Raw genomic sequence first — 72,089 nt, 5'->3', positions numbered from 1 at the left:
CCTCTTTTTCTCCTCTTCTTCCATACATATGCTCCTCCTTAGCCTAACAAGAAGCATACTTACGTACATGTGAGGAGATCATGGGAAGGTCGTTGCACACGTTGGATGTCACATTCGTGCTTGGAACTGATTTTCACGTACATAGGAGCGAATTTTGACAAAAAAGGCAGGAGGTTGTATGCTCTACACGTAAATCAAAATTTGTGGCCACGAATTCTTTTGATTTTTCATAAGGATAGACTCTAAATCATGCCTCCCACATGTGAGTTTGGCTTAGGGATGTCGAAGTATGTGATAGAAAGAGGTTTTCGAAAGAAAATCTCTCTAAAAATTGATTTATCTAAAAACTAATTTTCAAAAATAAAATCCATAAACATTTTAAAATACATATGTTACCCAATTGTTTTTCTACAAATTTTGGTTCGAATTAATAGTCCATGTTCATATGGATGTACTATAAAAATTAGAATAATTTTTGTGGTTGTTTTCATAGGAAAATACATGTTTTATGTTATCAGGTTTCTGAGAAAACATTTTTGTAATTTTAGCAAAAATCATGTTATATCGAATTGTTTTCACATGAATTTTAGTTAGAGATTGTAGTGTATATGCATGTGAATAATTTAGAATTATAGCATAATTTTTTTATTTTGTTTCATAAGAAAATTATGTTTTTTACGTGCTTGATGATAAAATTTATCGAATATATTTTTTACAAAATAGGCTTAAGGAGGACGAGCTTGTTTTCTGACCTAATAGCTGCGAAAACATGACTTGTTCATGGTAGAGTAGTTAGAATTAACTTAGATGTAGTTTTTATAAATTTTGGAAAAGTATTCATATGAAAAAAATTTAGAAGTATGAATTTAGGTGGCTTGTTTTGGCCCACCCGAATGCATATTTCTCGTAACTACGTATTTTCAGCTTGATATTCAACTAATAAATTGCTTATATCTTCTTCATCTGGAAGAGTTTTAATAAATTGCAACGATGACCTTATGGTGACTTAGTTTATTTATGAGGGTGAAAACTGCATCCCAAATATCATGACCATGGAAGTGGGGAATCCTTAATGGAATTTAAAGAGTACCCCCAAACGACCCAAAGAACGTCTTACTGCTGTAACTCACAACAATGACCTTATGGTGACTTAGTTTCTCTTTAGTATGCTGAAATACTTAGAGATTTTTTAAAGTTTTATGATGCTTTCAGCCATGTCCTGGAAGGCCTTTTTGTAACAATGAAAGGGGGCTGGAGTGGGACGTGCCCCTTCAACTTAAGGGTTGCATCTCTTGAGTAATAGGATGCTAGGTAACTATTCATTAATTTATGTTATTATCTTATAATTTAATTAAATTTTATGTTTCTCATTTAACTGTTACATAGCCTAAAACTTGGGTAGAATGTAACCGTTGAAGTTGGCCCTCCCCAAAAGTTAACTTATGGTCACATATATCCAACAAAAACAACTCAGGTGGTCATCTGAGTAATTTCTTAGAAGGTTGGGCATCTATCTTAAATATTTAAAACCTGAGATGGTTAAATGTAAGTTCGCTATATGTAAATTACCTTTTTTTAAAGAAATACCAGGACTTTATCTGCCATATTACCACATACAATATGGATTGATTACTACTCTTGTTATATTTTTGTATTTGGAGAGACTAGTAGAGGAATTAATACATAAATAAAGTCATACTCACTAGAGTGCACACTTGCCGTGATATACACAACTTCCTTTGTTTTTTTTTTTTGTGAAGGGCAAGCTGGGGTTAGGCAGACCCCTACCAGAACAACAACCGCTCCATGTGGCAGAGGGATTCGATCCTGGGCCTTCAGCTTGACACAGGATCCCTCTTACCACATGGGATACCACCTCGGTGGTGATATACACAACTTCCTTAGTTCAGTCTAAATGCTACAAAAAGAAAGCTTTAGAGCGATTTTTTAAATTTTCCATTTCTTTCCTAGGGAAGTTAACATCCTCCCAAGTAGAACACCAAAGGACAGGATCAACAACTCCTCCAAATCATATCTAGGGCAAACCACATTAATAGAATATATAAACAACAGGAGGAATAGTGAGCAATATTCAAGAACAAGTGGTGAAAATGGTGTCCACCTAATTGAGTTTTCCTTTTATTTTTTATTTTATTTTGTCTTAACTGCTTGAATTATAAAAAATTGTCCTAACTTGGGGCGGTCTAAGAACTAGAAAAGCATACATTGAACAATAGTTATTGACAACAAACGTGAATCATGTACTCTGGCCGCCTCCCCAAATTCTTGTAGTATGTGATTGAAAAGTTTGAAGCTATTAGAACCTACCAAGCTTGAAGAGATAGTAAAAGTAGGGGGTGAGGTCGGGTTTACTCAGACCCAACCCGAATCAAACCTTATAGGGTCCGGGTATGGTGATAAATAAGAAGACCGATTAAGACCCGGGTCCGGAATCGAAGGTCGGATTAATACATGAACCAGGTATAGTTTGTGAAATTTTATACCAGACCCGGACCCAACCCGAGTTCCGATTAAGACCCACAATTTTTCAATGTAAAAATGATAAAAAAAATATGGTTTTACCGGGTATGGTACGAGTCTAGTTCATTTAGTTCTTATCAAGTTCGGGTATGGTTTAGTGGACCAGATTAGATCCAGGTCCGGACTTGATACCATACCCGAAAATCAGGTATAAATCTGGTTTCACCTGGGTCCGAACCAAACCGGACTGGTTGACACCCTTAAGTAACTCATAACAGCCACTTCCTCTTTCCAATTTACTGTCCAAACAAACCATTGAAAAGAAGGAAAAGTAAAGTTAATCTCCCAAGTGTGATTGAACTCTTTGCTTAGGTAAGAAAATTTTAATGGTATCAACGCATCTCTTTTACAACTAATGCAGTGAACAGGAGAATCGCTCTCGAGTTCTGCAAAAAATTGACATCTTACCTCAGATACAAGCTAATTAACTAAGAAAACCAAGAAAATATGAAGTAATTGCAGGAAAAAAATAACTGAAATTCTTTGATAACCACTTCCTCTCCCTCTTTATAATGAATACTTGTAAAGCACAAGAGAGAATCCTAATCATACGATGGATTGAGATAGGTCTAATATTAAGCTAATTAATATCCAAAACATGATCCAAGACCAATATTCAAACTAAATAATTACAAAAAACTTGAATAAGCAAAATGGATCATGCAACCTTGGTGGTATCTCAATCCGGCCCTTGCATCAACAGCCTTGTGCACTTGATGTAACGTGAGAAATGAACAAGAGTGTCTTACAGTGAAAATGAGTGCTTTACAAGCGCAAAGATGCCATTTTTCCCAATAGATGTTTTATTAAATAACTAATTAAATTATTAATTAAAAAATGACCATATTGTCTTTGCAAAATGGTGTGATTCTTGAAATATCTAGCAAATTCACAAAATCCTATGCATATCTAGCTAAAATTTTGATTCTTGACTTTTTAAGACATTTTTAACCCCTCATCAAATATAGCACGACATTCACTGCTCATACTTGTAAATGTCCCAAAAATGTGTGAACCTCTTTTTACTAAAAAAATGACACACATTCACAAATATACTACGATCTTCACAACTTATGGTTATGAATGTCCCCAAAATGTGTGAACCTCTTTTAACTAAATATCCCTACATTTACGGGATGTTATAATCTTCGCACGTGAATGCTATCACACATTTGCGAACATCCTGTTGTCTGTGCCCCTTATGCGATTTTAGTAAAATGAGGTTTGCACAATTTGAGGATATTTATAACTATGAGTTGTGAAGGTCTCTAAAATACTCCCATGGTTGCGAATATCCTGATCTTTGCACGTGAATGTACTTACAAATTTGTGAATGTTCTCTTATATGTGCCCCTTATGCGATTTTAGTAAAAAGAGATTGCACATTTTGGGGACATTCACAACCATGAGTTGCGAAAGTCATATTGTATTTGCGAATATCCTCTTGCCCGTGCTGTAAAAAAATAGCATAGGTAGGACATTCGCAAATACAATACGGCATTCGCAACCTCAAGATACTTGAATTGGATCACTGCGTGAGGTTTCAGTCTTTACCTCAACTTGATAGCCTTTCTCAAGTCAAGATGCTCAATTTTGATTATTGTGAAGGGCTACAGTTTTTACCTCAACTTGATCACCTTTCTCAACTCGAGATGCTCAATTTTGATTATTGTAAAGTGCCACCGTTTTTACCTCAACTTTCACCTTCTCTAATCAAACTGTCTGCAAGTTGCTATGCTTTGGAAGTGATGTCTGAAAATTGGTTCTGAATAAGCGCCTTCAATGATTACTCTTCTTTAGAAATGATCTCAGATGTTTCAAACTTGAACGATTTAGAGGTGTTTGATTTTATCGACATTGTGGCCTTTGAGAATCTGATTTCGTTGGTTAAACCGGAGAATGTATGAAACTTTTCAATGCATTAAGAAACATAATCAAGGTACCATCTTTTTGTCTAATCTGTAATAGTTTTCCTTGAAACTTCAGTATTGGGTTCTGCACAACTTTAAGTTTTACCGACTCATGCTAACCTTTTTTTCTCAGGATGCTAACTTCAAATCTCTTTCTCATTTCTTTATTTTTGGAAGTCAGGATTCTCCCTCCAACCCAACTTCACTGCCTTTTCTTCATCCCAAAAGGTTCCATAGGAGGCTAAGTTCTAAGGTCGTACTGTATTTGTAAATGTCCTTTGGCCTCTGTCATAAAAAAAATGATACAGTGGGAGGAGGACATTTTACAAATACAACATAAAATATGTGATTACATTTTGAGGGCATTAGTAAATATGAGTTGCAAAGGTTGTGGTATATTTACAAAGGAGTAAAAATATCTTTAAAAAATTAAGAATCAAAATTTTAGATAAGCTAAAAAATTTGTCAAATTGATAGGTAACAATTTTATCAAAATTTTGAGAAGCGCACCATTTTTTTTAAGAACAGTTGTCACAATACAGTTATTTTTCAATTATTAATTCGTGCATGTCCAATTCAGGGCACTCCCCCGAAAACGTCCACAGAACAGAACAGTATGACAGATCCTTTTATATGACGTTTCATGCCCACTAAAGTCAAAATAAGAAATAAATATGTTTCTTTAACCTTTGTGTATTATCGAAAGGACAAAGGGTTATATATATATATATATATATATATAGTGTCAGATGTCCAAAGCATAAGCTCGCCCCTGGTAAAAAAAAACAGTGCCACTGATTGCACATCTGATCAGCGGCGGACAAAACAACTGATGATTTGCGTGTCCGTTCTTACGCCCTTTTCTCTCTCTCTCTCTCTCTCTCTCTCTCTCTCTCTCTCTCTCTCTCTATATATATATATATATATATATATATATATATATATATATATATATATATATATATATATATATATATATATATATATATATATATATATGGGCCTAACAGTGGATGACTTAGACGCACACCTGCCACTGAACGCACACTCAATCAGGGGTGGACACAGCTTTTAAGTTTTAAATACCTTTACCAACGGTCAGGACCGCTGTTAAAAAATGTTAAATCATGAAAAAAATTGTTTGATGGTTGGGCGTCCATGAATACACCCAATTGTGTATTTGTATATATATATAGTAGAGTACTTACTCCCACCTAATAGAAGCTTTAGATTGTCAAAATTTTCAAACTTTTTAATTGATCAGACCCTATAAATATGTTCTATAAGGATTATTTAATATAAAACAAGTTTTGGATCATGTGATTATAACATATATGTGTTTGTTAAGACCTTTAAAAGTCATCAGCTCATAATGTATCAAACTTTTATATGAAAAAGCATTACTATCAAATAAACTATGTTAAGTATATATACCTACGATCATAATTTTTAGTATGTGAGAGTAAGTACTCCCATAGCATTACTATATATATATATATAATCCCATTGAATTTCAAAATTATGGAGAATGATTTATCATCTCTATGGGATTAGATCCCGATTTCTTGTGAAGCAAAATAAAATTAAATTATAAAATTATAGAAGTAAATATACTCGCATTTATTGCTACTGCGCTGTTCATTCTAGTTTCTATTGATTTTTTACTTATCATTTACGTAAAAACAATTAGTCAAAATGATTAATTTGGCTGAAACTTGAGTTAGTCTTATTTTATTAGTTTAGTTCTTTGATCAATGATTCAATAAATGAAAGGGATTACAATTTCAAGTCTTAAATGAAATGAGCATATATATATATATATATATATATATATATAAGGGTGTAATGTCAAACTGCAAAAACTTCAACGTTACATCAGATGCGTGCACATGATCAAACGGCGTACACAAGTAAAAATAAATAAAAAGACCTTTAGTGGCATGCAAAAACACCACTAAAGGTTTGGAGACTTTAGTGATGCTTTTTGTGCATCATTAATGGTCATGAGTGGTGCACAAAAAGTGCCACTAAAAGCCTCTAACCTTTACTAGCACTTTTGCATGCAGGCATGGTAAGTGTGCACTTTCGACTTTGATGGTTGAGGCATTAGATGATAGACTCTTACCACTAGAATATGAGAACTACAAATATGAGCATTTTCAGCACTTTTTTTGCAAATTCAACCATGTGGATGTGCTTGACATGGTGAATTTGCTAGGAATCAACTATTGGATCATGTATTTTCGATGAAAAGCTATGATTTTTTAATGCTTGAATATTTATGATGATTATGAGCCATTGATTGTAAAGCCTTAAAAAATCTCATTTATGCATCAAAATATGATGATTCAAGAGTGGGTTCTTATAAAACCAAGCATTTATATATATATATATATATATATATATATATATATATATATATATATATATATATATATATATATATATATTAGTAATGATACAGTGTTCCCCGAGTACCTACTCCCACCTAATTAAACTTTAGATTGTTAAATTTCTTAAACTTTTTAGTTGATCAAATAACCATAAAGAAAGTTTTGGATCATGTGATTATAGTATATATGTATGTTTTTAAGACCTTTAAAAATCAGCAGCTTACAATGTATCAAAATTTTATGACTTAAAAAATCATACTTTTATCCAAATTCCTATAAAATAAACTATGTTGAGTACATCTATAAAGTTTAATTGAGAAGATACAACCTACAACTATGATTTCTGGTATGTGAAAGTAGGTACTCTGTAGCATCTCTCTCTCTCTCTATATATATATATATATAGAGAGAGAGAGAGAGAGAGAGTAGATATTAGTCTTGCTTGCCTAATTTTGACTGTGAATCCCCATTCATTCAAAGCAGGATTCAACCTTCATAAACGCTCTCTGCATTTAATACATGCTTACATGAGATCTTCCGGCTGCAAACATCATCGGTCCAACCAGTTTGAAATAAATGTCGAGATGATCAATCTTTCACGTAAACCTGATATGCAACGTTAAAATAATCATTCCTACATAAAGATAAGCAACCAACAATCTCACTCACATCCCATGGTGGTCAAGCCTTTTAAACGTGAACGTTTAAATAACTTTTGTGCATAACCTCAACAACTTTGTTTTTCTTAAATGACAGATATACTTTCATTTTCTTTGTCTCCTTGTTTATTTCTTATTGTTACGCTAAGCCACAAGCTAATTGTCTATGTCTTACATGGCGTCATTGTATAGATATCACCTGCATTGAAATTCGTGCAAGCAAAATTGCCGACTTTTATGTGTCTTTATACCTGCATTGAAATTCACGCAAGCAAATTGCCGACTTTTATTTGTCTTTACGTAGCGTTTTGAATGCAACAACTTATCCAGATGAACAGAAGAAGGTGGGATCTTCTGTTAATGATGGTAATGCAATTTCTCAAAGATATTGGGTACGTGAGCTCACCAAAACACCAATTTCTCAAAGATATTTGGTACGTGAGCTCACCAAAACACCCACTTATTGACTTAAGTTTAAATAAATAGTTTGAGTAACTTGTTATTTTCAAATGAATGTGTTTTACAAATGAAATCATGGTTGTATGTTGTATTTTTTCAATTAAACCTTATGGATGTACTCAACATAGTTTATTTGATAGGAATCATGCTTTGGATCATGTTTTTTTTACATAAAAATAAGAGTTTTTAAGTCATGAAATTTTGATACATTATGAGTTGTTGATTTTTAAAAGTTTAAAAAAACATGCAAGTACGCTATAAAATCACATGAACCAAAACTTGTTTTCTATTAAATAATGCTTGTAGATCATATTTGTAGAGTCTAATCAATAAAAAAAAAATTGAAAATCTAAAGCTTCTATTAGGTGAGAGTAGGTACTCTGGGAGCACCTTAACATTACCATTTACAAATAACAACGATTTAACTTAGATGCTCATGGCATAGCTTTGGCTACTGTTATGGATCAGGTAGATCAGGATCCAAAGACCCAATCAACTAGGACAACTGAGCTTCGTGGGGCTCACCCTGGGGCATCCCCCTATTTTTAGCCAGGTTAGAGGGGCGTGAAACCCTCTTGAAGGATGATAATGAAGGTACTAAAAATGAGAAAGTGGTGACAAAAAATTGAGTTATTTTTAGAGGTCAAGATTCTAAAAGTAGCCTAGTCAACTTTGAGTCCACGGAAACTTAACCAAAATTAAGAGAATTTTAATATTTATGAAACTTGTAAAATAGATTAATTAAGGCCATGTAATTTTCTTTTCTAGCAAGAATGAAAATTATAGTTTCTCTCTATTTCTCTCTTGTTCACGTCTTTTTCATACTCTCTCTCTCTTTGAATCTCGCCCTCTTCTCTATTTTCTTCTTTGGTTACTTGACCACATGTAGCTTGTGTGAAGCTTTGATTGGGTCTTTAGGTGCTGCCCAAGGTCCAGCCAAGACTACCCACCACCAAGCTCTTATAGTGTCAGTCCAGTCGTTCTCAACCTTCCACGGTGAAGTTGACTTCATCCAATGAGCTCAATTTTCTTGAGATATTCCACACTTGGTTCCTATGATATGAATCTCCTTCTCTCATCACCCAACCTAATTTGAATATGTGGCAAACTAGTTAAATTTATCTAAATCCTGCAATCCTATGAAACTTATTGGACTTAAAAAAAAAATCAACCCAAAATGTGAAGAGTCTGGTCATGATTTTTGGACCTAAAGTGCTTCAATGTGTCTTTAGTCAACTTTTCAAATTTTAGAGCCAATCGAGTTTTCAGTACAGATAACCAATTTTTACAATCTGGTATGCTTGAACCCTAACTTGGATCTGAAAATTAGATGTCAGAAACCAACTCACCAATTTTCAGATTTTTCCATTGTGCCATGAGGGAGAACCAAATTTTCTTCCAGACTTGTATGAACCCAACCACTCGGTCTACCCAAGTAATCATTTTTAGCTAAAATAAAAATTTTAATAAGCAAATTGGGGTTAGGCATACCCCCAACCAGGTACAAAAGAAATGAAAGGCTAATACAAATCTAAAATTGAGGGGAACCACTCCGATTGTTTGTCCTTCCAAATCCTATTAGCATCCAAAGAAGCCATTTTATCCAACCCATAAGAGGTGTAATTGCTCCATGCAGATCGATATCGATCTGCGTGCAACCGAATGGAATTGGAGAAAGAATGCACTGCAAGATCGAGTGAGAAGTGGTTCTCCAACATCAATTTTTTAGCTAAACTAATTAGCTTCAAGTGCAAGCAGATCTTGTTCTGACAATTGGCATCTTTATATCTTTATAATGAAACAATTTAGGCAAAGGCTGAAGAAGAACAAGTTGATTTTGCTGCATGGCAAATTTAGTCTCTATGTAAAATTTCCAGACTACTCCCATTTAAGGAGGTCTCCTCTGTATTGTGTATCCCAATCAATAAAACAATAAGACTCAGTGTAGTTGTGGACATATACAGTTTTCGCCCAACCATGTAAAACCCTTATTTTTCGTGTGTGATTGTTTTCTCTTTTTGTTTTTTCGTGTTTGCTTTTTTCATCCATTGGTAAGTTGAAGGGTCATTCCCTAACATGGTGCCGATGGTTGAGTCTGGTTATCAATAATTTTCCGTCATAAGGTATGCATCCGGATGGCTAACTTCATATGCAAGAACAGGTGAGAATGTGACCATTAGGATGCCTGGCGCTTGGCCACAACATCATATGTCATATGATAAGATCTTTTCAGGGAGACTGACAATTCAAAAAAAGGTCAATTAAAGTATATCCCTGGCATGATTTTTGAGAAACCAAACCAGATGTAGGTGCATCAACTGAGTCAGCTTTCAACTGGGCATTCACAACGCCATTAATTATTTTTTTAAAACAGTGTCTAAAGGGCCTTGATAGCTATGCTCAGCCAATTAGGAAGTGGACAGATGCACAGTGACCTTTCCAAAACAAATATGTTGCTACTTCTATATTATGGGTAACTGAAACATGTTTACCAAACAAATATGTTTAACCAAGACTTTTTAGTTTTTTTTTCAAAAATTTTACCATACGTTTGTGATTTAAACACTTGGTTTTATAGGGACAGACTCTTGGATCATTCAATTACGATATATAATTAATGGTTGAAAATCAATGTTTTAGAATTTTTATAAATATTCAAGCATAAAAATCACATTTCTTGATAGGATTACGATGATCCAATAGTCAATTCTTAGCAAATGAACTACCCCGAATGCATCTGCAAGGTTAGATTTACAAAAAAACCCTATAAAAATCTCCATTCATACCAGCAAACTTATTTAGTTGGTAAACATATTTCAATTTCCCTATAGAGTATATGGTGAAGTAAGTTTTATGAATGTAGACTGAATAAGGCTTAAGCAATGATGATGAAGATTGAATAGGAACATAAAGAATAATTTACAAAAAAACTGCCTAACTTATTAGTTATTTATAAAACCCACTCAACATTTGGGTTATTACAGTGAACCACCTACTTTAATTATCTAAATGCATTTCAAATACTTGCTTGAAGTTTAAACTGCCAACTTTGTCCTTTATTTTTTTGTAAAGCAACTCATTGTGCATCTTATGATATTTTTCTAAACAAATACACAAAAAGCATTTTAATCACTTTTTTTTACTAAAAAAGGAAAATTAAACGAGTTTTAGAACCAAACGTGCCTTTAAAACATAAATTACAAAGAGTGATAAGATAGGCGGCTTCTTGTAAATTACTCAAACATAAAAGAAAAAAAAGCATATGGATCACAATCAAATAATTCACAGCTGCTACCCTAACCTTGACATTACATGTGACTATCTTTGTGTCTCTCAGTGTTGTGAAAAGCATTGAGGCGTAGCGAGGCACTCTACCAAAAATCGAGGCGAGTCGTAAAGTGTAAGCCTCAAATTTTTTTTTGAAAACTTTAAAAAAATTATAAAAAGATATCTAAAAATATAAATAAATAAATAATGCTTTATTGATGAAATAACAACCAATAAGAAATAGAAAATCTCAAATAAGTATTAAAAAATATGAGATTAACATATAAAAGTAACTAAAAACTGATTACATAATTGAAAAATATATAAGATTAACCAACAAAAGTTAAAATATACTAAGAAACTGATTACATAAGTGAAAAATATATGAGATTAACCTACAAAAGTTAAAATATATAAAATTATTCTAAAAAATATGAGATTAACATATAAAAGTAAGTTACTTTTAAAACTGATTACATAACTACTGAAAAATATATGAGATTAACCAACAAAAGTTAAAATATACTAAGAAATTGATTACATAACTGAAATAAAACTGAAAAATATATAAGATTAACCTACAAAAGGTAAAATATATGAGATTATTCTAAAAAATATGAGATTAACATATAAAAGTAAGTTACTTTAAGTAACATATAAAGATTGTTTACATAGCTGAAAAATATATGCGATTAACCAACAAAAGTTAAAATATACTAAAAAACTGATTATATAACTGAAATAACTTAAAAATATATGAGATTAACCTACAAAAATCTTGTTGATTATGTCTTAAAAATCTTTAAATTTTTTTTTTTTTACGCCTTGAGGCACATAGGGCCGCATCTCAAGGCGAGGCATGCCTTTTGCACCTTAAGGTAAAAAATCAACTCAAGTGCTCCCAAGTCAATTGCTTAGGTCATGAGGGTTAAAGTTGTGCCCTTGCCTCTTTTTTCTTCTGTGGCACAGTCCAAAACTGAACCGTTTTAACTCTTCTTTTTTTTCCTTCTTTTTGCTCATCCAATCTCTAGCAACCGACACCAACTAACAAATTTTAATGCTTTGTTGGGCCAGTGGGCTAAGATGCATCACGAGGTGAGCTCATGGGTTAACTAGTTGCAAAGGTCCACATGGTTTTTAAGATGGGTTGGCAAGTGGGTAACTGGTCAGACTTGCCCTAAAGATTCAAGGGTTAGCAGCCACATGAAAGCTGATGCATCCACAGTTCTATACCATCTGCAGCAGAGTTTCTTGAGGAGGATCAGGTGCAATGTGATTGCATATTTTTTAGTGTTGCTGCATCGGTTAACTCACAATCTGTTGTTGGGCCCCATTGCTGACAGGCTGTACGTACGGCAAAGATGGCAGGTGATCAGATGCAGCGGCATCTTGAAAGTGTGCATGCACAAGACATGGTCAATGTTGTCAGTATCCGAATCGGACCTAACCCAGATCAGATCAGGTAAATTTTGTGTTTTGAAATCATGCCCATCCTCATGCTTTAGTAGTCCTCACTGTTTGCATAATGAATGGAGTTCTTTGTTAGGATTCACTGTTTGTATAATGAATGGTGGTAATGAGGCAAAAATTTGTGTTTTGATGTATCACCTGATTTGAACCACCAATAAGCTTACAGGAAGACTGCAGTTGGATATGGCAAATGATCATTTTAGCGTTAGCCCAACCACTAATATGTCATGCTAGATTTTGATCGGATTTGTTTAAAAACTTGCACCTGGATCCCAATCGGACGGCTTCTAGGGGGTTTTACATGGTGAACCATAATTCGACAAGACTCGAGTGTGGAAGATCTCTCAGCCCAATGCCCACGAGGCTGGATAAGGTGCAATCGCATTGCACATTTACGATGTGACGCTGCACCTGAACACACATCATCTTTTCTTTACAGCCTGTCAGCTGTGGGGCACGATAGCAACTGGTGGGTGTTCGGGTGCAGCAGCACGTTTCATATGTGCAATCTGATCTTTTTTCACGCTTACCTACCCAAACAAACCTTCGTAAGCATGCATGGCTAGAGATACTTCTCGTTGATTGAAGACAAATTCAATTTGCACTTGCAAGCAATCTTTCGTCATGTGTATGTCCCACCAAATCTGATAAATAATAAGCCTACCAAAAGCGCATATATAGCTTCCCTAGATGGAAACAAATCATCTTTATCCAACAGTATTGCAATTTGCATGCCTGACTTTTTTGATATATATATATATATCACCTGCGGAGCAGAGCATAGCGAATCCTTGTCCATGCATGGACACATAAAATTGATGGGCACGTTGACAGTCATCCCAGAATCTCCCACCTTTCTCCCTTGGGAGGAAATGACCACCTCTCCACTACCACCACCACCACCCTCTTCTCCTTCTTCTTCAAGCTTGACCAACAAACCATGGGAAGAGGAAGAGGGAGATGGTGATGGGAATGAGGCAGAATCAGGGGAAAATGAAGGAAATGAAGGAGAGGGGTTTGATCATGAGATTCTCAACAGCACCCTCAGCAAGAATCCGCAGGTACGCCTCGCCCTCTACATTGCCTTGGCTCATGCAGGGATTTCCCTCTCTCTGGCTCTCCTCTATGCCTTGGCCAAGCTCCTCGAGGAGTACTGGCGCCCGATTCAATGGGCCATCCTCTGTTCCATGCCTCTCAGGGAAATACAGAGGGCCCTGGTTCGTTTCTGGACTCACCCCCTTCAGCTGGGCCTGTTCGAGACCCTGCTCGCCGTCCCCGTCGCCGTGTTTCGATCCGCGACCGCCACCATCATTGATTCGCAGGTCGCCCTGCTTCGCCTTCTCCCACAGCGCCACCGGATCGTCGATTTGCACGACGAGGAGCCCGGCGAGAGAATTGGGTTCTCTAAGCTCAACCAGTGGATGGTCTCCTTCGGCTTGTTCGTTTTCGCTAACGAAAAGATCGGAATCAGGGCGATACCCATGTTCGCTTTCGCGGGTTTCATGGCTTATGCTGCGGGGTGCAGCTTCGGATTCGTGGGACAGAACATGTCGCGGAGGAACGTCGCCTCGACGCTCTCCGCGATATCGTTCGCCCGGCGGGGGAGGGCGGGCTCGAAGAAGAGGACGGTATTGAGCAGAATTAGCAGGTACCTGACCTCTGGATTGCTTCACAGGTTGAAAACCATAGTGGGTATTGGATTAATTAGCTTCATGATCTTCGGTTCTTTCCTCGCAATCGTTTTCTTCTCGTATAAGATCGGAATCGAGGGGAAAGATGCGGTTTTGTCGTTCAAATCCCACTTTCAGCAGAGCAATTATGCTGAGAGAATTGGGCTCACGCAGTGGCTAGATGACAATGATGTTCCCGAATTGATTGATGCTTATACTGCTAAGTTCTATGAAACCGTCTCCAATCAGATAGATAATCTGGCTTTGCAGTACAATGCCACTGAAATTGTTGATGGGATCAAGCATTACCTGATTAAACCGTTGGAATCGTCGTTTGCTTCGACTGCATTGGCCGTTTCTTATCAGCCCTTCACGGAGAAACTCCATAATCTTCGTATGAAGGTGCAGAACAGGGAGTGGAAGGTGATCTATGGTGAGATGGGTGATATACTCAGGGAATTCCTGGCTTTGATAACTAGGGAGGACCTTGTTGAGAAGATGAAAGATTTTGCTCTGCAGAGTGTTGATGTCTCCAAGCGGATTTTTGCTAGCAGTACCATGCTTCTGGTCGGAAGCTCGAATCTCATGTTCACTATAGTGGTTTCGATTGTCTCAGGAGCTGCAGGGCTGTTGAATTTCATCTCCCAGCTGATGGTTTTCTTCTGGCTTCTGTATTACCTTATCACATCTGAGTCAGGTGGTGTACTGTACCAGATGCTGGGGATGCTTCCTATCTCTCGAACAACACGGCTCAGATGTGCAGAAGTGCTTGGGCATGCCGTCAGCACTGTGTTGCTAGCAACTGCAAAGATTGCTTTCTTTCAAGGGTGTCTCACCTATCTGTTGTTTCGGTTCTATCGGATACACTTCCTTTATATGTCTACTTTCCTTGCTTTCACAAGTGCTTTCTTGCCTGTAACTCCGCCGTGGCTTTCATCTATCCCATCCGCTGCTCAGTTGGCCATGGAAGGAAGATATATTGAAGCCTTAATCTTGACAACAATCCATCATGTGCTCATAAATTTTGGAGTTAATGCCATACAAGTTGATGTTCCTGAACAGAGTGCATACCTTACAGGCATGAGCATGCTTGGTGGCATGGCCTTATTACCATCAGCTTTGGAGGTATTCTTTTTTGTCTTAATGGTATCTTCAATTTATCTCTTATTGGCATGCAAGTGAGCATTCATTTAGGTGTAGTTTTCTCTTCTTGTTTACATTTGATGATGAGTACATGCTCAACCGAATTTCTAATTCATTATATTTAGTAACACAGCATCTTTAGAAAAATCACCGACTTTATTGGACTATAATTCTTCTTTAGCTTTGAAATTTTCATGAGATGAGTAATTGTTCTTATGCTTTGGATGTAAATAATTTAAAACTGGTCATCTATGAAGTACTTCTGAAGCATGTATAAAGATTTTGAAACTTATGTCACTCAGATTTTCCATCTTGTTCCCTTGCCGTATTAATAATGAAAACGTCCACAAAAGTTAGCTAACCACTGTATTATATGTCCATATCTGTGTGACGGAGTATGAAACTTATGACTCTCATCAACATTACAACAGACTGCCAAAGCAACGGTTTCTGCACATGGTTTGTAAAATTCTGTATTGTAAAGGGTCATTGCTGAAGTTGAAATATGCCCAGAATTGAAAATAGAAGTATGTTGCATCATGCATGTAAAATGTATTTTATAAGTCAATTTTCAGCTGTAAGTTCCAGGTATTTTACAACTCTGTGACAGAATATTGAACAAATGAACTATACTTAGTGATTTATATGCTCGTTGAGAAGTTCTATTCCATCTTTCAAGTTCCTAAGCTTTTTTTTTTAGATATAAGCCTAAATCAGCTATTCCTTACACGACTTCGATGGATGCCATTACAAGATGCAGAATTTAAAATGTTTTCCGAGAGTTAGTGCCAAAATTATACATATATGCCATTGTTTCCTGGTATAGTCAAATTTGACTGTTTATGCAATCTATTTTGCTGTTTGGTTTTTAATTATTTATATTGGTATTCAGGGAGCAATTATGGGTCCCTTACTCATGACAGTCATTGTTGCATTAAAGAATTTGTACATAGAGTTTGTGCTTACTCCAGCAAAGGAACAAAAAAGGTGATAATGCTTAGACCCAACACTAATAAATAATTTTGTACTAATTTATTCCTTTTGTAATATTGACTTGTTCATTAGTTATTTTCTTTTTCCTTTTTCTCTTCCCCTTTCATTATAATCCTGCACAGATACACATTAGAAAGAGTTGTATATTTGTGTTAAATCAGTTGTATTTCTATGATTTAGTAACTTGTATTGATACAAGGGTTATATATGTAATTCTGCCCCTAATATACTGGTGGAAAACTTGTAAATTCTTATGATTTATCTAATATAAAAGGAGAGAAACTGGCATTATCTCACATTGAGCATCATGCATCTTTGAGCCCTAATGCCCCACTTCTCATTTTCTGAACTTCTTCCTAATCCTTATTCTTAATCAAAATACTAGAATGCATTCACATGTATTAGTGAAGGCTTAAAATGAGCTTGTTATAACATACTCTTGTGTCTTTTTTCACTGTGAGAGACACTAAGATTGGCCTGATATTATATTTACTGGTGCTGAAATATATATATCTTATAACTACTTTTCTAGCTAACTCCCCAGCTAACCGGGCTTTCAAAGGGGTTTTTCCTTGTTTTTCTTAAATCTAACCGTACATATGTGTTCTACATGCCTGATTTTATAGGAATCGACTCTTGGATCATCCAATTTTGATACACATGTACGTTTTTATAAGGTTTGAAAATTTGATGGTCTAACATTTTTCTAAATATTCAAGTGTTGTTTCCTAGTAAATCGACCATGCCAAACACATCTGTGCAGTCAGATAAGTAAAACATGGGAAAAACCCTTCAAAAGCCCGGCTAGCTGAACGGTTAGCTAGAAAAGTTGTTAGCAGGCTAGCAGCTATATATATATATATACATGAGAAGGGTGCAACGTCAAACACCCTTCTCATCGAATGAAAATTGGATGCATGTACGCGATGAACGACACGTGCAAAAACACAAAAAAGGGTCTTTAGCAGTGGTCACAACCGCAAGGCATAAATTACCTATTGAAAGTCATGCCTCTTACTAGAACACTTTTTTATTCTCATCATTAGTGTTATCGTTTGAACTCTTCAATAGGAACTTTGTAAACCATGCCTTAAGCTCTCTCTCTCTCTTATATATATATATAACTGTGTGTGTGTGTGTATATATATATATATATATATATATATATATATATATATATATATATATATATATATATATATATATATATATATATATATATATATATATATATATATATAGGGAAGGGGGACCATCTAACCAAAGGTCCAAAATCTACAACCAATGATAATCAACAACATTCCTTCTCTAACGATCGAGTTTTTCATTAATCAAACTTTACATATTGTATTTTTATCATTTATTTAGTGAACATGTTTTGGATTATGAATTTTGGATGTTTAGATGAGTTTTTGAAAGCGCTAAAAATCAATGGCCCACAATACTTTGTATTGTAAAGTTTTAAGTACATTGTGAGCTGTCTATTTTTCATGTTTCGAAAAACATGCTTATATGTTGTAAAGTCTTTGTGTAAAGTATATTTCTTACTAAATAAATTATAAAGAATAAATATATGAGGTCCGATTGATGAGATGCTCAAGCATTGGAGAAGGGGAGCAGTCCGATCTTCGTTGGTTGTAGATTTTGGACCTTCTTTTGGTTTGACAGTTCCCCTTTCCTATATATATATATATCCCCTTCACTTACGTTATACATAAGAGGATATCCATAATTGCACAAGCCACTAGCAAGGTCAACATTATAAATGAGTTTGTTATTAAGGCAACTTGTTTAAAGGTTCTGTAGAGAGAAGGAAGTATTACTATGGCTTTCACTGATTTTGATAACTCATGATAAAATGTTGAGGAAGTTTATCTCATCGACAATAATGAGGAAATGTGTCCATGCCAAAATGATTTAGGACATGTATGCCGTGATGAGAATATCATATTTTATGTTTATCTGACAGTGATTGCAAACAAGAAATTGCAACTATGGACAAAATCATGGAACAAGGAGATTTAAGTGTTTTAGTAGGATGAGAACCGACTATATAGAGCAGCAGTGATTGAAGCGTTAACGAGGATGAGGTTATGTCTAACATAGTGTTATGGTGCTTTAGTGCAACAAGTTTTAGTAAAGATTTATTGTGCAACAAGATGGTGGGCCATGGTAGTATTAATGTTGGATAGATGAAATGGAAACAAGCTAGCGTGCATCATGGGTCTATGTTAGACCAATCTAGTAGATGGTGGAATGCTGCACAACTGAAAAAGGAAGAAGAAACAGAAGAATACATGGTGCATGTGGCTACTAGCATCTGACATAGATATACATAACATTTCTAGCATGAGAGGATGATGCAACGTGTTAAAGGTATTAAGTGAAGGGGAAGAAGTGAAGGCTTGGAGGCAACTAACAATCATATGAAAAATTGAGGCAAGATAGGTTTTAGCTACGTTGCATGCATCATACGCATGGGTTGTCACTTGCTTGTGACAAACCCCTTACTGAATTGACCTTAAGTCTCTAGAATCCAATGTCTGCTAGTGTTTTCTTCTTTTGGAGCTTGGAATGACCCTAATGTGACTGTAATAGTCCTTAAAATCATGAGGAAGCTAGATTTGAAGAAATGAAATCCTTCTTTTTAGGTTCATGCTTGGGATGGTAGATTTGTGAATTTAACAATCACAGAGCAAGAGAAGGTGATCTTTTGAAGTTCTAAAAGAGGAAGGATGACCTGGTATAGGAATTTGGTGAAATTATCTATTGTAACAAACTAACATGTTGGATGATCGAATATATGATAAACAACATTTTGAATATACGAGAAAACATGTGCATGAGATACAAAGGGAGATGATGGTGGATCTTCAAGGATGGAGGAGGAGCATACCACCAATACTAGATATTTGAGCAAGCAGAGGCCAACAACTAGAAGCCGAGGAACATTGACTGCCACAAGTCGAGGAAGGTGTATCTTCTACCTGTAATGAAATATGCGAAAACACAAAACAAGAGCCTCTAAGGGCTTCTAAGATCATAAACACAAAGTGCACATGCACAAGTCCAATAGGGACAATACCAAAGCACTAAGGCACTACACAAGCACAGAGTGCATATACAAAACATTAAAGAGTAAAAAATAATAACACAACATAAAAAATATACTCTTTATTGAATAGAATGCTTAGGAAAAGCATTAGTTTTATAAGAAGGGGAATGCCCCTATTTATACACAGCCAAGACATTATTGAGCCATTGGGACACACCCCAACGGCTAGAAATAGAGCTGTTGGGGAGGTCCCACCGACTCTATGTATGCTTTACATAAATGCTCTCAACTACAAACTAAAATATAGTTTGTACAAAAAGAAAAAAAGACTATTGTGCCCCTAATGGGCACAACCTATTACAAAACTGTGAAAAGACTGAAATACCCCTAATGGGTATTTCCTATTACAACTTCATAAATACTAATATATATATACACGTGTGCAATGTGAATTAAATAAATATATATGTATGTATTCACATCTATATGTTACAGCTTGACACTACCACCACCCAAAGTTGTAGTATTTCTTAAAGATGAAAAGCAGGAGAAAGTTCTCAATCATTAGAATATCACGTATAATGACAAGAGAGGTTTGGAAGAAGTTGACTAATTTTAAGATATTTGACAAAATCGAGCTGTCTAATATTTGTCGAATGCTTTTTGTTTGACACATTGTGAACTTATGAATTTGTTAGGGGTTATTGTTTCACTCTTTAATATTAATGACACTAGATAGGGCTTTCCGAAGGTCCAGAGAGTTTTCTTTCTTTTTTCCCTCTTTTGGTTCTGTGATAAGGAATTCTCTATCACTCATCCACATAGAATATCATATACAAGGTCACTGCTCTAGGAAGATGATTCTCGACACTGATAAATGTGCATAAGCAAGGCCATACGGTTTCCAATACCTCTATTATCAGAGATCTTTGGTTGTGAATTTCATGATCTCCCTTCTAGTTACTAAGGAATGCCTCTTTTCAGAGGGGTGTTCTTGATGAATCTTTGGAAGAATATGGCAGAAAAAAGTGCACAAAGAATTTTCTGGTTGGAAATCTGAATGTCTTTCCTTAATGAAAGGGTTAACCTTTGTTAAATCTGTACTGCTAATGTCTATGAATTTATTTTATGTCTACTCCAACTTCAAATCCCATAAAAGTTATCCTTTGCATTGAAGCTTTAGTCAGAAACCTTATTTGTAACAGGTGGAACATTGCCTCACCGTATCTTGCAAACAAGAAATTAGTCACCCTATCAGTGGCAGTGAGCAGATGGAGTGTAAACTAGCATTGCCCTATCCAGCTATAATTGCAAAATGGTGGTAAAGGCTAGTCCATGAGCCAAATGGTTGGTTTCCTATGTTGATTGAGAGAAAATATGATTGCTCATAATCTTCATTTCCCATTTTTAAATGGACAAGATATTTTAGATGGTGGTATTCTTGAACTAAGAATCAGGGGTCTTTTAGAGGGTTTATTAAGGCCAAATATTAGACTCTTGATCCATGGATGAATGAAACACTTACGTGTTTAACATTTTAAATTCCCTCTTGTGTTCTTCTGTTGGCCTAAAGATTGCAGTTGATGAAAGTGGACCCTTGTGCATTGTTCTTAAGAGAGGGATTTCTTTTATGGAAGGAAACAAGTGAAATGAAACTTATTTACAAGAAATGCCTTAGTGTCAAGTGAAGTGGGTGTAATGAAAGCAAGAGGAATACAAAAGAGCCACCAAGGGCATACCATGATCAAAAGGGAGTGCATAAGCACAAGTCCACGAAGGGACAATACACAAGCCAAACTTTCGATGATGACAAAGAGACGTGTTGTTTCTTGCACCTTTAAGATATTAGAGTCACCTAAAAACACACAAAAACCAGTATCATTAGGGTTTTCTCCTCAGTCTACATTAGTGTAAGCAATTAACTCTAAAGAGGAAGAAGAGGATATGAAAAGCTCTTTGGATATAGTATGTCTGATATATCTGACTATCCTTAATGAGACACTCGTGTACCGTGGTTGGTGTACGCTGAAATTGACTTGATAAATGAACAACATGAGCAATGTTAGGTCTCATAATAGAAAGATAAGTCAGAGACCCAATTAGTTGTTTGTATAATATTGGATCTTCAAGAAGAATTTTGTCTTCCAACCATAGTTTTGCATTGACAACCTCCGGTGTATCTGCTTTCTTGTCATTTGAAATTCTTGAATTGACAATAATATCTGCAACCTATGTCACATGGGTGCGGGTGCGGGGATTCGGCACTTCCAAAAAACCTGGGTGCGGTAGGGGAAAAACTGTAATATATATAAGGGGGGTCCGGGGGTTCCCCCCGGCGCGGATCCCGCTGCGCGGTCAGCGGGCGAGGGTCCAGGGGGGGGCGCCCCTGGCGGGGGGTTATAGGGGGGCAGCGCCCCCCCCCCCCCCCCCAGAATTTTTTTTTTAAATTTCGCAGCCCATTTCATAGGGCAATTTTTTAAAAAAAAAACAAAAAACATGGACCATCCACAGCCCATTTCATAGGGCAAAATAAAAAAAAAAAACAAAATGGACCAAAATGACCCTGGGTGCGGTCAACGCACCCAGGGTTGGGTTGACCGCACCCGGTGCCGCACCCGCACCCGCGTCGAGTCACGTCGACGGGGGTGCAGCACTCTGCTAGCCGAGTCCCTGTGACATAGTCTGCAACAAGCTTCATTTAAGACAAAATATATCTTTTGGGAGAGTATGTCACTTCTATACCTGAAAAGTATCTCAAGAAACCAATATCAGACATATCAAAATTTTTTTTAAGAATAATTTTAATTTCATAAATTCCCTTTTTGTCACTCTATAATAATCATATCATCTACGTATAATAGAAGAATAACAATATTAGAACGTATATCTTTGACAAAAAAACAGTGTCAGTATAATAAGATCTATAACCTAAACTTAACGTAACTATGCTAAATCTATCATACCACGCTTTAGGAGCTTGTTTAAGCTTATATAAAGCTTTCTTCAAACAAATAACTTTTTCTCTCTCAATCTTAAGACCAGGAGGAGGATCCTTATATACTTTCTCATTTAGGTCCCCATTCAAAATCACATTCTTGACATCTAGTTGGTAGTCAGGCCACTTCCAAATGGGATACTAGGGAAATAAGCGTTCTCGCACTAGTTATTGCGAGCAACGGGTTCAAAGGTTTCCTCATAATCAATTCCGTACTCTTGCGAGTACCCTTTGGCAATTAACCTAGCCTATTATCTTTCTAGAGACTCATCTTCCTTGGTTTTAGCCTTATAGACCCATCTACATCCTATAGTCTTTTTTCCGGTGGGTAGAGGTTGAATTTTCCAAGTTTTTGCTTCTCTTGATTCTAGATTCATGGTATCTACCCATTCAAGAATAACTTTGGCCTTATTGTAGGTTGATGATTCATGAAAAGAGTGAATGGACATAAGACATACTCTATACCTAGGTGAGAATGACTCATAATACAAACCTATCAGGAAGTCTAATGGTTCGATTGGATTTTCTAACACTAGGTTCTTCAGAAGATTGGTTTTGAGAATACCTATCAAGTGCACATGGAGGATTTTCAATAGTTCTTCTAGAATAAATTTGAATATCATGACTCAGAATATCCTCAAAAGAGTTACTAAAATCATCAATATGCATAATTTTTTCATGCTCATTTTCTAATTCTGCACTAACAGAATCTTTCTTTGGTAACAAATCAAATAAAAAGGAATACATGGAATCATCCTCAGGCTTATCTATATTAAAATCATTTTCCCTTTTAAGAAAAAACACATTTCTTGAAATATACAATTTGTCACTTTTCAAATCATAGCATCTATACCTTTTTTGGTTTTCCACATAACCAAGAAAAATACACTCGATGGCTTGGGGACAATTTATCTCTCTTTTCAACAAGTACAAAACACTTACATAAAAAAACTCTTAACCTACTTAAATTTGGAGTAGTTTTGTAAAGTTTTTCAATTGGAGACATATTTTGCAAAGAGGATGAGGGCATCCGATATACCGATGTAACTGTACCTTCACCCCAAAATTGTTTTGGAACATTTTTTTTTAATAAGCAAAGTTCGTGTTGTTTCAATGATATGACAATGTTTTCGTTGGGCCAAATAATTTTGTTAAGGAGTATTTGGACAAGATCTTTGGTGTGGAATGACATTTTCTTTTAAATAGTTTTTGAAATCATTAGATAAATATTCTCTCCGAGTTTGATTGAAAAATAACAATATTGGTTTGAAATTGATTTTGCACAACTTTGTGAAATTCTTTAAAATATGAAAACACTTCGGATTTTAGCCTAAGGAAATAAATCCAAGTATATCTAGTATAATCATCAATAAATGCAACATAATAAGAAAGTCCTCCTTTCGATATGACTGGAGCCGGTCCTCATACATACAAATGCGCAAGTTGAAAGGGTTTATGAGAGACAAAAGTTATAGAGCCAAATGGAATGAATTTCATTTTCTCAAGAATACAGTCATTACATATAAATTCTTTTTCAATAAAAGAGTCTTTCAGAAATGAAAAAAAAACAATTTAGATACATTTGGATAAATCAATATTTTTTTCCTTAACAAAATTACAAAATGATTCTTTGAAAATATGAAAAAAAATCATGTAGTAGAGATCTCTCCTGCTATGACCTTCCCCAATCAGCTTCTCTTACTGGCGATCATGCACCCAACACTTCTTAGATGAGAAAGAGACCTCATACCCACAGTCTGAAACTTGAGATATCGAAAATAGATTTAAATTGAATTTTAAAACAACTCTAACCTTAGGAACTTGAAAACCTTTTGAAATATTTTTAATAGTTCTAATGCTTTTGATTTCTAAATTAGTTTCATCGGAAGTAGAAACATATGAACTATAAAAGGGTTTAGTGCATTCGAATAAGAGGGATTCAAGAGTCATATGAAAAGAGATGCCAAAATCAAGTATCTAAGAAAATGTATCGGGATGAGAGGATATATAGACGGTGGCATTGGAAGCAGTGGCGGAGCCAGAAGTTTTTTGTTGGGTGGGCAGACTTTGGGTCTCGGGGACAATGCTATGGTCTTGAAGGACGATTCATTTATTCGGACCAGTGGCGGAGCTAGAATTTTTTCGCCCACCCATCGTCAGAAGAAATTTTGGTTGTGCATGTTAGATCTGACATGCTCTTCTAGAAGCGGCCTCCCGCCAGAGAAGGAGATGGCCATCAAGTTGATGGTACCATCTGGTTTCATCATTCTGAGGGCCTTCATGGCATCCGCCTGCCCGTGGCCAGGCTATAACAACACACCTTCAATCCCTTTTTTCCTCCATTTAGTGAAGCAAACATAGTGTTTTGCATGGCACCCATAACCACATTTAGGTTCTAGTCATCCATATCACCATTCCTGTCATTAGGACCTCACTGATGCAAGTTGTTTTCATCAAATTGGACCCTGTGTATGTGATCTACATCATCCATTTAGTGAAGATAGGCATTTGAATAGTCAGAATCCGACTTATGTGCAGGACTTTTTGCTAATTCAAAAATCAATAACCATTAATAAAAATATGTTTTTTTTTTTGTTAAATAACACTGTCAGAATAAATTGAAAATCATATTTTTTTTTGTTAAAGAACACTACCAAAAGATTGATTTCTATTAAATCAACCGTGCTGAACCCATCGATAGGGCCAGATTGATCAAAACAACTTAGTACCAATGAGATCCCAGAGGGAGTTATGACCACAGAGGATCATATAGGGATGAGTGGAGCTAGGTTCCCCATAAACGTAGGTTACACGATTTCACAAAGAACAAATGACAAAAGAAGCTGGGGAAAAACACACAGATCTTCGTTGAATATTCACAAGAGAGAACTCCAACTCCCACAAACTAATAACCCGTCTCTTCTGCGGTTTTTACACAATTCAATAAGGTGAAAAAATTAAGGGAAAAGATTAGCACTACCATCGTCAGAAGAAAACACACATGAACACATAATTCTGGGGTGGGCGACCGCCCACCCATGCCCACCCCTGGCTCTGCCAGTGATTGGAAGTATGAGTTGATGATGTATTAAGAAATTGTTGAAGTGCTTCCGTTAATTGGTTGATAGTATCCTTATGGTCTCCTCCTTTCTTGTTTGCTTTCTCTCCCTTTTTGAATGATCCTTCATCGATTGCCACATTTTTCTTAAGCTTAGGACATTCCGGTTTGATATGTTTCGGTTCATTACAAAAATGACATATTACTCTCCTCCCTCCACCATTGTTATTCCTTCCAAAATGAGGAGGTTTATATGTTTTGATATAGATGTCAGGTCTTGACACAACAAGAACTTTCTCTCTCCCTTTGTTTATGCCAAGTTGGATTTCGGGATTTCGGCTTGGTACACCTTGGCAAGGGCCTCATTAAGTGAGGTAGTAGTGGTCCTATGCAAAATTGAGGACCTAACTTACTCAAACTTGGGTCTCAACCTGAATAAGAACATAAAAAGTTGTTTCTTCTCTAATTGCTTTTGCCTCGTCTCAATGGTTGGGCCTTCCCATTTAGGTTCAAGTTGTTAAATTGTATCACTCCTTGTATATATATATATTTATATATATAGAAAGATACATATATATATATATATATATATATATATATATATATATATATATATATATATATATGGTATATATATGTATATGTATCTATCGTCATATATATATAAATATATATTTGTCTTCTTCTTTATGTAACTCCCAAGCTATGTCACACGGACTCGGCTAAGGAGGTGCCGCACCCGAGTCGACACGCCCCGACACGGGTGCGGACTCGGGTGCGGCTTCGGACTCGGCCCGGACTCGGTCAACGCCGAGTCGGACTCGGTCAACGAGTCCAGGCCGAGTCCGTCCACATTTTGGACTCGGTCAACTTTGACCGAGTCCAAAAATGTCCCTAAAAAACTAATTTTTTATATTTTTTATTTAAAAAAATATATATAAAAAAGGCACTGTGACTGTGCAGTCTTTGCAGTGTGCACAGTCTTTGCAGTGTGCACTGTGCACAGTGCTGTGCCTGTGCACAGTCACAGTCACAGTCACAGTCACAGTTTGTGACTGTGCACAGACACCTGTGGCATTTTAAAAATAAAATAAAATAAAATTATATATATATATATATATATATATATATATATATATATATATATATATATATATATATATATATATATATATTTTTTTTTTTTTTTGCCGAGTCCCCGTGTCCAAAAATTTTAAAATTGTGCCGCACCCGTGTCGCACCCGCACCCGCACCCGCACCCGCACCCGCACCCATGTGACATAGCTCCCAAGGGTATTTCTGTCTTTCTTCCCATTTTACGCATATTCACACTAATGACTATGATTGTAATTATTTTTCATTTTCTTTTATTTTTCCTTTTCTTTTTCTCGTTTCCTTTTCTTTCTACCTTTTTCCTTTTTTGACCAAGTCAAACTTGGAGGGGGTCCAACACTAGACGTTGGACCCCTCCAACGGTTAGATTTCTAACCGTTGGAGGGGCTCCAACATCTAGTGGGAGCCCCTCTAAGGCTTCCTCTCCATTATAAATAGGGGAACCCCCCTCTTAAATGTAAACAATGCTTGGAGTATTGTTCTCCATTGTTCAATAATGATTCTTTATATTTTCGCATTTGTGTTCTCTATTTGTACCTTTGTGTACATTTTGTTCTAAGTGTTCTTGTGCCTTTGTACACATATCCTTTTGTGGAGGTGGTGCTTATTATGCACATTATCTCTTTTGAGATATTTTTATATGGTATCAAAGCAAGGTTTATAGAAGAAGAGCTCGAATTTTCTCGCTCTCTTGGAGGTTGCCTTGAAGAACGTGCCATTTCTTTATCTTGCTCGGTTGGTGAGAAAAAGCTCTTTGAAGATCCATGGTGGTAAGACTCTTCTCCTTTTTGGGATCTTCTCTCTCTTATTACTTCTATGGGGGAAAAGGATTCTCACTTCTCCCTTGAGTTTAAATTAAATTGGTCTAACTACCATGTTTGGGCCGGCAATACGGAGGCTCACGTTAAGGGAAAAGGCCTTTGGGGATATGTCAAAGGCACCATTCCCGAACCCGAACCTAAAATCACCATCTTTGAAAAGGGTGAAATTAAGGTTCGTGATGATGAAGAGAGAGAAAAAGCTTTCCAAGAATACAACAAAACACACGATGAATGAGAGATGAAAAATTACAAAATCCTTTCATAGTTTTCTCTTCCGTTGAAATAAGAATAAATGCAAATATATTGAAATTCAAGAAAGCATTTCAAGTATGGGAGTATCTTGAAAGAATGTACACTTCAAGACACTTGTCCCATAAATACTATCTCCAAAAGAAGGCATCAACAAGGGGAAATGTCCGTTAGAGAATACTTTGCAGAATTGTCCACAATTTGGGATGAACTTGCTCTCCAAGAACCCAAATAGAGCGGAGCGACAATTGAGTTAAGACACAAGCAATTAGAAGACGATCACTTCTTCAACTTTTTGAATGGGCTTAGAGCCGAGTTCGAACAAACTAGATCCTCTCTTTTGTCTTCTTTTTCTTCTCCTCTAGAAGACGTTCTTACCAAATTAAGTGGAAAAGAAACTAGATTGGGAATGAATAAAACCAATCAAAGTGTGTTGGTCGTTCCCTCTAAAGATGAGGATGAGGGAGCTTATGCCGTTTCATGACCGGAGAATAATGTTAAAACATATAACCCCCCTTATTTTAACAAAAATCAAGGAGGAAGAGAAAATGATGGGCAATATGGAAGAAGAGATTATAGTAAAATTGTATGCCACTTTTGCAAAGAATCGGGATACATTAAGCCGGTTTGTCCTAAATGGAAAAAGATGGTGGTTATGTCTACAACATTCCAACCGACCAAGGAGGAGGGTCCATCAACTTCCAACAATGCTACATTATCTTTAAATCAAATTATGAAAGCCCTTCAAACTCTCTTCAAGGGATCCGTTTCGGGAGCCACTATGTCCACCTTCTCACCTCCCGGTAAGACTCTTTGGCTTTTAGACTCGGGTGCATCCTTTCATATGACTCCAAATGCTTTTGCTCTTTTTAAGTTTTCAAAAAACTTATCTTTTTTTGTCTCTACCGCGGATGTGGCTTCTCTTGAAATAAAAGGAATTGGAGATTTTGAAAATCAAGGTTTTTTTATTCCTAAAGTTAGATTTATCCCAAAGTTAAATTTAAATTTGCTTTCCGTCTCTCAACTATCGGATCATGGGTGTGATATCAAATTCTCATCCAATAAATGTTGGATATAGGATCGTCGGTCTGGGAGGTTGATTGGGGAAGACTCTAGGAAAGAAGATCTATACTTTATGGAGTTTCTTCAAATTTCTAAACACTCTTTTTGTAATGTTGCCCAACATAAAGATATAAATGTCTGGCATAAACGCCTTGGGCATCCAAATAATGTCAAGCTTTCTTATTTACATTTAAAAATTTATGTAAAGACAACTTCAATTGTAATGATTGTATTCTTGGAAAAATGAGAAACTTACCTTTTGGACAAAGAACCATGTTTTCAACTAAGCCTTTTGAAATTGTGCATTCGGATGTGTGGGGACCAGCACCCGTAGTGTCTAAGAGAGGGTTCTCGTATTATGTTATTTATGTTGATGATTACTCAAGATATTATTGGATATATTTTCTCAAACATAAACATGAAGTCTTTTCTACCTTTAAGGTTTATCATATGATGATACAAAATCAATTCAATTGTAAATTACAAATTCTTAGAACCTATTTCGGAGGAGAATACCTTTTAAATAAATTTAAAAGTTATATTGAGAATAATGGGATTATTCATCAAAGATCTTACCCCAAAATACCACAACAAAATGGCTTAGCCGAACAAAAACATAGACACATAATTAAAACTACAAGGACCTTACTTATTTCTCAAAAAAATTTAAAAAGATTTTGGGCTGAAGCGGCTCTCGCATTGGTCTATCTCATAAATCGTCTTCCATCTAAAAATTTGAATCAATCTCTTTTTGAAATATTACATGAAAAAGAACTCGAATACAATAGATTAAGTATTTTTTGTTGTAAATGTTTTGTCCTCACTGACAAAAGTGATAAACTATCTTCCAAAGTTATTCCTTGTGCATTTCTTGGATATTCGGAAACGCAAAATGGATTTAGGTGTTATGATATTCAAAATGACAAACTATATGTTTCAATGAATGTAACCTTTTTGGAAAATATAAGTGGTTTTGAAGAAGTTAAAACTCATGAAGATAGTGTCGATTACTCTTTCTTGTTTGAATTATTATCTAGAAAGTGATGATGAAGTGAACGATGACGGGCATATAAGTGAAAGTATTCCTCTACCTATCCAACATGAAGAAGAAATAACAGATGAACCAATTACATATACACATAGAGATAGAAATACTTTTAGAAGTGCAATAGAAAAGTATAGTGAACTTAGTGAACCGTCCCAAACCAACCACTCACGAAGAACCGAAAGATCTAGGAAAATCCTTCTAGATTTATATCCTATGAGTCATTTTCTCCAAAATATAGGGCATGTCTTAGTGCCATTCATTCACATGAAGAACCTAGGAACTTCGAAGAAGCTAATAAAAGAATAGAGTGGAGGGATGCAATAGATAACGAACTTAGAGCACTCAAAAAAGCCAAAACTTGGGTGTTTCAATATCTTCCAAAAGGAAAGAAAACAATAGGATGTAGATGGGTTTTTAAGGTCAAAACCAAGAGCGATGGTACTCTTGAAAGATATAAAGCCCATCTTATCGCAAAAGGATATAGTCAAGAGTATAGTATAGATTACGAAAAAACCTTTTCTCCAGTTGCGCGAATGGTCACCATAAGATGTTTGATCACTATTGCATCTATTAAAAAATAGAACATATACCAAATAGATGTTAAAAATGCATTCCTAAATGGGGACCTAAACGAAGAAGTTTACATAGATGCTCCTCCGGGCATGGATATACTAGAGGGTAAAGTCCTTCGTCTTCAAAAGGCACTCTATGGTTTGAAACAAGCCCCCAAGACTTGGTATGATCGATTTAACGAAGTAATGGTTCAAAATGGATTTACTTCATGTTATAGTGACACTGCTCTGTTTGTCAAAAAGTCTGATGCAGGAATTGTAATTTTACTGCTATATATTGACGATATGTTGATAACATGTAGTGATATCAAGGGAATCAAAAATATCAAAACCACTCTAAAAGAAAGATTTGAGATGTCAGACTTAGGGTATCTGACATACTTTCTAGGAATAGAGGTTGCTTACTCTCACAAAGGCTATTTTTTGTCTCAAACCAAACTAGCTTGCGAGATTCTTGACAGATCAGGCATTATAGACGATAAAATCTGTGAGACTCCTGAAGTCATGGGATAAAATATGAAGATTGTTGATGGGATACCTTTGGAGGATCCCACTCCCTATCGACAACTTGTAGGATCATCAATGTATCTTAGTATCACAAGGCCAGACATCTCACATGTTGTGCATACTGCAAGCCAATTCCAGCATGCCCCTACATCCGTCCACATGGGCACCGTTCTCAGATAGATAAAGGGTACAATAAACAAGAGAGTATTTTTTTCGTCATCATCTAAATTAAATTTAATTGCATATACTGACTCTGATTGGGGAGGTGACTCAAATAACCGTCACTCCACCACAGGTTTTTGTATTTTTTTAGGTGAATCCCTGGTCTCATGGAGATGCAAGAAACAACAGAAGGTTTCTCTGTCATCTACGGAAGCAGAATATCGAGCCATAGCTTATACAACCATGAAAATTGCATGGATTCATCAATTGCTGCAAGACATGGGAATTCAGGTTCAGGGGCCCACAAAATTGTGTTTTGATAATAAGAGTACAATCTATATTGCTAAAAACCACACATTTCATGAGCGCACAAAAGCACATTGAAATGAACTACCACTATGTTAGAGAAGCATACTTGCAAAAGGTTATATGTTCCGTATGTGACTTCAGAATACCAGTTGACGGATTTCTTCACCAAGGCGCTCTGCTCTCCCAGATTCAACTTTCTTCTCGACAAACTTTCGGTCATTACTCCCTAAGTTTGAAGGAGGGTATTAAATTGTATCACTCCTTGTATATATATATATATATATATATATATATATATATATATATATATATATATATATATATATATTTGTCTTCTTTATATAACCCCCAGGGGTATTTTTGTCTTTCTTCCCATTTTATGCATATTCATACTAATGAATATGATTGTTATTTTTTTTCATTTTCTTTTATTTTTATTTTTCTTTTTCTTTTTCTCTTTTACTTTTCTTTCTACCTTTTTCCTTTTTTGACCAAGTCAAACTTGGAGGGGGTCCAACACTAGACGTTGGACCCCTCCAATGATTAAATTTCTAACTGTTGGAGGGGCTCCAACATCTAGTGGGACCCCCCCCCCCCCCCCCTCTTAAATGTAAACAATGCTTGGAGCATTGTTCTCCACTGTTCAATAAAGATTCTTTATATTTTCGCATTTGTGTTCTCTATTTGTACCTTTGTGTACATTTTGTTCTAAGTGTTCTTGTGCTTTTGTGCACATATCCCTTTGTGGAGGTGGTGCTTATTATGCACATTATGTAAAACCCATAATTTTTAAGGATTATTAATAGATAAAGAACTCATTTTTTATCTTCAAATTAGAAATGTGTTTCTAGCTTTTGAATTTCATTTATTTATTTATTACATATTCATTTGTTCATTCAAGCCAATCAGGGTATAATTTGCATTTATAGAACTATTTTGGGCTATAAATCACTATATATATTTTATTTAAATATATTTTTGATGAAGTTTGTAAATTATTGAAGTGTATTTGTGTGTTATTTAACTCTTGATAATGATTTACAAGGTAATTTGCTATTTTTGGCTAATCTTGTTATAATAGACATTTTTTAAGTTTTTTGCATTTGCGATCACACACGAAGTGTTCGTTATATTGCTTGGGTAGCGGTCTTTGCGGACTTCAAAACTCCTCGGTCTTTTGAGTTTCGATTCATTGTTCTTCACATTATTAAGGTAAGATACCTTAACTGAACTTGTAGAGAGCATGTTTAGGCACTAATTGTGTAAGCATGATATCGTTGCACTGAATATTTAAATGAATTGCAAATATAAGTTATGCTCACACATTTCACTTAGTTATGGATATCTAGGACTCTTGATTGTAATTCGGAGATCATGCTTGTCATGATTGTAGTTAGCAGAATATGGAGTGTGTTTGCTGCAGGTACACCTATGTGTGGGTTTGAATGCCCGTGCACTTATGAATGTATAATATATACGCAATGTGTGCCATCATACTTTGGTTTGCACATACTATGTTGCTTTGTGCGTTTGTATGAATTCGATACATGGTGCACATATAACTACTATGAATATATATAAGTTGTGTACGATGCATACTGTGAATGTTATATATATTGTCTTGTCATATGATGGACTTATTTATTCTTGTATAGAAGAATGCATGCGAATGTTATAAATTGTTTTGAACTTGTATGTCTTGTTTGCTTGAGAAATATATGCGTATGATGTACGGTAGGATGGTCAATGAGATTTTGACCAACCCTTACGCAATTATATCTAAGGTGCTATATCGATTCATGTGGTAAAAAATGCATGACTTTTATCATGTGTGCAAATCTCGAACTACGTAGGAGTTATGTATGTTGAGGTTTAGTTGCTTTGTATTATGAAATGCGCATGTTCACGTATGTATGCATAAAACTCATGTTTTGTTTACGATGCTTCGAGGTTCAATTTACGAAGTGCAATGTTCTTTGTGGCGATGATATGATGCATATGATAATATGCTTATATATGATATGATTTAAATGCCACGTGAAATGAAATTATGAATGCATGCGATAAATGTTTAAGTTCAATAGCGAACTTTAGTTCATGAAGCCTTATTAGTTAAATGTGTGATTTTATAATTTTAATGCCATATGAAGTGATGTATGATGTGATGTTTTGATTGTATACATGCTTATGCCTGTGTTGATGGATATCGACTTTGAGAGTGGTTAATTGTATTGATGCATGTATCACAATAGTTTTCACTGGATATGGTACCCGTTGAGGAACTGTTCTCAAAGGATTCTCTGTGAGGGTGTGCATGACCAGATCGGGTAATCCGGCTAGAGCGGTAAGTCTTTGTGAGGAAGTGCATTCTAAGAGCGGGTAGCCTGCGAAGACGATATATTCCTGTGAGGAAGTGCATTGTCCAAGACCAGACAGACCATCCGTCTAGGGCGGTAACTCCTTGTGAGGTTGTACATTTCCCAGACCAGGTGATCCAGCGTGGATTTTGTAAATCTTTATTATGAATAAATGAAATGTTATGATGAATTGTGATGATCTTCTGAGTTGATTGAGATAGTCAGTTGTGAATCTATAGATTTGACTTTTCTATTATAGCATGATTATATATTGAACTCAGACATGATAATCAGATCCTTATTGATTTTAGATCTTGATATGAGGTTATAATTGTGACACTTATGTTAGTGTATAGGAGAATGACACATCACGCCTACAAATGACTAGTTTTGACTGATTAGGTGAATGATATATCACGCCTACATCGTTTCATTTCAAATGATTGCATTATGATTGTCTGAGTAAATATATCACACCTATTTATCATGATTGATGTGTATCATGAATATCATACTAAATTACTTATAAGGTATGTGCGTGTGTTTCACATTGGAATGGTCAAATGTGATTTGACTTATTGTTTATAAGAATTATGAATACAACAAAACAACAACAACTACGCCTTCATCCCAAAACAATTGGGGTCGGCGATATGAACCAAAAAAGAAAATCATTCTGGGTCTTCCACGTGAATCTTTCTCCTCCAATCATTTCTATCCAATGCCATGTCCTCGATGAGGTTCAAAGCATTCATATCCTTTCTTATCACCTTCATCCATGTCTTCCTAGGCCTACATCGACCTCTTTTAACTAATATACTTTCCCATTTCTCCATCCTTCTAACTGGAGCATCATTAGGCCTTCGCCGAATATGTCTAAATCACCGTAAATGATTCCCTCTCATCTTATTTTCAATGGGTGCAACACCTACCTTCTTACGTATCTCCTCGTTCCAAATCTTATCTTTTATTGTATTTCTACACATCCATCTCAGCATACGCATCTCAGCTACACTCATTTTTTGAATATGATGTCTCTTGGCAGCCCAACATTCCGTACCATACAGTAAAGCGGGCCTAATAGTCGTCCTATAAAACTTTCCCTTCAACCGCAATGGCATTCTACGATCGCATAACACTCCAGTTGCACTCTTCCATTTCATCCACCCAACCTTTATCCTATAATTTACATCTCCATCAATTTCTCCATACTTTTGAATGATAGATCTCAAATATTTGAAACAATCATCCACCGGTATTTCTTGCTCACCAAGCTTCACTACACTCCCATCACTACTTCGTTGCTTACTAAACCGACATTCCATGTATTCTATCTTACTCTTACTCAACTTAAAACCTCTTGCTTCCAATGTCTGTCTCCATAATTCTAACTTAGCATTAACCCCAACTCTAGACTCATCAATCAAAACAATATCATCAGCAAACAACATACACCACGGTACATTTTCTTGAATTGATCTCGTAAGCTCATCCATCACTATAGCAAATAGGAAAGGGCTTAAAGCAGAGCCTTAATGTAACCCAACCGTTATAGGAAAATTGGTTGTCACCCCTCCACAAGTGCGGACATTGGTTACTACTCCTTCATACATATCTTTAATTATACTAATGTACTTGAGAGACACCTTTCTTCATCATTGTCCACCAGAGAACGTCTATAGGTACTCTATCGTATGCCTTCTCCAAATCAATAAAAACCATATGCAAATATTTGTTCCTCTCTCTATTTCTCTCAATAAATTGTCTAAGAAGATGTATAGCTTCTATAGTTGATCTTCTAAGCATAAAACCAAATTGATTCTCCGATATCATGACAACCTTCCTCAACCTAGACTCAATCACCCTCTCCCAAAGTTTCATAGTATGACTCATGAGTTTTATACAACGATAGTTTGTGCAATCTTGTATATCACCCTTATTCTTATATAGAGGCACCAAAGTACTCTTCCTCCACTCATTAGGTATCTTATAAGAATTATGAATGTATATGAAAATGATGCAATGATCTGAATGTCTTAGATGCATATATATATATATATATATATATATATATATATATATATATTTATGCGATGACTTGTATGACTTGAATGCATATAGATTCTGCTTTATTACATGAGTTAAGGTTGAATAGAATATTAATTGATGAAATGCTTTTAAATGTTTTATGTTCGAATGCTTGAAATGAATGACTTATAGGACGTTGTTCCCTTGTCTATCACTTGACGATGGATGAATAATATATCTTTACCTTTAAATGCTTGATATGTTTTCTTTAAGTTTGAGTTTGGATTGCTTTACCAGACTTTAGCGAGTCTGACTCCGTTTTATGATGGACAGGTAATGCAGGTAAAGTATGATGAGTAGTTGGAGCGAAGGGCTGGTCGAGCTGTATCCTCGAAGGTCTACTCTTACCGTGCGATCTTGGTATTCATGATCTTTTTGTTTTAAGTACTTGATTATGTAGAGACTGAAGTATTGTTTTCATACTCTGATTTGAAATGAAATTAAAACTCTTTATATTTCAGTCTTATATTGTACGTGGTTTGAAATGTGTATATCTCGTACATTTTGATTTGATTGTTATCTTTAGTGTAACTGCGCCTAAAGTCTTAACCGTTTTTAAAAATCATTTTCGCATTATAAGATCTGATTTACTTATCCTTATAAAAAAAAAATGGTCTCGAAATTTCAATATTTGAACTATAATTAAGGTTAAAATTTTTGGGGTGTTACACATTATCTCTTTTGAGATATTTTCACACAAGCAAGGTCAATTCATCCCAAAGAGGAGAGAGAGTTTCGTAGTAATTTCTCCCACTCTTATCTCCTTGTTTTGTGGTTTGAACCTTCTCTTGAAAGTATTATCGTGACAAATCCTTTTGCATGAACATATTCTTGAGAAGGATTTATGCATCACAAGCTTTCGTGAACTTCACAATATTGGTGTCTATCTTAAGTTTCATGCTATTTAAGAACCAAGATAGGATTTGAGTGTTTTCGGCTTCCCAATCCTCCCCCTTAATGTGATATTCTTTAAGATCTTTTTCATTTTCTTTATCATCAAAGGCTTTGATTTGATTTCTATCTTTTTTGGTGAGTATGAGTCATGACTCATATGTGGTACCACTCACATGCCCCCAAAGCTTTTTGCCCTTAAGATGACTCTCCATAGCAACAACCCATGCATTTAGCTTGAATGTGATCCGTCATGGGTTCTTTTTTGCCCATCTTTGGAGGAGAGACCAAATGCTTGAGGAAGAATACTTCTTTGCTGCAATCATGAGCTTTGGAGAAGTATCACGTGATCCCAAGAGCCTATGAAAGCAAGAGGAATACAAAAGAGCCATCAAGGCATACAATGATCAAAAGGAGTGCACAAACACAAGTTTACAAAGGGACAATAAACAAGTCAATCAATGGAAAATACAAAAGATCACAAAAGTCACCAATGGGCATACAGAAAAGCACACAAACACATAAAAAATAATAGATCTTTATTGAGAGAAAATGCTTAGAAAAACATTAATCGAATAGGGACAAGTGATCCTTTTTTATACACAAAGTGAGAGGGCTTAAGGGAGCCCAATATGGCTGTTGGGAGCGTCCAATGATTATAAGGGCTTTTGACTAAAAGGCCCTCAATCCTAAATTAAATGACAAAACTAGAACAAATAAAAAGAAGAAAAAAGGCAAATGTGTGTAAAAGTATCTCCAACAAGATACTAAGATCAAGACCTTAATATTCTTGATAATAAACTTGGCACACATGCACAATAAGAACACTTTAGAACACTTGTGCACAAAAGCACAACTCACAAAATCTCACAAATGCACAACGGCATAAAAAATATTGGAATCACTTTATTGAGCACTTGGGCTTTGACTCAAAGCCATAAAAATACAAGGGGAATCCCCTATTTATAAGAAAGCAAAGGAGCCACATAGGGGGCTCCCAAGAGAGTCTTTGGGAGCCCCCAACGACTCTTTGGGGAGCCTTCCTATGTGGCACGAAATACAAAAAAACAAAAAGAAAAAGGAAAAAAGAAAAGGAAAAAAAATAAAATAAAAAGAAAGGTTACAAGCATATTCCAAAATGGAATATGCGTAAAACAGGAATTTACAGAAATATCCTTTTCGGGTGGATAAGTATATATATATATATATATATATATATATACACATAGTACATATGTATATGTATCTCTCTCTATATATATGAGATTACAAATATCGATGCATAATTTAACACCCCCCCTCAAACTTAGGGCATGATGACCGAAAGTTTGCCAAGGAAAAAGTTGAATCTTGGTGCACATAAGGCTTTGGTGAAAAATTCTGCCAACTGATACTCTGAAGTAATATAAGGTAGATCAATAACTCCTTTCAAGTAAGCTTCACGAACATAGTGACAGTCCATTTCAATGTGCTTAGTCCGCTCGTAGAAAGTATGATTTTTGGCAATGTAAATTACACTCTTGTTATCACAACACAACTTACTTGACCCTTCAATAGTAATCCCTATGTCTTTAAGCATTTGATGAATCCATACAATTTCCATGGTAGTAGTTGCCATGTCACGATATTCAGTTTTAGTCGAAGATAAAGAAACTTTTTGTTGCTTCTTACATCTCCACGAGATCAGTGAATCACCTAAGAACACATAAAAACCAATGGTGGAGTGACGGCTATTTGGGTCACCTCCCCAATCAGAGTCAGTATAAGCAATTAATTTTAACTCAGAAGAGGATGACAGAAAAACTCCCTTATTTAGAGTACCCTTTAGGTATCTTACGACTCGTAAGACGACACTCATGTGAACAGAAGTAGGTGCATGTTGAAACTGACTTGCCGTATGAACTGCATGTGAGATATTTGGTCTGGTAATACTCAGGTACATCAACGATCCTACAAGTTGTCTGTAAGGGGTAGGATCAGAGAGATGAACACCAACATCAATTTTCATTTTAGCTCCTACTATAACAGGAGTTTCACAAACCTTATCATCAGTAATGCCTGACCTGTCAATAATCTCAGATGCAAGCTTAGTTTGAGACAAAAAATACCCTTTATGAGAGTATGCTACTTCAATACTCAAAAAATAAGTTAGAAATCCCAAGTCAGACATTTCAAACCTATCCTTTAAAATTGATTTTATGCTTTTAACCTCTTTAAAATCGCTTTCGGTTATAAGCATGTCATCCACATATAGAAGTAAAATAACAATCCCTGCATTGGATTTTCTAACAAACAAAGCAGTATCAGTAAAACAGGATGAAAAACCATTTTCTATCGTTACGGAATTAAACCTATCATACCAAGCCTTGGGGGCTTGTTTCAGACCATAAAGTGCTTTACGAAGGCGAAACACCTTTTCTTTAGCAGACTCCATTCCAAGAGAAGCATCCATATACACTTTTTCATTTAGATCTCCATTTAGAAATGCATTCTTAACATCCATTTGATAGATGTTCCATTTGTTGATAGATGCAACAGTTATAAGACATCAGACAATGGCCATTTGAGCTATCAGGGCAAAGGTATCTTCATAATCAATATCATATTCTTGACTATATCCTTTTGCCACCAAACGGGCTTTGTATCTCTCGAGGGTTCCATCACTCTTAGTCTTAACCTTAAATACCCATCTACACTCTATTGCTTTCTTACCTTTAGGAAGGTCTTGAAATACCCATGTCTTGGCTCTTCTAAGAGCTTCGAGTTCATTATCCATTGCGGCTATCCATTCAGGACATTTTCGTGCTTTCTCGAAGTTTCTAGGTTCTATGTAAGAATGAATGACGCTTTAACATGCTCTATGTTTAAGTGAAAAAGACTCATATGAGATGAACCTAGAAGGAATTTTTCTATGTCTTTCGGTCCTACGAAGGTTTTCCTCATTTTGAGGAGCAGTCCTATCATCATATCTTTCAAGGGCACTTCTGAAAGTATTTCTATCTCTATGAGTATAGGTTATGGGATCTCTATGCAGTTCCTCATTGACATGATGAAATGAAGAGGACACAGGACTGGTTTCATTATCACTTGAGTCATTCTGATTTGACTCATCATCACTAGTTTCACCACCTTCAGTTAAAAGATCAAATAGAAAAAAATAGTCTACATTCTCGTCATTAGATTCAAGTTTTTCAAAACCATTGATATTTTCAAAAAAATTTACATTTTTGGAAACATATAGTTTATCATTTTTAATATCATAACACCAAAAACCCTTTTGAGTTTCGGAATAACCAAGAAAGGCACAAGGAATGACCTTGGGGGAGAGTTTATCATTTTTTGTCAGTAAGGACAAAACATTTACATCCAAAAACCCGTAACCTGCTATAATCAGGTTCTTTTTCATACAATCGTTCAAATGGGGAAACCTTGTTCAATTTTTTTGATGGGAGTCTATTTATGAGATAGACCAATGTAAGGGTTGCCTCAGCCCAGAGTCTTTTCGGAATATTCTGAGAGATGAGCAAGGTTCTAGTTGTTTCAATGATATGCTTATGTTTTCGTTCAGCCAATCCACTTTGTTGTGGGGTTTTTGGACAAGATTTTTGATAGAGAATATCATAACTTTCAAAATAACTTTTAAATTCATTTGAAAAATATTCGCCACCGGAGTCGGTTCTAAGAATTTTTAAACATTCATTGAATTGATTTAAAATCATCATATGAAATGTTTTAAAAATTAAAAAAACTTCATGTTTATGTTTAAGAAAATATATCCAACAAAATCTAGTGAAATCGTCCACAAAAATAACATAGTATGTGAAACCTCCTTTAGATACCACAGGAGCCTGACCCCATACATCGGAGTGAACAATTTCAAAAGTTTTTGTTGTAAACATGGATCTTTGAGTAAACGATAGACTTTTCATTTTTCCAAGAATACATTCATTACATACAAAATTCTCATTACAAAGATGCTTAATAAAAGGCAAATAAGAGATTTTAACAATATTGGGATGCCACAGTCTCTTATGCCATACATGAATATCTTTGTTTTGAGCAACATTACAAAACTGGTTCTTGGGGATTTGGAGAAAATCAACATAGTAGAGGTCTCCTCTCCTAGAGCCTTTCCCAATCAACTTCCCGGACTGGCGATCCTGTATCCAACATTTATTAGAAGAGAATTTTATATTGCAACCATAGTCCGAGAGTTGAGAGACCGAAAGTAGGTTTAAGTTAAGTTTTGGTATAAGACGAATTTTTGGAATAAAAAAGTCTTGCTTTTCAAAATTGACCATTCCTTTAATTTCAAGGTGTTCCATCCACCGTTGAGACAAAAGATGGAAGAAAATTTTTAGAAAAATTGGAAAGAGAACAAGCACTTGGAGTCATGTGAAAAGATGCACCAGAATCTAGTAGCCAAGATGTCTTACCGAGAGATGAGGAGGATGTCATAGCAGCTCCGGAAATGCCTCCCTTGAGAAGAGGTTGTAGAGCATCCACAATTTGTTGAAGGGAAAGAGGCCCATTTGATGAATACGATCGTTCCTCTGGTTGGGATGCTATAGCCGCAACAAGGATTTTCTTCCATTTGAGGCAAATGGGTTTGATATGCCCAGGTTCTTTACAAAAATGGCAAGTTAATTTGCTATAGTCATTTTTGCCATATCGATCATTTTCTCTTTGTCCTTGATTTTTGAAATGAGGAGGTTTGTAAGCCTTCATATTGTTCTCGGATCTTGACACGACATTAACCCCTTCACAATCATCTTGAGAAGAAGATGTAGCAAGGATGCTAGGATTATTCTTACTAATCTACATACGGGTCTCCTCACCACTAAGCTTAGTGATTACATCTTCAATAGAGGGAGATGTGAAGGCGGATAGAAGAGAGGACCGAATTTGTTCAAATTCGGGTCTAAGTCCATTTAGAAAATTGAAGAATCGATCTTCCTCTAGTTGTTTGTGTCTTAACTCAATTGATTCTCCGCTCCATTTTGGTTCGAGCATAGCAAGCTCATCCAAAATAAACGTTAGTTCGGCAAAATATTCTCGAATAGACAAATCGTTTTGTTGAAGGGTCAAAGCCTTCTTTTGGAGGTAATACTTGTGTGATAAGTCCCTTGAAGTATACATTTTTTCAAGGTACAACCAAGCTTCAGAGGCCTTTTTGAACTTAATGATGTTGGCGTTGATCTTGGTTTCTATGGACGAAAAAATCGAAGACAAGATCTTGAAGTTCTTTATCTCTCACTCATCATGCTTTTTTGAATAATCTTCTAGAGCTTTTTATCTATCTTTCCACTCAAGAATCTTAATATCACCTTTTTCAATGATTGTAAGTTTGGGTTCGGGTTCCGGTATTGAACCTTGAACGTACCCCCAAAGGCCCTTTCCTTTGATATGAGCTTCCATATTGCCGGCTCAAACATGATAGTTTGAACCACTAAGTTTAAAACCAAGGGAGAAGTGAGAGTCCTTTTCACCCATTAGAGAGGGTAGAAGATAAAAAATAACACGTACCTCAAATGATTTTCAAGTCTTTCTTGATAAAAGAGGCTTCTAAAATATTACCCGATGAAGATGATCCACTTCAAACTCCAATAGCTTGAAGGCACCTTTTTCGAGGCACTTCAAAAATGAGGAAATGCATGATTCTCCTTCTTCAACGAGGCTCTGATACCATGTAAAAGTATCTTCTACAAGATGCTAAGATCAAGACCTTAATATTTTTTATAATAAACTTGGCCACATGCACAATAAGGACACTTGTGCACAAAAGCACAACTCACAAAATCTCACAAATGCACAACGACATAAAAAATATTGGAATCACTTTATTGAGCACTTGGGCTTTAACTCAAAGCCATAAAAATACAAGGGGAATCCCCTATTTATAAGAAAGTAAAGGAGCCACATAGGGGGCTCCCAAGAGAGTGGTTGGGAGCCCCCAACGGTCACATATGTGACCGTTGGAGGCTCCCCAACGACTCTTTGGGGAGCCTCCCTATGTGGCACGAAATACAAAAAAACAAAAAGAAAAAGGAAATAATAAAAGGGAAAAAAATAAAATAAAAAGAAAGGTTACAAGCATATTCCAAAATGGAATATGCATAAAACAGGAATTTACATAAATACCCTTTTTCAGGTGGATAAGAATATATATATATATATATATATATATATATATATATATATATATATATGAGATTACAAATATTGATACATAATTTAACAATGTGCTCCTAATGGTCAGTACCTATTACATATTTATAGAATAACCAAAATGCACCTAGAGGGCATAACCTATTACAAAACACACACACACACACACACACACACACACACACATATATATATATATATATATATATATATATATATATATATATATATATATATATATATATATATATATATTAACAGTGGGACCTTCTTACAATAAAGGCCTTAGTGGCACATTCTTTTCAAGTTCTGTTATGGGGTGTTTCTTAAACATCACATTGATGATAGCTCTTCATGTTTGTTTAGATTTGGGATCCAAGCCCTATAGCCAAAGTCTATGCATGGTGAGTTGTAGAATGTAAGCCTTTGATCTTGGAAAATTTGCAAAAGAGGCTTCTTACACATTAGGTGCTGTCATGTACTTGAAGAGATTGGAGTCCAACCTTGCCTGTATAGGCAATCATAGGGCTTTAGGGATTTGCTTTGTTTGTGTTGGCTGGAGTTCACTGTGGGGGTGGAGAGTGGGGACAGGATGGGCAACAGAGGATGCTATGTAGGAAAATGGGTGAATCATCTTGAGAAGATGTGGTTTAATGTTGGGAAGTGATGGACGTTACATCTATGATGGATAAAATGCATGTTATTATAAAAAAGAATGTTTCTTCCCTTGACTCTATTCATGCTCATAACCAAATAAATTTAAGATCTTCTTACTTCATCAAATGACTAATTGAACCGAAATGACAATTTTTGTTGAGGTTGTCTTTAAGACTTTTGACTTAAATGTTTAGTCGAGTGTGCTCTGTTTCTCTATGGTGAGCTTGTCTCCCAAAAGGCTGCTCTTTTTATTCTGACCTTTCTTTTGTCTCTTTCGTGATGAATATCCTTTTTTCTCCTTTGAAAAAAAAAGTACTTTCCAAAGCTATATATTCTCATTAAAAAAAGAAGATTTTTCCTTTTCTTGATTGAGAAAAAAAGGCTTCAAATATCATGTTTCAGTCAAGGCAGTTGTAATCCACCTATTTATCAGTTAGCTTATTGTCATCTGTAGGTCTGTAGTGAAGTAACTCTGACCATTTAACGTTCATCATAGAAGTGGCAAGTATTTAGTTATGATCCTAATTCTTTGTTATTGATACCATGTGATATAGTGCGTGTGTGTATTTGCCTGTACATGTGCATGTTTTTGTGCATTTTATGACATGATGAATACATATTTTAGTTCCTTTCAATGCCTGTCATAATATGCCTTTTTGCAATATCTTAACTGAGACATAGTTAAAGATGGGAAAGATGGCTTCCTGTGTAGATCCATAGCGGTACTTACCATTGAGGTTTCGCGAAGTTTATGTCAGGACACATCACGGCTAATTCTGTGTAATAATAAATTATGTGTCATATTTAATTGATTCTAGTATAGTGTAAAATTCCTATTGATTTAAAACTTGATAATGACAAAAGATTGAACTCCAAATGATAGAGCCTAAGGTCACTAGCAGGGGAACATCCATTGCTGATTTGATCTTGAGATCTGTTCCCTCAGAGGTCCACATCCAACAATGTCTAATATTTCTGTGGCTTAACCACATGCATATTTTGGGGTTTCTGGGAAATGCATTCTCATAATATTTAATTTTTCATGTGGATGTCTTCCATTTATGTAAAAAGATTATGAAAATGCAATATGAAGCTGGCTTAAACCAAATGAAAAGGAGAAAAGAAGAAAAAATAATGAAACAAACATATGTACCGGTGACCCAAACAAGAACTGGAAAAAGCAAAAGCAATAAATAAACATAAGCTTGCAAAGGATGAACTCAGATACTTTTCTATTATGGTTTTAAGCTTTGGTCCTTGTCAGTTCCCTACAAATTTTTGACAACAATGCATGTAATGTTCCATTTCTCTCAACAAATCTCATAGTACATGAAGGCAGCATTTGATGGATGCTCATAGGAGATAAGAGTTTCCAAGTGGACTTTCTATTTTTTAGTTGGATCCAATGCCCCATCAATAGCCTTGGTTCTCTCACTGGCTGCTCTCAACCGGCATTACCCATCAGCAGCATCTGACCTGCAACCCTTTTTGCTTGACTGTTCTTTTGAACATGGAAGCATAATTCTCTGTTTCCCAAAAATCTTTGATACAGCTGATGCATCAGAGTTGTGGCATTCACTGAAAATTGAAATAGCCCCATTTCGAGGTGGTTCAGGCAGTTTGTGTCATTGCAGTGAGTGGTCATATATCATTTCCATGGTTTACCAAGGAATTCCTAAACATTGATTATGGTAAGCAAAGGCAACCTAAACTGCATTGTTTTGCTGAATGTCTGTAAAGGTGCTGGACCATTCCGAATCCTTGTCTTGATCCCATTCAAATTGTGAAGATGGAGTTCATGTTTGGGAATCAGAACAATGGTGCTGACTGATGCCATTGGCAATGACAAGTTCTAGACCTCGCAGCAGAAACTTACCAGCTGGACATCAGTGCTTCATGCAGCATCTCCTATATGACCTGGTGGTGATTCATTCTAAAGAGAAAAGGTGATTCTAAAACTTAACCTAGTAGGACACTTAGAACTTGCTTCATGGATGGCCTTTGGTCAGGCTCAGGATGGCAGCAAGCAAGCCCAAGTTTCAGCACTGTCTCCATGTCATTAGCATCATACTCCCCTGCAATACGCTTGTCTACTGCCTCAAGTAATCGGTCAGCAGTGTAGAGCTCGCGCACCCAATCAATGAGTATGGGCTCCTCTTCAATGGGCCTGCGTCCACAAGCCACTTCCAGTATGACAACACCGAAGCTAAAAACATCACAGCTTGTAGTTGGTGCAGTAACACGCCCAAGCTCTGGTGCAAGATATCCAAGTGTGCCTACCACACGCGTTGTCTTCGGTGCCTGGCCCTGCTCATAGAGCCGAGCAAGGCCAAAGTCTCCCAACCGCCCGTGCATGTCTGAGTCTAGCAATATGTTGCTGGATTTGATGTCTCTGTGTAGAACACGTTGCTCCCATCCATCGTGCAGATACATTAGCCCCTCTGCAACATCATTAAGAACGCTACGCCGGCCCTTCCAGTCAAGCAATTGCTTGGGATTGTCGAATATGCGCTTGTCCAGGCTGCTGTTTGGCATGTAGTCATAGACCAGCATGAGCTCACTGCCCCTCCTGCACCACCCACGCATCTGGACCAGGTTCCTGTGCTGCAACCGGCCCATGCTTGATATCTCTGCGATGAACTCCCGAAGCCCCTGCTTAGAGTTGTTGGAGATGCATTTCACTGCAACCTCTATGTTGTTGCTCGGAAGTACTCCCCTGTACACACTCCCAAACCCGCCCGATCCAAGGAGGTTCGTGCTTGCAAAACCATTTGTGGCCTCTTCCAGCTCCTCATAGCTGAACCTGTGAGGCCAGTATTCAAGCTCCCAATCTTCGATCTCTTCCTCTTTGTTCCTTCTCTTCCACCAAATCCAGTAACCTACTGCTCCACAAACTATCAACAGAGCGACTGCAGCAGATGATACACCTGCTATCAAGCCTGTCGATGACGATGATGATGCTGTTTTAAGCAAGAAAACGGGCAGTTTTGATGTATCTAGTGGCTGTGCTGTGCCATTGCTGCTCAAGCTCCAAGCCAGGATTCTTTGGGCCTCAACCCATGTAACGATTGATGCCGAGAAGCCAACATACATTTCCTCGGTGATGAAAACTGAGAGGTTGGAGTTCTGGTAAGAGATCAAGGGCTTCTGAGGCTTGTTCATTCCGGTGGGTGCTATAGTGACATTGATCATACCATTGGTGCCATCGAATTCCACCCATGCCTGAATATTCTTGCCACTCCTCATATCCATCGCCTGGAATCTGGACGTGTTTGAATCCCAGTAGCCGGCAGGCTGCGAGGCAACTGACACTATATTATTGAGATCGATACCAACATGGTTGCCATCCACTTCACCGAATTCAGGATTGAGACCGGTATCAAATTCAATCGCAACGAGCGGTCCGACTAGCCTCTCGGCAGTATTGTTGAACAGGCCAAAATATTGGCCAGGGAGAGCACCAGGGGGCGAGGTAGAAGCAGAGAGCACAAACGTGAGGCCAAAGCCGGGGCTGGTAGGAATTGTTGGGAGGATGGAGAAGATGAAGGTGGTGGAGAAAGAAGCAACACGTCTGCTGCTGTTGTTGCTGCCATTACTCGTGATCATACGCAGAGGTGTAGGGAAGAAAGCGCGGCCGATGGAAAACTGGTTGGTGTCGTTCGTGAGCCGGACGACACCGGATTCAACACGGGCATCCTTCGCAAGGATGAGATCGGTGGTGTTGAAGGAATTGAATCGGAAATCAACTGTGGTCTGTTGGGTGGCTGATGGTTGGATCAAGAAGGCAAAGTTGAGCAGGAAACTGAGCGCTAGAAGAGGCAACATCCGGAGAGAGAGAGAGAGAGAGATGGTCTGCCTTCTCTTACACAAAAATTCTTGCCTATAGTACTCTGTCAACGGCAGAGGATGGATTTGGTGTGAACGCATTGGAGATGGTCCTGTAGCTCGTTGGGGGAGGCTATTTTTTCGTTTGTAGGTTGATGATAACATCAAATACGGATATTTGTGGAGGTAAGTGAAAAGGTGGAGGGAGTTCTTTTTTCTTTTTTTTTAATGATGATGAAGTTCTCCTCTCGAACAACCATATCACCCTTGGTTTTCTGGGTCGGTAGGATTAGATCGGCGCTTTGTCAGATAGTGACCGTAGTAATATCTTCTTATATCTTTTGAAGCTTTGAAAGGGCAAGGCCTGCCTGGCTGTAATGGGTCCTCACATGAGTCAGCATGATGCCATTGGTCTCGGAAAACCAACGGCGACATCCTCATGTGGGCCACTTTAACACACACACACGCGTATATATATATATATAAGAAGAAAGACAGTGAAAAATCTTATTTATTTATTTGCAAATCTGGCTCCAAATGCGATCTACATGTTTGGATTAGTAGAAACCAGTCTTTGGATCTTGTTTTTTCAATGGGTATGTCGGATTTTCTTAAGATTGAAAAATCAAAGGCTGACAGTGTACCGAACTTTTAACCCTTAAAAAATCATAGTTTTACATTGAAAAAGTACAATCCACTGTCAATTCTAACTATTTTGACCATGCTGAACATATCCATGGGATCATATTTGGTTTAAACGCCCTGGCCTTATGAGTTTCAGTATAACCCACAAGTGTAGTCAATATTTCTCCTCTCTCTATCTCTCTCTCTCTCACGCGCGCACACACACACACACACACATATATATATATACTCTTAGTCTCGAGTCATTTTCAAACCATCCTTTTCATCAATTATGTGCTGTTGACGGTTCACCAACAGATTTAGAATCTTATGATATTTGCTGATCATTAAACCTACTAACGTAGTAAATAAACAATGCTAAACACTGCTACAGGTCAGGTCTATCATTTGGTGGCTCAATCTATGCAAATAAAAGTTTGTATCATCATATGGTTACATTTACATTGTTCCTTATTTATTTATTTATCGACTGATTCTTGTTACCACAAGTTCAGAACAAAAGTGACTGCTTGTTTCTCATGGGATTTTCCTTTCATCTTTTGCTTTTGATAGGTCTTCCAAGGCTGGGAAGAGAGAAAACTCAGTCAATGTTAAACCTCTTCGGAAGAGCTTAGCCCTCAACATCCTGTTGACCATGCAAAAATTTAGAACCTCCGGTAAGGGGTTGGATGAGGGTATGGATATGGGCTACTAGTTCCATGACCTCTGAGGCAAGCTTGCACAGACAGAACTGTATAGATGTGGTGTTTTAGATGATCAAGGGACTCCATATCTTGATCCTTTTAGGAGATATGTAGCCGTTTATCTGTCCTTGTAGTGTGTATGTAAAAGTTGAGTTATTAAAGTGATCTTGGATATTCAGGATTGGTACTGTGAATTTTTGGAGGGGGCCCCTCTCTGTTCTGATAAAAAAATTTGATTTAGTTGCTATGTTCGATTAAGGTTTCTTGAGTTTTAATTATTTACAGAATTTGATATCACTGTATTCTTCATATTTGTGTTTGCTCTTATTGTGGATATGAACAAGTTTCGAGTAGCTGTAACTTAACGAACCGAACAAGTTTAGCTTGAGTAGTTTAGCCTCAGATCGCTTGTGGTCAGAATCAGGTGGAGCTCCTGACAAGCACGAGCTAAATGAGCCCAGCTCGAGATGTTTTGTTTAGAATAAGTGCATTTTGTTGTGAATTCAACGGTGAGATTCAAACTCATGCCCTATATGGTAGGACTGCTAAATTAACCGAACAGCTTGTAATTTAGCTCGTTTCGTATTGCCTTGAGTTCGTTCGTGATCATTAAGTTGGCTTGGTGAGATGACCCACGAGCTACTCTTATAATTTAATCAAGCCGAGCATGAACAATGGGTGTTCCTCTTGGCTTGGCTTGTTTACATGAGCTTATATAGGATTTATATGTGATACATGTTAAAAAACACATGGAAGCTCAATTGGTTTAGTTGGGTATGTAGGCAATGATTTTCATTTTCAATATGGGCCCTATAAAAAAAATGGGTTTTTTTTATTTAAAGAGCTAGTCCATGACTCAAGCTCGTACAAGCTCGAGCTTGGCGTGGCTCACACTAGTCAGATGAGCCGAGCTGAGCAGTGGCTTGCTGTAAATGAGCTGAGCCTGAAAAACCCTTGTTCGGTTCATTCGGCTCGTTTACCAGCCCTACCTATTGGGTACAAACCTTCTGCCCAAAGAGTGAGCCTACTACATTATCTAACCCAACTTTTGTGCGTGAGTGTGTGGCCATACATACTTTAAGGAGCTTATACAAGCTGAGCCGAGTCAAACAACCTTTGTTCATACTCAGTATCTTTATACTATATGAGCCGCTTGTGGCTCAGCTCTCAGAGCCTCTCTGATGCCCTGAAAGAGCTTAATGCGAGCCAAACCAGGCTGAGCCATGAGCAGCTGGGTTTGTTTAACAGTCCCAGTTTTAGGTCTTGGGAGAAATATCGTGTGGGCAGCAGCTTTGACCTAGGCATAATTGCAGTTGGTGATGGATCAAAAAATTAGGCTACCAGTCGTGCGGGCCAGCAGCCCATAGGAAGTGGGCCTTGCAAGTTGCAACCTTCGGTTTTGCTGACCAAGATGAGAGAGAGAGAGAGAGAGAGAGAGAGATTTGCTTGTTTTCTAAGGAGGTAAAAATATGTCTTTGTATTTTATTTTATGGTTCATCACATGGTACAGGGTAGGCAAACGCTTATTATTCACCCGGCGCTGTCTTGTCTCGACTTCTAAACATATTTTCTTATGAAATTGACTTAAGAGGAATTACTTTCTGCAAAATTTAAAGTGCAGTCTGCTTCATCGTCATTTCTTAGTCTGCTGGTAGGTCTCTTATCTTTTGTAGCTACCTGCCATTTTGGTAGTGTGTCATGGGATTGGACAAGATAAGACATATTAACACGACTCTGAAACGTATGGACATTATTTTAATATTTCTAATAAATATTATTATATTTTCATAAAAAAAATGCATTTTTCTATATTTTAAAATATCATAAAACCTTCCTTTATTGAGTAAAAATTAAGAAAAAATGTGTCCATATATCCAAATTTTCAAAAAAAAAAAAAAAATCACAAACTCGCACCTTGAGCTCATCATCAATCTTCGTGACAGGCAATTAGTGCTAAATAAAATCCAAATATAATGCTGCAACATGCTCACTTTCCACTTTGAAGGTTTAGGTGAGGATTGCAGTATATCGTTGCTCATAGTAATAAATGCATGTCACCTTGTGTTGAGACGTTGCAAGTTCGAATCCCAATTGTATATGGTTGTATAACTGGTAGGAGTATGCCTAACCCCAGCTTTCTTTGTCCAAAAAGAAAAACAGTAGCTAGGGTTTTTTTGCTAAATGGTCCGTGCCTTTTTTTTTTTGCATAAATGTCCATGCCTTTTAAATGTCCATGCCTTTTACCTTTTGGCAAAAGTGTTTCTATTTTGTCACCTTTAGTACAAGTTGGTCCTTCTATTAGAAGTCTATTTGGACTAAGGATGGCAATCGTGTCGGGTTGGCAGGTCGACCCGACTGGTTGGCGGGTCAGCATACCTCAACCCGAACCTGACCCGTTTATTAAACGGGTCGGCTGTGGCAAACACGAACCCAGCCCGTTTAATAAACGGGTAACCCAACACGACCCGCCAACCCATTTAATAAATGGGTTGGGTCGGGTAAACGGGTTCTTAGGTTGGCGGGTTAGGTTGGCAGGTCGGGTTGGCGGGTTGACCCGCCCGCCTAACCCGTTTATTAAACGGGTCAGCCGGGTTGGCATACCCCCAACCTGAACCCGACCTGTTTAATAAATGGGTTAGGCTGGTCGACCCGTTTATTAAACGGGTTGGCTTAAGCCCAACCCGAACCCGCCTAAGAGGCGGGTTGGCAGGTCCTGTCAGGTTTTGCCACCCCTAATTTGGACTAACCATGGTCAGTCATTGACCATGCATACATGGTTATGCTAAAATACTATTACACCCTCATTAATTAGAATCCCAAACTCTATGGTAACGTCTTGCACCACTAACCCTCTCTCACACCCAGCATTCTCCGGCTACTGCTAGGCAGCCAGGGATGCAAATGGGTTGGATCCAAGATGAAGATTTTGAAATTTTGGGGTATGGGTTTGTGGACTAGGGGTGAATTTCTGCAATACTCGAGGTGGAAAAGAAATCCTTTAGGACATTTTTGGTACAGGCGGGACTGACTGATCCCTACCCAGGCTGTGTATCGTGTTTGATGACTCGTGGAAAATGCAAGCTCGCGGGATGCAATTTTCCTGCACAGTGGTTTTTGGTGTTACTGCCTATCCAGGACAAACTCATTGTCCTGAGAGTGGTTATTTTTTTCTCTTATCTTTTTTTTTTTTTTGAAAGTCAAGCTGAGGTTAGGCTAACCCCTACCAGTTATACAACTATACCATTGGGTTTTGAACGTGTAACGTCCCAACACAAGGTGACGTGCACCAGCTACTCCCCATCCAGCAGATTGATTGGTTTTCCTTGATTGGAAGTTATAGACAACATGAGGAAATGAAATATTTCTCCCACCGTTTGCCATGTTTGTATGGAAATTTGGTCCATTCAAACAGGTGAAGTCTAAGATCTTGAAAACTCTCTTCAAATCACGTTTGATAGTGTGTACGTGAAGCAGGTGGGCATTATGCTATAAAAAAATCACAAATTGAATACTTTTCTCTTTACTGTTCATGTTTGGATGATGAATTTATTCATAGGACTTGTTTTTTCTTTTTGGATTTTGGTAGGTCCCCTAATTGTTGAAGCTATCAAAGATTTAAGACCTCAGAACCAATTGAAAACGGTCATTTTGCTGCCATTTTCAACGGAAGCAGATCAGGTCCTGCTGAAAATGAGCGTTTTTGCTCATGCGGACATCGTGGCCGTCTGTTTGCATTTTGGATGAATGCCACGTGGTTTTGTTGACTTTTGAGCCTTTTAAAATGCAAATCGGATGGCCACGATGTCAGCATGAGCAAAAACGCTCATTTTCAGAATGACCTGATCTGCTTCCATTTTCAATTGTTTTTATAAATTAGTCCATGTTTTGTTATTCTTTTTTTCTCTAGTGCTCCTTTTACCAGGTCTGTATAGTCATTTTGTCTACCCTTATTGGTTACCATCAAGGAACTAGGTCAATGTTGTCAGTATGGGTGCGTATCGGCCGATACATATCATATTGGTAGAAAATCGATACGCTTTACCCCTGAATCGGCTATTTTTTAATAAATGTAAAAAAATTACTTAATGGCTTTAATACATGTCACGTTCAGATTGACACGTAATATTTTTTAAAATTATTTTTTGGCCGATTCAGAACGATTCACTTGAGTATCGGTATCAACCATTCACTTGAATCGTTGGCCAAACTATACACGGCCGATACCGATACCGATACTGACAACATTGAACTAGACTGCTGTTAACCTCAGGGACGTTTTTGCAAGGGTTAACGAAAAGACCGGGAGGTTTTGGCCAAAACATATAAGGGAGGGACTTTTTTGCAAAAAGCCAATAAGTCAAGGACCATCTTGTAAAAAACCTTAAATTCTATTTGTTAAAATAGCCCCTAGGATGAATTTAGATCTTGAAGAACGAGTCAATGTCTGCCAAGAAGGTAAGAACTATACTGCATGTGGATTTTGAGGGTTTTTTTTTTTTTAAATTTGTCCAAGGGAAACCTCAATCAGATTGTGGTGCCCAAGAGAGATTGATGTTGTAAGATATGGCCCAGTTCCAAGCTGTTAAAACCCTTTGGTCACCCCCTGGCCCATCAGAGAACATGATACTTTAGCCAGGAAAGCAAAAGATGAACACCTTACCTATCAAACTCTTAACATCATTTAACTTAATGCACTAAGCCAATCACTTTTCCCTTGCTTCTTTCTAGCTTTTTATGTTTTTTATACTTTTATACTAATGTTATTATTTTTTGCCTCCACTTGCTTTCCCTTTATTTTCCTCATTGGTTCTTACATCGCTTCCACAATCGCTTTAAATGCTTAGTATTACTTTTTAATACTCACTTTCTATTTTCACTTCCCGCTACCCATATTTATTTCAAGTCCTGGTAACTATGGTTTGAATCCTAGACTTTTGTTAGTAGTGCGGTGTTGGACATTATCAGTTATGGGTCCAACCCACGAATGTGACCCTGTTTGACACCCTCCTAGTGGGTCACGTTAGTGACCACATAATGGGGTACTGGGTGGGAGTTACGTGAATGTGGAATAACCATATTCACGTAACTGCCTAATCTCCCATTACATAAGGGGTTAGGGGCTACAAAGATGATGAGAGACTCGTAGCATTTTCCTGCCAAATTTCGTTTCGCATTCGGACGCAGCAGAATAGGGTCCTGCTCACCGTCGACCTAAGGACTGGGCTCATTGTGGGCGTCGACCGACTGAGGAGAACGCTGAATTACCTACACGAACTATGGCGAATTCAGGTACGCTTCCTGTCATTGTTGATTTTAAAGGGATTCACCAACATTGGGTTATGGGCCCACAGTCCCACACATTTCCGCTACACGTGGCCGTGTAGGCCGTTTCAGCGTTTTAGGCGTCGGTGGAGTCGCCATGGGGCGACAACCACCGGTAAGCGGCAGATCAAATCCTTATAAAAGAAAAGAAAGGATCGACATATACCTGTGGCCGTCGGGCTGTAGGGAGGATTCGCTGTTGTCGGGATGGTTGCTAGAGCCATCGCCTGAAATCCCTTGTAGCTGTCGGACTGCAGGGGGTTTTGTCGTTGCATCAATTTGATCGCCGACGACATAAGGTATCTGGGTTTTATACCTAGAGCGTCGTCGGAGACACGCCGGAGGAAAGGTTGCCGGATTGCCGGCGTCCGTCTGGCGATGCATCGAATCAGGGGTTTCGGGCAGGGGGCTTTTGTAGTGAGCTGCAGGTAACAGCAACGGCCTTGCCGGTGCCCAGGTTGCCCAACCTCATCGCCGTTTTACAGTTTACTCCGGCGACAACAATAAAAAAAAAAATATAACTCTTACCTGTCGCCGGGGGAGGTGGGTTCGCCGTGGGGCGATTTGTAGGCAAGGGCAGCCGTTGGTCGGCGGCAGCCTTGCTGACACCGCCGGGGCTGTCTCCGGACCGGCAGGCGGTGTCGGTCTTCAGCCATCAGACGGCAAAGCCGCGAATCGTCGCCGTGGGGCGACGTCTTTTAACGGGGGGATGGTCGTCGGATCGGCGTCACCGTGGGGTGACGCAGGTCGCCGGCAACCGGCATCGGTCGCTGTGGAACCGAAAAGGGCATAAACCCTTTTCGGTTTTCCTGAAAATGCAAACAGAAACCCATCGGGTTTCTGTTTCATTTTTATCAGGGGACCGGATCGGGTTCTGGTTGAAGACCCGATCCAAACCCATTTTGGGTGGATCGGGCCTGTTATTAATTTTTGGATCTGACCCAGACCCATAATGTCACCGAGTCTGGGTCGGATCCGAAAAGAATCGGGTCTCCTTTTGGGTCGGGTCCGATCCGGATCCATTTTGGACCAAGGCCTAATCCGAACCCATTAAGAGCCGGGTCGAGCCCGGGGTCCATTTAGGATCGGGTCTAACCCGGTTTTGCTTTGGACCGGGTCTATTTCGGACCGGGTCTAACCCGAGTCTGTTTCGGACCGGGTCTAACCCGGGTTCTGTTCGGGCCGGGTCTGACCCGTATCAAGTATAGGTCGGGTCAGACCCGGATCCCATTTGAACCGGGTCGGATCCATGAAAGCAGGATCCGAACACTATTAAGACTGAATCGGATCAGGAACCTGATCTGACCCCTTTCGGAATCGGTACAGAGCCCTTTTTGACCGGTTCTTTCCAGTTTTCACTGGTTTCGAGATGCTGAAACCCTGTTTTCATAAATATAAAGAGATACAGGGATTTTGGCATACGATTATAGGGTTTTATGAACTTTTTTTCATATTAAGTATCAGTTTATAAGGTTTAGAACCGGTTCAGACCCTTAGATGACCGGTTTGGGGTAGTTTCAGACCGGTTCAGAGTGTTTTTAGACCGGTTCCTACTTGAGGATCTTGGGTTTTACCCATATGAACATGTTTTTGTTATTTTTCATGCTTTATAAAGTATTTATTTTGAATAATGCATGACTTATGCATGTTAATTCATGTCTTTTGCATTGGTTAAATTGTGCATAATGATTTTAAGCATGAATTATAACTAAATTCATGACAATTAGTTTATGTATATTAGTTGAAACATGAACTTATGTCATGAATATACATGCATTAAAATGTGTGCATGGGCGTGCTCTATAATACAAATAGTTTTTTCGGTAAAAGATCTTGGTTGACCGATTCATGCAATCACCAAAGTTATCTGAGTCGTGTTAATTAAGGATTCTTTAGAACGTATTAAGATTCATTATTATGATTGTGTGTGAATTTATGAAACATCGATTCTATCCAAAGGTAGGTCGTTGTGTTTCAAATTTACACAAGGTGTGATAGTAGATGTGTATTCCAGCCCATGAAGCATGTTTGTACCCAAAGGTACAGTGCTGAATTGCCTCTGGATTCATGATCTACTAGTTTCACCAACTGAAGTCAATTCCTTAAGAATTGAAGAGATGAAGTAATTATGAGTATTGTCGTTTTCACCAAAGTGAAACGATAATAGCTCAACTATGCTTGTCTCAGAAAAGGTGAAAATAAAGGGTCTCACTTTTACATTTTCGACACTAGTCTCGTCTGAGCAATAATAGTAATGTCTTTCCGTTTTCGTTTCTTGTTTTATCAGGTTCTTTCCATATCGACAATTCGAGTAATATCTCTATCTTAGACGGATCAAATTTTTTTGATTGGAAAGAAATCGTGTTATTCAGTTTGGGCTATATGGATTTAAATCTGGCCCTTAGAATTGACGGACCTTCCTCTCTTACAGAGCAGAGTACAGCTGAACAGAAGGTTGCCTCTGAGAAGTGGGAGCGCTCGAACAGACTTAGCCTGTTGCTTTTACAATCTCGAGTGACTAAGAATATTTGAGGCATCATTCCTCATTGTAGGACTATTAAGGAATTTCTGGGAGCTATTAAGGCTCAGTTCGTCACTTCTAATAAGGCAAGGGCCAGTACACTCATGTCCAAATTAGTGTCTATGAAATATATTGGTGACAGTCACATCCGACAGCACATTTTGGAAATAAGGAATATTGTGACTCAACTAAATGACATAAAGTTCGCCATCTCTCACTCTTTTTTAGTCCATTTGATCTTAACCTCGTTACCTACTCAGTATGGACCCTTTAAAATCTCCTACAACACACATAATGATGAGTGGTCTTCTAAAGACCTCTTGGCCAAGTGTGTTGAGGAAGAGGAGAGATTGAATGGTGAGAGGGTGCCAAGTGCACATTCAAAGGTCGAGGCCAAAGAAAAGCGCATTCAAAAGGAAGAATCAGAAGAGAGCCACTGGGGAGAATTCAAACTCTCATGCGAAAGCCAAATCCCAGTTAGGTGGCCCTTTTATAAAGTGTTTCTTCTGCAAAAAAAAGGGGCATAAGAAGGTGGACTGTTTGAAGTACAAGAAGTGGCTCAAAAATAAAGGTAATAAGTCATTCGTTTCTTATGAGTGCAATCTAATTCATGTTCCATTGCATAGTTGGTGGATTGATTCTGGTGCCACGGTGCACATTGCCAACTATTTGCAGGCTTTTCTGAACAAAAGGGAACCAACGGAGCATGAAAGAAGCATCTTCTCAGGAAATAAGATGCGTTCACATGTCAAAAGCGTTGGGACCTGCAGAATTATGTTGGAGTCAGGATTTATATTAGATTTGGTCGATACATTTTATGTTTCATCTTATATTACGACAATGAAGCCGTACATGATACTTCAAGTACAAGGTTTTGATGATGAACAAGTGAATCAACTGCATTTCAGCTAAGGCAATGAATAAAGATGACAATCATTGAAGAATTCGATGAAGAATCTTTGAAGACTAGTATGCAAATGTTAAATTCATTAAAAGTCTTAGATTCTTATAAGAGCCTTACTTAGAGTACATATTTCGGTTGCATTTCACCTAAAAAGTCTTTAGAAAAACTTTTCTAAAAGAACCCTTCATGAAAATCTTTTTAAAAAACTCTTTATTTAATTTTTCGTGTTTATTAGTCGACCAATAGACTCACCAGTCGACTAATCCTTTCGCGCCAAATTTTCTAAACAAAATGTCATTTTTGTCAAATTAGTCGACCGAAGGTTTTATCAGTCAACCGGACAGAATGTCTGTTTTCTGGAAATTTAGCAGCAGTCGACTAATGATTTTATCAGTCGACCGGACAAAACATGTATTTTCAGAAAGTTTAGCAGCAGTCGACTGAAAGGTTTTTCAGTCTACTGATGATATTATCAGTCGACTAACTTTTTCTCTAGTCGACTAAGTTTCAAATCTTCAGATTTTTCAAACGGCTCGATAAACAGATCAGTCGACCGACAATAACTGTCAGTCTACTAATAACTAATTATCAGTCGACTAACTACTGTTCTAGTCGACTAATTTTGTCATTTTTCTTGAAACTTTTAAAAAGCGTGTCTTTTCATTTTTCAAGCATTTTGATCGTTCAAAATGGACTGTTTTGACACCCTTTCATACCCTCAACATATGAAATCTTTCAACTATAAATATGAGTGCATTTTACACTCAAAAGCATAACAATCCAATCGATTTACATTGAATTACTCTTTGCTTTTCACTCATATTCAGTTTCTCACTCACTTGATATTTTTTACTTCAGTTTTTTCACTCAAATTCCTTTAAGAGATAGTGAATTCGTGAGTAGAGTATTCCAACAACCTCAAAAGCCAATTGCATCTCATTTGCATTCATAAGAAGGGCTCATAGGTTGTTTTATAAGTTGTTACTTATTTCAATTTTCTGTAAAAGAAAGGACTCCTTGGTTTAAAGGAGTTGTTTGCTTTCAGTAGGTGTGTTACTGAAAGTGAGACCAAATTTGGTCTGTGTATGATCTTGTAGTTACACAAGGTTGATAGTGGAAATCTCAAGCGGGTTTTGCTTGGGGACTGGATGTAGGTCAGGAAAGACCAAACCAGGATAAATTCTTGTGTTCCTTTGTGTGATTGCTTTGCGTTTTGCAAAATCCGTCAAAATTCTGAAGACGATATTTAAAAGCACTATTCACCCCCCCCTCTAGTGCTCGTTGCCTCGATCCTACTACACTTTCATTTGGTATCAGAGCAGATTTGCTATTATTTTGATTTGACCATCATCTAGCATGGTAACAACATCATCTCAGCATAAAGAAGGATGCTCCTCTGTTTGTCCTCCTCTCTTCGATGAAACAAACTATGCATACTGGAAAGTGAGAATGACAATATTCTTATAATCCATAGATCTCAAAATTTGGAGAGTTATTTCAGAAAAGTATCAAATGTCATCAACTGATTTCAGCCAATGGACCAATGAAGAAAAGAAGACTGCTTCACTTAATGCCAAGGCTATGAATGCATTGTATTGTGCCGTTGACAAGGTAGAGTTCAATCGTATCTCTCAATGCTCTACAATAAATAAAATATGGCATACTCTTCTCGTGACTCACGAAGGTACGTCAAAGGTAAAAGAATCTAAAATCGCTTCTTTAGTTCATAAATTTGAATTGTTTAATATAAAGCAAAATGAATCTATATTGGACAGGGTAACAAGAATGACCGATATCACTAATACTCTAAAATCCCTTGGAAAAGAATATTCACAAGTGGATTTAGTCAGAAAAATCCAAAGGTGTTTAACTCCTGAATAGGAGAAAAAAACCACAGCTATTGAGGAAGCAAATGATTTAAATACTCTCACTCTTGAAGATTTGGTCGGTAACTTAATGGCATATGAAGTCCAACTTCAAGACAAACAAGAAGAAGAACCCAAGAAGAAATCTCTTGCTTTTAAGGCTACTTCTGACTCTAAAAATTCAGAAGAAGATGAAGATGAAGATATTGCCCTCATCATAAGGCAATTCAAAAGATTCATCAAAAAGGGAAGATTTTAAAGAAAGGTAAAGAAAGTGGATTCTTTCAATCCTAATGAAGTCCAGTGCTTTAACTGCAAAAAGGCAGGACACATCAAGAAAGATTGTCATCTTCTCAAAATCAAGCCTAAGGACCAATTCAAGAAAAAAAAGGCATTTCAAGCGGGTTGGGATGATAGTGACTCCTCCTCTTCCGATGAAGAATCAAATGAAGAAGTCACCAACATGTGCTTTGTAGCACAAGAAGACTCGGTAAGTCAATTTGAGTATGATGATTTATTAGAAGCATTTAATGATTTATATGCTAAATTTAAGAGTATAAGTTCTAAAAACAAAGAGTTAAAAACTGAAAATTCAACCCTTGACTCTCAAAACAAAGTGTTACTTCAAGAGATAGAAGATCTCAAGAAGAAAAACTCTTGTCAAGCATTTGAGATAAAAGAAATTGGAATTAGAACCAATCTCTTACAAAAAGAAATAACGAGTCTAAAAGAAAAATCAAACGATCTTCTTTCTATAGTGACCAAATTCACAAATGGTCAAGTGAATCTAGAAAGACTTCTTGGTTCTCAAAGATGCTCGGTTAATAAAACCGGATTGGGATATAGCTTCTTTTATACTCAAAATAGACCAAACTATGTGGTGAAGAATCAAAGACAATATTCTCAACCATTTGTTCAAAGAACTAAATTTTCTAGTTATAATAAAAATGCATCTAATCATGGCACTTATAATGCTTATAAGCCTAGACATGATCACTTTAGAAATGTTAATTTTTTTTTATAGAAATAATATTTATTATCAAAGGAAACCAAAATCCAAATGGATATGGGTTCCTAAGACTAACTCTCATAGATCCGAAAATAGAAAGGGGTCAAATGCTTTGTCTTTTAATTTTGTTGTAGGTACACAAAATAAGGAGCAAATGGATATTGAACAACGGTTGTTTCAAACATATGACTGGAAGGCCGGAGTTATTTTCCACCCTCCAAAGTAAGGATGGAGGAGCTGTCACCTTTGGTGATAATAACAAGGGAAAAGTAATCGGTATTGGTAACATTGGTAATCCAAAATTTTCCTTGATAGAAAATGTTCTTTTAGTAGATGGTTTAATGCATAATTTATTATCCATTAGTCAATTATGTGATAAACGTTTTCTTGTTTCTTTTGAACATGATTTATGCTTAATTTCTGATTTTCAATCTAAAAAGATCATTTTTAAAGATAAAAGAAGGAACAATGTGTATGAACTTTATCTAGATGAGTTACCCACTTTTAATGAAAAATGTCTTATTGTTTCAAATGAAATTCAATGGTTATGGCACAAGAGACTTGGACATGTTAACTTTAAAATTATTTCCAAGTTATCCAAAAATGATCTTGTTAGAGGCCTACCTAGAATACCATATAAGAATGATCACTTTTGTGATGCTTGCCAAATGAGTAAACAAATCAAGAGTTCTTTTAAAGCAAAAGATATAGTTTCAACAAAACGCCCTCTTGAACTTTTACATTTAGATCTATTTGGACCATCTAGAATTCAAAGTTTGAATGGTAGCAAGTATGCTTTTGTTATAGTAGATGATTATTCTCGATTTACATGGGTGATTTTTTTAAAAAGCAAAAATGATGCTTTTTCTGAATTTTCCAAACTTTGCAGAAGAATTACAAATGAAAAATCTACATCTATTATTAAAATTCGTAGTGATCATAGTAGTGAATTTGAAAATGAATCTTTTCTAAAGTATTGTGATTTACATGGTTTATCTCACAACTTTGCTTTTCCTAGAGCGGCTCCACAAAATGAAGTCGTTGAAAGAAAGAAAAGAACTTCTCAAAAGATTTGGGATGAACTCATCGAAATCAAGAAGAAATCCTATGAGTATAACTACTTCTCTTGATAAAGATGAAAATGGTAAAAATGTAGATATCAAGCTCTACAAAGGTTTGATCGGATCTCTATTATACTTAACTGCTAGTCGACCTGATATTATGTTTAGTGTTTATATGTGTGCTAGATTTCAAGCTAATCCAAATGAATCTCATTTAATTGCAGTAAAACAAATTCTTCGTTACTTGAAAGATACTTCAGATTTTGGTTTGTTTTACTCAAAATCATCTTCCTTTGATTTAGTTTCATATAGTGATGCAGATTTTGCATAAAGTAAATCTGATCGCAAGAGTACTAGCAGAACTTGTCATTTCTTAGAAAATGCCTTAGTCTCTTGGTTTAGTAAAAAGCAAAATTCAGTGTCACTCTCAACAACTGAAGCAGAATATATAGCGGCTAGTTTAGCGTGTTCACAAGTACTATGGATGAAAAAGACCTTAAAAGATTTTGGTTTGAATTACTCCACAACAACTATTTATTGTGATAACACTAGTACTATAAATCTTTCGAAAAATCCTGTTCAACACTCAAAAACTAAGCATATTGAAGTTAGACATCATTTCTTAAGAGATCATGTGTTAAAATGAGACATTTTGTTACATTTTATATCTACTAATGAACAACATGCTGATATCTTCACTAAACCACTTAAAAATAAAGATTTTATGAGAATTAGAAGAGAACTAGGCATTTGCTCATTTTTAGATTTATAAAATGCTGATTTTTTTAACAAAATCTCAATATCGCACCTTATTAGTCGACTGATAAACTTCTAGTCGACTGATGCTTTAAAATTTTTTTTACTGAAGGAATCACACCTTATTAGTCGACCGATAAAATCCTAGTTGGCTGATATTTTTTAAAATTTCAATTGAAGGGACCTGATACCCCTTGGATTTTTTTTAACACCCGATTTTTTTAAAAAAGGGCACCGTTTCATTTTTTTACGCCCATTCATTTTCCCTTTTCTTAAACGAAACCCTCTCTCTCTTCCAAAAATCCCTCGGAGTGCCGTTCGAACCCCTCCTCGTCGGAATCCTCTGGCCGTGACCGGTGCATCTCCAGTTTACGTCGAAATCCTCGTATGGCATCCTCCTCACACTTGACGTCATCCACCGCGTCATCTTCTTGCAGACAAACTCCTCCTCAATGAAACCCTCCTGTTGCAACTAAAGATTTTCTACTGCAACACCTAATGACATCCATGGCAGTGTTGAAAAGCCAAACGACATCTATTGTATCTCAGCCTGCTCTTCTCTGAGACTCGTCGTTTTCTATAGCAGCCAACTCCTCTACAACGTCTCCACATCGTCTCTAATTGTTGATCAATCACTCCCACCAGACGTCATTTGAAAGCCGACATCAACTGCGATTCTTCTTTGACAGGTTAATCTGTTTCATTCCTTATCAACCATGCCTCGTCAGAAAACTGCATCCGCACAAGGTTCTCCTCCTACTACACCTCCAACACGTCATGAATTTTCTCTCAGACTACTCAAAAATCCTCTTTTATATGATACTTTTGGATCGATTTCTGCACTTCTTATTTTACCAGGCCGAAATGTCATGTTTCATCTATTTTCTCGTCACAAAATCAGAGAATTATTTCCAGGTATTTCACATCTTTTTGATGTCGGAGCATACCCTCTTCATTATCCTTTACTGATCCACTTATTTTACACAAATTTATAAACTGATCATGAAACTGGATTTCTTTCCTCTCTTGTTCGCGATGTTGAAATTGAGTTTGATTCTAAACTGCTTGGACAAATCCTAGGTATTCCACCTTCAGACACTCTTTTCAATACTATTGAAATTAATGATGAAAGAATTTTTGAACAAACTCTTCTTCCCGGTGCACCTCATTGTCCTCTATTCAAAAATACCAATATTCAAACTCGTGCACGCATTGCTGGACGAATTCTTGCCCATAATGTTCTACCTAAAACTGGATCTTTTGATTACTATTCCACAGATCTCTCTACGACTCTTTATGTCTTATTTGAAAATATTTCTGTAAATTGGGCCAATGTGTATTTTACTAATTTGTGGAAACAAAAACCATTTCTTCTGTATGGATGTCTTCTTACTCGTATTTTCAGATATTTCAAAGTACCTTTAACCAATGAAAAATATATTGAACAAAAGGAGTTCTTTGATCAAACTATTTTTAAACGTATGAAAATCAAATATCTGCCTCCTTTAAACTTTGATCAAACTGAACCATCTGAACCATCACTTTCTGAACCCTCACCATCTTCTGTGACATCTTCATCTTAAGCAAAACAAAAGAAATTCTCTACTAGTCAAGACAATGATGAAGTTTTACAGCAAATAGAAGCTTTGGAACTGCATCAACACACTTTTCGTGAAGATGTGACTCGACAACTTTCTTCCATTCAGAAAGATATTACTCAACTCAAGAAGATGCTCAACCAACTCTTCTGATCTTTGTTTACTGTCTTTATTGAACTGTGATACTTTATGGGTTGTAATATTTTGAACTTGAATTTGCATTTTTCTTATGCTATTACTCTTTTTTATTATGACAAAAGGGGAGAAAAAGACAGAAATTACATGAGAAATTACATCACATGGAAATGAAAAAAAGATAGAACTTGCATGAGAAATTAAGAGAAAAAGACATAAATTGCATATTGCATTATGACATGGAAATTACATCATGTGAAAGCATTGAAAATTGCATTTATGAAAAAGTTTTAAAAATGCATGAAGTAATGATGGAAATGCAAACCAATCAATATGTGATATATGTGCTTTGAATGTACTAACTTTTAATGTTTTGCAACATATTGATAGGGGGAGTAAAATCTCCATCTATGCATCTAAATGCTCCATCTTTGATTAGTTTGTCATCATAAAAAAGGGAGAGATTGTTACGACAATGAAGCCGTACATGATACTTCAAGTACAAGGTTTTGATGATGAACAAGTGAATCAACTGCATTTCAGCTAAGGCAATGAAGAAAGATGACAATCATTGAAGAATTCGATGAAGAATCTTTGAAGACTAGTGTGCAAATGTTAAATTCATTAAAAGTCTTAGATTCTTGTAAGAGCCTTACTTAGAGTGCATATTTCAGTTGCATTTCACCTAAAAAGTCTTTAGAAAAACTTTTCTAAAAGAACTCTTCGTGAAAATCTTTTTAGAAAACTCTTTATTTAATTTTTCGTGTTTATTAGTCGACCAATAGACTCACCAGTTGACTAATCCTTTCGCGCCAAATTTTCTAAACAAAATGTCATTTTTGTCAAATTAGTCGACCGAAGGTTTTATCAGTCGACCGGACAGAATGTCTGTTTTCTGAAAATTTAGCAGTAGTCGACTAATGATTTTATCAGTCGACCGGACAAAACATGTATTTTCAGAAAGTTTAGCAGCAGTCGACTGAAAGGTTTTTCAGTCTACTGATGATATTATCAATCGACTAACTTTTTCTCTAGTCGACTAAGTTTCAAATCTTCAGATTTTTCAAACGGCCACTACAAGAAAATGGTTAATTAGCGACGGAAATTAGCGACGGATTTTTTCCGTCGCTAATTAGCGACAGATTAGCTATAGATAGAATCTGTCGCTAATTCGCGACGGATTAGCGAGGAAACAAATTTTATCGCTAATCTGTCGCTACTTAGCGACGGATTAGCGACTAAATTTTTTGTCGCTACTTTTTATTACAAGAACACCATTTTAGCGATGGATTTAGAGAGGGAACTCTGTCGTCGCTAATCCGTCGCTAATTAGCGACGGAGTAGCGACAAAATATATTTCGTCGTGGTTTTTGTATTTTGATTTAGCGACGGCTTAGCGATGAAATGTTTCCGTCGCTAAGCTGTCGCTAAATATCGCGTAAATCCCTAATCCCATCCCTCTTTCTCTTTTTCCTGTTTCGCTGTATTGCTCCCGCCCGCCGCCCTCTCCCTCCCGCCGCCCGTCGGCTCTCGCCACCGTCCGGCCGCCGCCGCCTCGCCGACGATCCTCGCTGCCGACCTCCCTGCTTGGCTAGCGGCTGCGCCAGGGACCCCGAGCACCGGCGACCCGCCGCCGACCTCTTCTGTTCCTCCCTGTGGCTGCTGCCGGGAGGTGTTGTCTCCCCTTCGCCGGCGACTCGCAACCGGCGTCCTCAGCCGCCGACGACCGACGATCCTCCCTGCAGCCACCTCTTCGCCTCCGCTCTGAGTTTCGGCGACCCAGTGGCCCCCGAGCTTCGCTCCAGGTCTCCCCCTCTCTGCTGTCGACTGCGCCGGCCACCGGCGACCTCGCCAGCCGCCGCTCCCCGTGCTTTCCAGTAGGGGGGTCGACCCCCTGCGTTTCCGGCAGGGGGGGTCAACCCCCTGCCGGAAAGGCATGGGGGGTCGACCCCCTGCGTTTCCGGCAGGGGTGGTCGACCCCCTGCCGGAAAGGCATGGGGGGTCAACCCCCTGCCGAAAACGCAGGGGGTCGACCCCCCCTGCCGTAAAGGCACGGCAGGGGGTCAACCCCCCATGCCGGAACTGCCTTTCCGGCAGGGGGTTTAACCCCCTTCCCTGCCGGAAAGGCAGGTGGTTTAACTGGCTAGGTTGAGATTTAAAATTCAAAAAAAAAATTAATTATAAAAAAAAAATTCAAATCGAAATCAACTGGCTAGGTTGAGATTTAATCAACTGTGGTTAGTTAGAGTATTTCATAAATTTTTATCAATTTGTTAGTTTGTTCTAGTTAGAGTAGTTCATAAATTTTTATCAATTTGTTAGTTTGTTAATGTCTACTGGTAGTTAGTTTTACTTCAATTTGTTTTCTTGAAATCTGGTTAGTTAGAGTATTTCAATCTATTAGTCTTTTATAATTATATTTTTCTTAGATAGATTGGTATTTAATGTTCTCACAATCAGTTAGTTAGATTAGGGCTATTTGAATTCTTTATGATAGTGGTGGTTAAACGGAGTTCACATCTTTTCTAGTAAACTAATTGATTGATTTACTATTCCTTTGCTAAGTAGTTCAGATTAGAAATTGTCTATGACTTTATGTTAGTCGACTGGTTCAACATGTTATAGCTGGTTTGTTAAATTAGCATCTTCTAGTTAGATTTGGCTTAACATATATACTATTTTTCTTTTCTCTTCTTTCAATTAGTTAGAGTTGTTTTAATTTGTTTTAATTTTTTTAGTTAGTGTTTCATCTTGTTTCATGATTAGTTAGTTTGTTACTTAATTTGTTTTGTTTTTGTGCAGATTTTTCAACGGAACCAACTCGTGCTCGGCCACCTGTGGTAAGTAAATGACAAAAACAATGCAAATCGGGTAAATACCCGTGGTGAGTAAGTGATGCAAACGTATCACATGTTATTTAATTTATTGAATGCAGCACTTTATTGTTCACACACTCACTTAGTTGTTGATATCTAGGACTGCTTTGTTGGAGTTCGGAGATCATGCTGAGCATGATTTTAATGTAGAAATATGGAAGTGTTCTTATTTTTGGAGTACGGAGTCCATGCTAAGCATGGTAGTAGTTAGTGAGATATTGAAGTGTGTTTGCTGCAGGTACATGTTTGCCATTTATTTGATATGAATGATTATGATGTATTGCAATGTTTGATGTAATTGTATCCATGCTTGCATGTAGTTACTTTCAATTTGATTTTGACTTCCATGTGAAATTCTATAATAAAAGCATGCTTCAAATGATTGTATCATGTCATTAATAGTTTGCACATGAAAATATTAAGTTATCAATGCATGCATCAAAATTCTTGTTATTGTTTGACATAGTATATTGCATGATAAATTTGATATTTTCTTCATCGTAGCATTCTGATTGTTTTTTTCTTAATTCGTTAGGATACTATTCGTAACATCATACGACAGAATGACTGCAAACCGTGAATGGATGTACCGTAGGATAGTGGACAATGAGTTATCGCATGAATATATGGATGATGTCGATAGTTTTATTGAATTTGCAACGGCGAGTGTCAGTACGGTAGATCCCACAGGTCGGATTAGGTGTCCCTGCAAGATTTGTAAGAATAATCGATTTGTAGAACCTCATGGCGTTAGACATCACCTATACAGGAAGGGTTTTGTGAGTGATTATCAGAACTGGACGTTTCATGGAGAAGAATTTAGAAACGATTTTGATGCACGGGTGAATGTGGTGCACGATAATCCATATACGAATTTGATATTTGATGCTGCAGGAACAGAACTGGGTTCTGCTATGAGTTCTAGTGATGTAAGAACTGCCGTAGAGGAAGAATCACCAAACGATGCAGCTAGTAGATTTTATGATTTACTTAAAGATGCTGATGAGCCACTTTGGAACGGTTGTGAGAGTCACACTATCTTGTCTGCAGTTCTTCAACTAATGAATTTGAAGTCCGAGTATAATTTGAGTCAATCATGTTTTGACCGTTTGTGCATGATTGTGAAGAGTATGTTGCCTAAAGATGAGAAATTGCCACAAAATTTCTATCGTGCGAAAGTTATGGTCAACGCTCTAGGTATGGGTTACAAAAAGATTGATGCTTGTCCAAATCACTGCATGTTGTATTTCAAGGAGCAGGAAAACGACATATCATGCCCGTCATGTGGGCATCCTCGGTTCAAGCCAAAGACAAGAGGCAATGGTAGCACGAGATCAAAGGAAGTTTCATACAAGTCGCTCCGCTACTTTCCTATCACTCCTAGATTGCAGCGATTGTATATGTCTTCAAAGACAGCTAAACACATGAGATGGCATGCAAATAAAGTTCAACACGATGAAAACAAGATCATGCATCCTGTTGACGCTGAAGCTTGGAAGCACTTTGATCGTACTCATCAGAACTTCGTAATGGAAGTGCGAAATGTTAGACTCGGTCTATGTACAGATGGATTTAATCCATTTGGGGGTAGATCAACTCCATACTCATGCTAGCCAGTATTTGTAACTCCATACAACCTTCCACCAAGCTTGTGTATGAAACGTCCAAATCTTTTCTTGTCTCTGTTGATCCCTGGTCCGACCTCACCTGGCCAAAATCTTGATGTATATCTAAGGCCATTGATTGATGAATTAAAAGTACTGTGGGATGACGGTGTTACCACGTATGATGCCCACAAAAAACAAAATTTCAACATGAAGGCCGCTGTTCTATGGACAATCAGTGACTTCCCTGCATATGGTATGTTATCTGGTTGGAGCACACATGGGAGGTTGGCTTGTCCGTACTGCATGGAGGATTCCAAAGCTTTTAGATTGAGGCATGGAAGGAAGCCTTGCTGGTTTGATTGCCATCGTCGATTTCTACCCAGCGATCATCTGTTCCGACGTCAAAAGAATGCATTTACAGCAGGCACAACTGAAATGGAAGGTCCATCCTCAAGATTGTCTGGCATAGAGATTTTAAGAAGATTGCGATACTTTCCAGATGTATTAACAGATGCCCGCAGTCCTACACCCTTCCGTGGATTTGGGAAAGAACACAATTGGATGAAAAAATCTATTTTTTGGGAACTATCGTATTGGTCGACCCTATTGATACGACATAATTTGGATGTGATGCATGTAGAGAAAAATGTGTTTGATAATGTGTTCAATACAGTAATGAATATTAAAGGAAAAACGAAGGATAATCCGAAGGCCCATATGGATTTAAAATTAATATGTAAAAGACCAGAATTGGAACTCAAAGAGTATAATGGCAAAGTACTGAAACCAAAGGCGAAGTACGTGCTCGGACCTGATCAAATAAAACATGTATGTTAATGGTTGAGACAACTGAGATTTTCAGATGGATATGTCTCTAACATTGCTCGGGCTGTGAAGATTGACGATGGACAGTTATATGGGTTGAAGAGCCATGATTGTCATATCTTTATGCAACGATTGATACCCCTAGCATTCCATGATATGTTAGACAAACCTATATGGGGGGTATTGTCTGAGTTGAGCAGATTTTTCAGAACATTGTGCGCATCGGAGGTCATTGTATCAGATGTAAAGAATCTCGAGGACTCTGTCATCACCACTGTTTGTCTGTTAGAAAAGATATTTACGCCAGCATTTTTCGATGTTATGGAACATTTGATCATACATTTGCCATATGAACTAAGGGTTGGTGGCCCTGTGCAATATCGATGGATGTACCCATTTGAAAGGTATATGTTTTTTTATATTTGTCTCTTTAATGACAGATATTTAAAATTTGAAATGTATATTCTTGTCAGATGCATGTTCGACCTAAAAAAAAAGGTTTGTAATAAAGCAAGAGTAGAAGGCTCTATTTGTGAGGCGTACACTTTAGAAGAGATTTCAAATTTCTCATCTATGTACTTCGAACCTCATATTTCAACACGTTACACATGCCCGCCCCGTAACGATGATGGAGAACAAGTAACTGTAGCTGACAAGCTGTCGATATTTCAACGACTTGGGCATGCATTTGGTAGTTGTCGATCAAGGCTATTGACAGATCGAGAGCAAGATGCAGCACACATCTATATTCTTTTTAATTGCTCAGCGATCGACCCATACATCGAGTAAGTATATGTATATGCAACTCAATTATAAATCCTTTTATGTTCTATATGTGGATACATGACTCGGTAATATAAGTATTTGTGGTTTGCAGACGATTTGATCTAGAGTTGCGAAACGAAGTTTCACATCTCACTGATGCAGAAGTACAAAAAAAACGTGAAACTAAGTTTGTGGAGTGGTTGAAACAGTTGGTAAAGAAGCTAACATAAATTTTGTACTTATAAACAACACTAAGTTACTTAATTGATCGTGATCACAATCATTGTTTATGTTTGTGCGTAGGTTCGCAATGGTGATGTTAAAGATCAAGAAATATGTGATTTAGAAAATTGTCCGACCAAAGTTGTGCAATGCTACAACGGGTATATCGTAAATGGTTATCGATTCCATACAAAAGACTACGGTATAAACAAATCAACGATAAATAGTGGCGTGTGTGTCAAGGGTAGCAGCTACGATGAAAATGAACATGATTACTACGGTGTTATAGAGGAAATAATGGAGTTGACTTACTTAGGCATGAATAACAGGGTTACGGTATTCAAGTGTCATTGGTTTGATCCAACTGCAACAAGACTCGACAAAGCTTCAGGCATTGTGGAGGTGAATCATAAATCCAGGTTTGGAACATATGAACCATTCATATTAGCCTCGCAAGCTCAACAAGTTTATTATACTTCATATCCGAGTATAAAAAAGTCAGATAGAAATGAATGGTGGGCAGTTTGCAAGGTGAAATCCAAATTATACCCCGAGTATGATCAGTTACAGGAAGATGAGTTAGCTGAAGACAGTGATTACTATCAATCAGATGATGTCTGTGACTTCGCTTATGGTCACGATGTTGCGCATGATATGCATGTCATATCTCCATTGGCTGATGAAACATTCATAGAGGAATGTGATCCAAATGATGTACCAAGTGGATGGGCAAACAATGAAGAAGAAGAAGAAGAAGAAAGTCAAACTAGTGACGAGGAAGAATTCTCAAGCTAGTGAGCAAAATCTTATACTACAAACCTCTATTTAAATGCATTGTAATACTTGATGTGAGTTGTATTGCAATACTTGGTGTGAATGATTAAAAGTTTTATTTCAATGTATTGTAATACTTGATACGAATGATTCGAATGCATTGTAATACTTGATGTGAATGATTTCAATTATCTGAATGTATTATAATTTATGCAATTAACGAATGATTTGAATTAGTGCAATACTTGATGTCAATGTTTTGAATTATTTGAATGCATTGCAATGCTTGATGTGAATGACTTGAATGCATTGTAATACTTGATGTGAATTATTTGAATGTATTGTATGACATATGTTATTTGTTAGAATATGGTTCGTGGAGGTTATAGTGGTCGCTCATCCAGTAGTAGCCAGGCTCAACCTTTATCTTCACGGGCTCCTGTGATAGGTATATCATATAACTAATTAGATGCTTGATTAGTTCAAATGCACATTCTGAGAACTTGGTGTGTATTTTTTTACAGATGATGTTGCGCCTGTACATGACCCACCTACATCAGTTGATCGCACAAGTCAACAGCCAACACAGGAAACAGGGTCTTCTCAGGCTGGCACAAGAAGACTCATTCGAATAGTGTATATCGATAATCGACCGTAAGTATTTTGTTTTCAATTATTGCATATCTTTTAAATATTTTATATTGATATTTACTGTGTAACAATTCATGTGCAGCACGAGGTTTGAGCCACAAGAAGTAGTACGGGAGATTAGGAATTCACTTCTTCAACATCTACCAGGACCAGTTGCTCAATGGAAAGAGTACCCAAAGGAGGTGTTAGACAGATTGTGGTCCTCATTCATGGTATACAGTTGTTTCTCATAGTTAATGTGTTTCATATTTAATTTATTTAAGCAATGTCTACTAACTTTCTGAAAATATTTGTAGGCTTCGAATCGCTTTGCAACTACGGTGGAAGAAAATGATGCAAGGAAGGTGTGGCAGAAGGTGGCTGCCAATCGATTTGCAGACATGCTGCACACTATGAAGACTGCAGCAAAAAAAGCATTTGGCGTAGTA

At 37.2% G+C, this 72,089-nt stretch overlaps 1 protein-coding gene, 1 long non-coding RNA gene and 1 pseudogene across 3 annotated transcripts in view; 2 read left to right on the top strand and 1 right to left on the bottom strand.

Moving 5' to 3' along the window:
• Window positions 1–13,486: 13,486 nt before the first annotated feature.
• LOC149843236 (uncharacterized) lies at window positions 13,487–49,022 on the top strand. Its single transcript, XM_089999666.1, has 3 exons — window positions 13,487–15,494; window positions 16,405–16,499; window positions 48,640–49,022. Exons 1-3 carry the CDS (start codon window positions 13,497–13,499, stop codon window positions 48,779–48,781), a joined length of 2,235 nt encoding a protein of 744 aa, XP_089855792.1. The 5' UTR covers window positions 13,487–13,496; the 3' UTR covers window positions 48,782–49,022.
• LOC149843237 (L-type lectin-domain containing receptor kinase S.1 pseudogene) lies at window positions 44,823–47,573 on the bottom strand (annotated as a pseudogene). Its single transcript, XR_016430857.1, has one exon. The product of XR_016430857.1 is annotated as an L-type lectin-domain containing receptor kinase S.1 pseudogene (transcript).
• A 22,537-nt stretch (window positions 49,023–71,559) lies between the features above and the next one.
• Window positions 71,560–72,089, top strand: part of LOC149843235 (uncharacterized) — a 2,502-nt gene continuing 1,972 nt past the window's right edge. The window contains exon 1 of the long non-coding RNA XR_016431120.1: window positions 71,560–71,664. This is a non-coding gene — a long non-coding RNA (uncharacterized LOC149843235). The remainder of the gene's footprint in view (window positions 71,665–72,089) is intronic.

This window comes from Nuphar pumila, chromosome 3, assembly GCF_984573655.1.
Source record: "Nuphar pumila chromosome 3, dmNupPumi1.hap1.1, whole genome shotgun sequence".
NCBI classification, from domain to species: domain Eukaryota; kingdom Viridiplantae; phylum Streptophyta; class Magnoliopsida; order Nymphaeales; family Nymphaeaceae; genus Nuphar; species Nuphar pumila.
Note: the sequence above shows the minus strand (reverse complement) of the source record. Positions and strands in the feature narration are given on the sequence as shown.

Coding starts and splice junctions, on each gene's coding strand:
- LOC149843236 (XM_089999666.1), top strand. CDS start 13,497: ATGCATGGACACATAAAATTGATGGGCACGTTGACAGTCATCCCAGAA. Junction 15,495..16,404: donor TATTACCATCAGCTTTGGAG/GTATTCTTTTTT, acceptor ATTGGTATTCAG/GGAGCAATTATGGGTCCCTT. Junction 16,500..48,639: donor CCAGCAAAGGAACAAAAAAG/GTGATAATGCTT, acceptor TGCTTTTGATAG/GTCTTCCAAGGCTGGGAAGA.